Here is a 71794-nt window from a genome sequence, read left to right as displayed (position 1 = left end):
ATTCAAAAGTTAAATTAGAGGAAGATAATCTGCAACCTCTAAAAATAAATCCCACAAAGAGAAATAATCTACTCTCTTTAAGAAAAAGACCAGTATTAGAAAACAAGGTTTTTTGTTTAAAGGTAGGTAGTCTACAACCTTCAAAACACAATAATAGAAGTAGAGTAATCGACTCACTTCAAAAACAAGACAGAAATAATATGTTAGTACTCTTGTCAAACTATCAAGGATATGAATCTCGAAGAAAGGGAATCCACAATACACTCTTCTATCACTGAAGAGAACTAGAAAGTCACTCAAAAGGTGATGTAATATTAACTAGAATGGCTATTGCCAAAAACAAGAAGACTAAAAAAACTTGAAACAAGTCTAAGACTAGAAAGGCATTGACAAGAGTGAAGAAGGCTTCACTCTTGCCTCCATATATACTATCTAATTAAGAGCCACATGGCGATGTCCTATAGGACCTCCAACATGTGTTAACTTTGCTAGCCACATATCTTATCTTGCAAGGCAAGTTATCTATATATGTGCTACGTAGTTGGCTTGTTCGACAAGCTACTATACGAAGGTAACTTGTTCCACAAGCTATCAATACATGGTTAGTTTTTTGGCCAAGTTTCTAATCTATGAACACATCTAAAGTCAAAACCGTATCTATGAAGCTTCTAGGAAGCTTCTATAGAAGACTTTATGAAATTATTCTATTTTACCTACTTCTACTTAATCATATAAATAAATATTGAGGTAAATATATATGCCCATGATACATAATCGAGATGAAGATCCTTAAGAATGACATGTATTTCCTCCAATAAATGACAAAATACAATGTGTTTAGTATCACAAAGTTAGAAGAGACTCTCGATGTTTTGAGATTTTATTAGAAATAGGAACAACTTCTGACAGTGTTCCAAATGTTTTATTTGAAGGAAGTTATAAAAGCTTCAACAACAATCAAATGATAGGGTGATCTTTTGGCCTTGGTATGGGATACTAGTGATGGCTGAGAAGATCTATCAACCATCTTTGAAGAGAACAGAGATCAAAGTATATAGTAACTATATTTTATCTTATTTTGAAATTTATCAAGACACGATGATTGCTCTTCATCGAACTCGTCTTGAGAAGGATCTGTAATGTCACAAATATACATACATACTCAAGTAAATATCTATATGATTAAGTTGAAGTAAATAAAAATAAATAAAAAAAGATTAATTTCATATTACCTTCTAAATAAGCTTCCTAGAAGCTTTATAGGTATTTCTTTGATTTTATATATATTTTAAATTAATTGGTAGATTGGAAACTTCATCAACAAGTTAACCATGTATTGATAGTTTGTAAAATAAGCAAATTATGTAGCACACATATAGAAAACTTAACTTGGAATTTAAGATGTATGTCTTACAAAGTCATACAGCTCTTAATTAAAAGTATACATGAGTGCAAGAATGAAGCCTTTTTCACTCTTGTCAATGCCTTTCTAATCTTTAGTCTTGTTTTAGAATTTTCTAGTCTTCTTGATTTTTGGCAATAGCCATTCTAGTTCAATATTATATAATCTTTAAGTGAATTTCTACTTCCATTCAATAATACAAGATTGTATTGAAGATTTTTTTGAAGTTGAAGTCAATATGATAAAAAAGCTTCACTCTTGCTTCTATATATACTTTTAAATATGAACTACATAACAATATTTTATAGGACCTCCAAAACATATTAACTTTGCAGGATACATATCTTAACTTGTAAGGCAAGTTTTTTATATGTACGCCACATAGTTAACTTGTTTTGCAAGCTATCAACACATGATTAACTTATTGATCAAGTTTCTAAGCTATCAATCAACTACAAATATAAAGCAACATCTTTGAAGCTTTTTAGAAGCTTATTTAGAAAATATTATGAAATAAATCTACTTTTATTTACTTCTACTTATTCATATAGGTTAATTTTAGAATTAATATATTTATCTATGATATAATCTTGTTTCAAGACTTTTTAGTCTTCTTATCTTCAAGAATAGCCATATTAGTTTATTTTTATATCATATTTGAGTGAGTATCTAGTCTTTTTTATTAAAAAAAGAGTATTTTGGTCTTTTAATTTTTTAAATTTCATGTATTTTATTTTTATGAAATTTTAATTATATATTTTGTGATAAAATCTATAAAAAAAAAAATGGCTATGGTTTTTTTGGTGTAGTAGTTGTTAAAAAGTCCATAATATTAATTAGAAAGAATTTTTAGTTTTGATAAATTTGAAAAGGTTGTGGCAAATCATTATTTATGTTTTATATTTAACGCCACCTAAAATCCCTAATATCAACTCTAAGATCTTACTATATCTAAAATATCTTGTAATTGAAAAATCATTATAATCTTAAAGAATATTTAATTATCCTTCACTTTTTCAAACATATAAGCATCTATTTAAATATAATAGATTTTTCTTGAAGTATCATGAAATTTAGATAGATTATTCTTAATATCATAAATATAAGAATGTAAGGACATACTTGATTTAACTTGCATCAACATTGAATCAACAATCAATGTTGATTTTAAAATAATTATGTATTTTTGATAAAAAGATGTATTTTTTATTTTAATATAAAATTTAAATATCTAAAAATAGAAGTTGATAAATTATATTTTTTCTTAATTTTTAAGTAGTTTTGAATTTAAATCTTAATAATGACATGCTGCAACATGCTTAACAATGATTTAAAATATATATTTACATAAAATACTTAAGATTCTTATGATTTATATAAACAATCACTAGACTAGAAGTGTATTCTAAATAATAGCATCATTTTTAAAATAAATCTATAATTATAAGAATTTTTTTGAAAAAAGCAGTTGGTATATTTTTTTAGTCTAAAAGGCATGACATTGTATTTAAAATATAAATTTTTATTCATATTTTTTTTGATGAATACTAAATTATCTATTTAATATAGATCTATTTTTATTTAAATCTTAATTTAACTTAAATGATCAAAAAGTCTAGATATCAAAAATAGAAAATACTTATTTGTAATGATAATCTTTTTGTGCCATTAATAGTCTATATACATTCGCTATGATCCATCTTTTTTCTTCACAAAGAAGATAGGTGCTTGAATTGAAGATTTTGAATGGTACATGAAGTATTTAACTGAGCTATCATCAATATATTTCGTGAGTACAATCAATTTATTATGAAATAAACTATAAATTGATCTAATTGGCAATTGAATTCTTTCTTAAAGATCAATTAAACAATGATAAGAACAATGTTTTAGAAGGATATTAACTTTCTTTTTTAAAATGTCTTGATAATCCTTATGTTGATTTGAATTGTTGCTTGAAGTCTCTCTATTATAAAAAATAGATATGGCATAAATAATAAAAGATAATATTTCTTTTTCAACATGCATAAAAGCTCTTGCACTAATCAATAAGAGTTTGGATGTATTAGATTTATGTCTTTTTACTTAAATCACAAGAATTTAAATTTTTCTATGGAAAAAATCAAGGTTACAAAAAATCCAATCTATTTGAAGATTATATTTTTTTAGTTATAATAAACCTAAAATAATTAGGTTAAAAAAAGATTCAATAACATTAAATGTTACTAAGTTATTATAACTATTAATTGCTGTAACTAAAAAAATGATTTCATGAATAACATCTCTAAAAGATAATAAACGACCATCTATGATTCCTACATATATGGACATAGTTTTTTTAATTTAGGATATTTCTTATTTTTTAACAAAATCTTCATGTATAAAAGAAGCTAAAGCTTTTAAATCTAACAAAGTAAAAACTTTGTAATTTTTTGGTTCTAAACAAACATCTATTGTAAATCAAAGCAAAGAATCTAAGAAAAAAATAGGACTTTTACTAGGTATTGTATAAGATTCCAATTGCATAATCTCTATAGTAATTGGAGAAATTTTTTATTCAATACATTATCCTCTTTGATAATTATATTCTTTATTCTTATTATTTTTAAATATAAAATCTATAATTTTTTCTTCTATTCCTAATATAGATGATTTAGACAAATTATAAAATTAAATTAAAGAAGAATAATTCACAAATTTTAATATCAAATAAAAACTTCAACTAAAAAAAGTAATCTACCCTCTTTAAGAAAAGAATCAATATTAGAAAACAAGACTGTTTGTTTAAAAGTAGATAGCCTACATATTTCAAAATACAACAAAAAATTAGAGTAATCCATAGACTTCTAAAATAGAACCAAAATAATAAATTAACACTCTTATTAAATTTTCAATGACATGAATTATAAAGAACTAAAAATTTAATACATTCTTGTGTTACTAAACAAAAGTAGATAATGACTCAAAGATAATATAATACTAAAACTAAAATAACTAATGCCAAACATAAGAAGATAAAATAAAATGCCATGATTTGAATCTTAAATAGAGAATGAAAACGAAATTTGATTCTAATAAAATAAAATAAAAATTACTATAAAGCATTTTTTATGCTTCCACAAGTATTATATAAGATATGATGTAGATAAGTTGTTTATTTTTTATTAAATAAGTATGTAATGTTTCAAGTAAAAATCCATTCTAATTTTTGCTTTTGGTAATGTAACATATAATGATTTTTCTTGCAATTATCCTTGCTAAAATAATTGTTGTCCATAGATTGTATTATATACAAATAATATGCAATTTTAGTTGAAAATTTTCGAAAATATGTGAAATTTTGATAAAATCAACACATGGATTTAATTAAGTATTAGTACCAAAAAAGTTTGTGGGCATTTCTTATTGAAAAGATTGTTATCTCATTCACTGTAAGATGCATATGAAAGCTGATGTCAATACTTAAATAAATAAAATAAAAATAGTGTGTATGAGGTTTTTTAAATATTTCTTGCTTTATATTCTTCACATGATGTATCAAAAGTCAAATCTACATTACTTATTATATTCTTTTATTCTTTGACTTGAGTTCTACGTCCAAAATAATCACACCATGTAACATTTCAATAATTCATTTTCCATTTCATAGACTCATACAAACTGTGATGCATTTATGTAGTGAAGCAGATTCTCTCAACACAAAGAATTGAGGAAATACCAAACCCATCACATTTACAGATTCTTTATGACAACAAAGTTGTGATTGAGTTTTGCAAGAACTCAATATAGAAAAGTAAGACGTGATATTACAATTGAACAATAATCAATAACAAAACCATTCCAAGAAATTGAAACAAGAAAAAATTAACTGTTTTAAAGGCTCAATACATTTCCTACTAATGAAGCCTCTAAAAGCACTTCCAGCAGTCTTCAAATTTTTAGTGGGCAAGAGGTTTCATGATACCCGGTCACCGGGGTCGAACTACACGGGGTTGGAAATATTATCAGCCCGGGTATGTGGATTCGATGACGACGTGGGGCGAAGAGTTCTGGTTCAAATTAGAGACACCAGAAGCCCGATGAAGACACTTGGGAGACGTGGCTGGTCTGTATGGACTCCACCAAGCCCTAATCGAGCTTCGACGTTTCGGCACAGACGTGGCTCGCAATGCAATTCTCTTCTCAAATTGCGTTGGAATTGCCCGTCCCAGGAATGCTTCTTTCACTGATGTCTTTGGTATTGCTGCGGAGCCGGTTTTGTTGAGGTTTTCGGAGGAGATCGTCGTTAGTTGCATTGTTGTGCGTATCGTCTCTCTGCGTTAGTTGTAGAATTGTTGAGCTCTGAAGTTAATTTAGCATTCGCTCCAGTTTGAATGCGTAGGTTACAGTGCGGGAAAACCGATATGTCAGGAGTTCAATTCTATTCTCTTTGGTGTTTTAGTTCAAGATGGAGTTAGGAGCATTCGTTGTCTGATATTTTGTAGTGGTGTGAAGTGCGTCCTTTAGCTTTCCGTGTAATTTTGGATACTTATAGCAGCAGTACGAGGAGTTTTTACCACTAGAGTGAGGACAGTCCTAGAACTGAAGTGTTGGAAAACTTTCATGCGCGTTAGTTGCACTGCGTGCGTGAATTACTTGTGCTTGGAGATTTTTACGCATTTTTGGAAGTGTCAGAAGCATTCGGTTCACGATGTCGCACCTTCAGGAATTGAGTAAAGTAGCGTCGGGTTTGGCGATGGTTGTTAAGGAGTCCATAAAGTCGGCTCCAACGCTTCGACCAGGTAATGTTGGCGGTACGGCTTTTGATATTCTGAAGGCAGTGACGGGTACGGTCACAGACCTCACTGGACTTACCCAAGGGCGTGTTAAGGAAGTGAAAAATCGTGAATCCTTTCATCTACATGAAAAGCAAGATCGGGAAATTGCGGGAGCTAGAGATGTGTCTTCAACAAATGTACCCACATCAGTTGCAGCTGGTGGCAGAGACTCTTACTTGCTCAATACGCTTGATAGTTTAGGGCCTCCACGCAATCGTGTGCCATCTGCTTCAAGTCGAACGGAAGAATCGCTGTCATTGGTTAATGAGCAAATACTGCCATCCGTGCCTGAGACTCCTTTGTCTAAACCTCTCCATAATTTCACTCCAGTGAATTCCAATGGTTCCCATAAGTCTCCGGCTTTGGGCGGAGCCGGGATTCCTATGCAAGTGGCGGATCGAAAACAAGAATCAAGTGTGGATATTCAAGCTACAAAAGTTGAGCAGGTGCTACAAGCTTCACACAAAGGTGTTGTATTTATCCCGTAGTAGCATTTAATTCCTTTGCATTTAAAGTTCATTTTTTGCGGCATTACTATCTTATATCACCTGTCACCGTATCTGAGTATCTATCTCACTTGACGGTCACGTTTGGCTCGGCAACAGGTTCAGGAGGAGAGATAAATGCAGGAGGCAAAGACTTTAAAGCCTCTCCAAAGAAACGCAAAGTGAGAGAGAGGCGGGTTCCTTCAACTCCAATTGGACGCGTCATGGGGTGTGATTTCTCTCTCGAACTCGCTCTCTCTCTCTCACTCTTACTCTCACTTTGTTTCTCTTATTGCATGGATCATACAGTTTTGAAAGCTCTTATTTGATATTTCGTTTGCGTTGTGGATAATGCATTTGATTACAACATGACACAATTACATATTCGTGCGCATAACTACAAATTGAACGAAGAAACGAATAGCTAATCACAATCCTTTGATCCACAATAAAATTTCTTTTTTTGGGCATCATGCTCATAGAGCTGTTAACTGCAGTTTTGCAGGATTAGGAGCTGGACTTGCTTGGGGCACTTTCCAAGAGTCTGCGAGGAGAATTTGGGGCGGTCAGGGATCAACTGCTCCAGGACAAGCGATGTTGTCTCCATTTCTAACCGCGGACAATGCCGAGCGCTTAGCCTTAGCTCTCTGCCGAATGCGAGGAGCTGCATTGAAAGTAGGTCAAATGTTAAGCATACAAGACGAGTCCATCGTGCCGCGTCCTGTAAGACTCCTTTTCTTATGAAAACTGTTGTTTAGTGTTTTCACAGATAGTTACTATCTGGGTTGAGCATGAACTAATACAATAAGCATATCCAAATTGATTCGTTATGTTTAATCTCTAATCTCTAGTTTTATTGTGTTTTTAATCACGCAACAGTCAGGCTGCTGGTAGTTTTTTTGACTCATGCAATATTCTTAGTGTTGATGATGCTTTTCTAAGAGCTTATTTGATATTCAATCTTAATTTTCTATTTTTTTCGATTTTATTGGGTGTGCGACTGACAGATCTTGGAAGCTTTGGAGCGTGTCAGGCAAGGAGCGGATGTCATGCCGAAACGTCAGCTTATGAAAGTGATAGAAGCAGAACTCGGTCCTAATTGGCAGGATCGACTACAGTCGTTTGATCCTGAGCCTATTGCATCGGCTAGCATTGGACAGGCATGTTTGTTTCCAGCTTTTTCTAGATTTGCAAGGATTCAGGGATTGTACTGATAAAAAAATCAAGCTTGTTCTGTGCTTTCTTGAACCTATCAATTATCATTGGTTGCAGTGCTATTTCTTAATACAGGTTCACCACCTTTGATTTTCGCAAGTTATGTTCCATCCTTAAAAAATTGTGATGATCTAAACTGCGCTGGTCACAGGTACATAGAGCTATATTGAAGGATGGGACTGTGGTTGCAATGAAGATTCAGTATCCAGGCGTGGCTAACAGCATTGACAGCGATATTGAAAATGTCAGGCGCCTTCTAGACTACACCAATGTCATTCCCAAAGGGCTTTACCTGGACCAAGCCATGCGGGTAACCATTGCTTACCGTAGTGCAAGCTGTCTTCATTGTTGTGTATTGAGTTGTGTGCTACATGAGTACGAAATTCATTTCATGCCGTGAAGAAGCAAAGGATCTTAACACTCTTTCCATAAAACAGGTTGCAAAGGATGAACTGGCCAGGGAATGTGATTACAAGCTAGAAGCAGCCAATCAGAGGAGATTTCGTGAGCTCTTGAAAAATGATGAGGCATTTTATGTACCGCGTGTGTACGAGGAGTTCTGCAATACACGTGTGCTCACAACAGAACTTGTTCCTGGTAATTTTTTACTAAACCTAATGCTGGTTTTCATTCGTCTCACTGGTTTGTGCGTAGCAAGATGCGCATTTGAAAAGTTAAGATGGCTTGCTTTATATTTTTTTATCTTTTCCTTCGTCTTTTCCCCATACTTCTCATGAGTGGTATGCAAATTTTTAACAGGAGTACCTATAGATAAAGTAAAAGAGTTGGATCAGAATGTCCGGGATCGAGTAGGTGCAGCATTGCTCAGCCTAACATTGCGGGAGCTTTTTGAATTTCGGTTCATGCAGGCAAGTATTGCTATGATTAATTTCAGTCATTCATCTAGAGAAAAGATCATATCTTTCTGTTATTTATGCACAATTTAAAAGTTCACTTGCTTATTTTATGTGAAACAAGTACGATCTACATTCCCTGGGCATTGATGTGTAGTTTTTCTTGGAATTTATAGACGGATCCAAATTGGGGCAATTTTCTATATGACGAAGCCAAAGGCACTATCAATCTTATTGACTTCGGGGCTGCTCGAGAATATCCTAGACGTTTTGTGGACAATTACTTAAAGATGGTGGGCACTGAAAACTTTTTACTGTTTTTTTAAACATTTTGAAGTTTCTTGTGGTAGTACTCCAGTGTGATCATTTCCTTTTCCGCTCACTCGCTAGATTTCTAGTTGTCAGTTTGGTATTGTAAGCGAATTGCAGAAAGAGATACCTTTAGGTGATTTTACTGCAAATTTTAATAGAGTGATTTTTAACCTGTGTACGATTTGTCATGTCTCTTCCAAATCTGCTGCTTTATGGTCTAACCTGATAGGTCTTGCGTCTGAGTTTCAAGTGAGGACGATCAACTGTTTCCTTAATTGTACTTGCTGAATTAAGAGAATGATGTACATGTCGCTATCTTCTGTGCAGATTCTTGCTTGTGCTAACCAGGATCGAGAGCAGGTGATTAGGCAGTCTATTCTTCTGGGGTTCTTGACAGGAAAGGAGTCAAGTGTTATGATTGATGCTCATGTGGAAGCTGCTTTTGTGGTCGGGTGGCCGTTTGTCAAGCCAGGAGGTTTTGACTTTCGCACGACGAACTTGACACAAGAAGTTACGAAGCTTGGTGCAACGATGTTAAGGTACAGATTGACAGCCCCACCAGATGAGGCTTACAGTCTGCATAGGAAACTTTCCGGCTCGTTTCTTGCTTGTGTCAATTTAGGTGCTGTTGTCCACTGCAGGGAGATGTTTCTGGAAGTGTATGACAATTACCAATTCTCCCCCGAAGATGAAGATGCAACCAGCATTAGACAGAGTTCTGGTTCTAAATTCTAGCTTTTACTCTCTTGATACACATAAAATTGTCAATTAGTGGATTTGCATTTCAGATGATTTTTTTGTCAATAGCACCCAGTTTCTTGCTTAGAGTCTTCTTCAATTGGAGATGGAGTCTTGCCATTCTGGTAGTCTTACCATGACGACTTACTTTTGATGTACTTGAGAGTTATTGCACCTATTAGTGATGAACCAACAAGATAGCCAGATTTCCAATTAGGTTATGGAGTGTTTTTCTACTGGTTCTCCTTATTTCCCTAATCCACGGCGTTAATTTACAGTTCTTTCGTTAGACGAGGGCTGATTTTTAGTTGGTGTCGCACAGTAAATCAGCGTGCATGAAAAACGCATGCACAGTAAACTCAAGTTGAGCACCGTGACACTCCAAGTAGGTAGCAACTCTATTGGAGCTTGAAGTAATCATTGCAAGTCATGGCTTCGCAATTATCATTAAATAAACCTTAGCTTCCCTGGAAGCGGCCAGTTATTCATTGTCGGTGTGGTCAGTATTCGTTTGGTGAACTTGCCTGAGCTGTGCGGATCATTCCCTTCTCATTTTGGCTTGTTGTGTAGCAGTGGAGTTGGTATATATATATAGATATCTTTTTATTTATTTATTTAGTTATTTCATTTTTGAAAACAGGTTCGTCATCAACAAGAAGTGAAATCAATCATTAAATCCATATTACTTTTAATTGGTTGGAAGAACCAGTAAATTATATGCTGGTTTTAGGTGAAGCAAAAAAACATTCATGTTACTATTTGGAGCAGTGTAATATCTCAATAAAACGTGTATGATGCAGTAAATACTACATGTTTAATTACTCTATATTCAAATCTCAACATGGTTAATTGTTATTAAAATTTGCCAACATGTTGAGTGTTATATGTTTCACTCAAACTTTGTCTATGAAAAACACTCAACAAAGCTCATATGAATTAATGACACATATTTTATGTATAAGAGAAAATGTTTGGTCATAGTCACCTTTCTTTTTTAATCAAGAATGTTATTCACATCTTCAAGCATGCTTCTACTTATAACTTTTGATCTCCCTTCTTTGTAGCTAGATGAACCTCTTTTAACATGATTTCTTTTTTATTCTTGATTTTATATCCATGTACTTACAACAAATACCTATACTACTAGTAATTTTTTAATTGTTTACAACTTTAACAATTCAATCTACAAATTTCTACACCAATAAAATTTGAAACTTAAAGACCTCACTATTACTCTTTTTAAATTTTTTAGGATGAATATATAATATATTTTAATCTATAAATCATGGATTAGAATTTTAAAGACATTATAATGCAAGAAACTATAAAACATTCTTTATAGACTAATTGATTATTATTAGACTTACAAAGGACTTTGCTAAATGAAATGTTATTAGATGCATATAGAAGAAACTATGTATATTTATTTCTTTGTGGTATTTATAACAAAATTTTGATATATACATAAATTATTTTATATATATATATATATATATATATATATATTTTTACAAAGGCAAATGGTAATTATAAGATTTACTACAAATTATTCTTTAAATTTTATAATAAATTACTATATTGCAACTTTAAAGGATAGTTGGAGAAATCATAAACTTAGATAGATATTTGATCAAGAGATTTTTTTTTTTTTTTTTTTTTTTTTTTTATATAGAATACAAGAAAACAAAAATTGGCCAAAAATCTTTTCTTCTTATTCAATGCAAAAAAATTAACATTTGTTTCTTTTGAATTTGATATCAAAATTATTATCCATTAAAGGTGCTAAGTTTAAGGAATTTGGAAATTATATTTAAACACTCTTTATTTAGATGAAATAAAAAATTATGTTTAGAAATTTTTGGCATTATTTTCTAAATTTATGTAATCCAGTATTTTTTTAATTTTTTAATTCTTGTAACTTAGAGTACAATTTTCTAAAATAGGTTATTAAAATCATAGTGACATAAATAAAAGTCGTGTGTATTTTTGTCTCTACTCTAATCACCAATATAAAATATGCTATTTTAGAATGTATATGTGTGTGTGTATATATATATATATATATATATATATATTTAAAAGTCAAGCATTTATGCTAAAAAATTATTATGTATAAAAAAAAAAAAAAAAAATGTTCATTGCCATCAAAACATTTAAAATAACAGCTTATGCTTAATACAAGATATTGAATACCAAATACACTCAAAAGAAGTGTTTTTGATGTGCTTTTAACAACTTCTAGGAGTCAATTTAAAAAACTCATAAAAGTTTTAGTATATTTTTTTATTAATATAAAAAATTCATACATATTATTAATTTTTATTAACCTAGCTCTTCTTCACTACATAGTCTTTCTCTTCTTTTCACTATTACAATTAATGTAATATTTTTTTAGTTCTTCTTTAAATGATAATATAATAGTTAGATCCAAATTTTATTTTCTATTCTAAACTTTGGTAATCTTTATATTCAAGGTAAACTAAATCATTAAAGTTTTAGTACAATGCCATCAAATATTATGTAATAGGAACTAAAATTTTGATTTTGTAATCTATATAAATATTTTATTAATAGATTTTTATGTTATGTTATATATTTTAATTATAATAAAAAATATTTTTTATTATTTTTTATTATCCATAGTTCCTATTAACTTCTATAAAAATTAGTTTGTCTAATTTATCAAGGTAAAAATCAATCTTCAATTGATATACCTAATTATATAATTTTTAAAATTTAATTTTCTCTATATATAATAAAAACTTAATCAAATTCCAATTTAACCTTAAATGAATCTCAATAATTCTTAATGAAACCATAAATAAATCTTAAATAAGTCTAAATTAAATTCTAAAAATTATAACCAAATCCTAAAAAAACCCAAAAAAATCAAAAAATTCTATCTAAATCTTAATTAAATCCTAATCAACCAAAAAAAATGCTAAAAAATCTTAATTAAATCCTAATAAAACTCTAAGCAATTCCTAATCAATCCAAATGAAATCTCAAAAAATTATAAAATAAATCCTAATAAAATCTAATAAAATTCTAACCAATCCTAAGTAATTCTAATGAAATTCTAATGAAAACCAATAGTAAATTCAAACTTCAATAATTAATAAAATATTTTTTGGACTTCACTTATAATATGTTCAGATTTAAATCTCTTAGTTGAAAACAAGAACAAAAAAAATTGAACCTACTAATTAAGAAAATATATACTTTTAATTTGCTTGGGTGTTAGCCAACTTCATTCTCCAACCTTGATACCAAGATCCTAGTACCAATATCTCACTTATGCACCAATTGATTGCTCTCAAATTATGCACAAATGTTGGAAACCAATTTTGATATTATTTTATTAAATACCACCTTAATACAACTAAAAAATTATTACAAATCTTAAAAACTTTATAAGCCCTTAAAATCCAAATTTTATAATCCTAATTTATTAGAATTGAAATAATTTTTAAACTATTAGTCCAATTATACCAAAATTTCTAGAATATACTTAATATAATTGTATTTACAAACTTACAAATTTTCACCTGTAGAACTATTGTGAAGTTTATAAAATTTTCTAAAATAAAAATATTTTTTTTATTTTACAAAATCCAAAGTCATCCAAAATAATCCTAACTTTGCAAAATTCTTACAAAGTTATTACAAACTTAAATCATTCAAAATCAAAGTTAAAAGAAATTCTCTCAAGGCCACTCTTAATCTTAATTCTTTTATCAACAAAAGACCTTCAAAATTACCTAGGTGTGCAATTTCAATTAAGGTTCATAGCTAGTTCTTTCCGAGTATCAATATCTAGTTTTTTTAGGTAATTTATGCTAAAAGCTACTATTTTATTCTATCTAAAAATGCCCATACTACTAGTTTTGTTAATCTACATTTTTTTATTATTATGTATGATCCTACAAAATAAATAGAAGCTATTTCTTACTAAAACATAGGATTAGCATTTAATAGTTTTATTACCACTTTAAATATTATTTATATTTATAAAATAATTTGATAATTTATTTTGAAATAAGATCTTCTATGATATAATACTTTCATCTTTTATTTAATAATTATGTTACAACTCAACATCAAACATAAATAAAGTGTATTAGCTAATAGTAAGAAATTAATAGATTAATCAATTAGGAAGACCAAAGATACACCAATTTAGTTTGAACCAATCATGTTTGGTTTGAATATAAAAATTTAGGTTTAGAGTTTAGAAATTCGAGTTGGATCAAATATAAAAAAGATTTAATATACAATAATTATGAAATAAAAAAATTACAATTTTTTTAGCATATTATAATTTACAACTCAAATAATAATAAAAGAGCCAAATAAGATAAATATATAATTCAATATCATATGATGCTCTACAATTTATTTTAAATTTATTTTATAGATGTCAATTTTATTTAATTTATTTTTTAAAATTATTTTATTATATATCTACTTCAAATTTTACAAAGATAAGAGGGTGTCAAGGACATGAATCTTAAAGAAAGAAATCCTTAATATACTCTTGTGTCATTCAAAAGAACTAAAAAGTTACTTACAAATGATATGGTATTAAACTAGAATGGCTATTGCCAAAAGACAAGAAGACTAAAAGGTCTTGAAACAAGACTAAAGACTAAAAAGGCATTGACAAGTGTGAAAAAAGCTTCACTCTTGCTTCCATATATATTCTTAATTAAGAGCTATATTATCGTTTTGTGGTTTGGCAACTATGTAAAAATAATGCATATAAATATTTAATATATAATTTACTATATAACATGGTAAGAGCCATGTTAATGGATTTTAATTGGTTATAGAATGTAGTTAGATTACTACTTTTAAAAGAAGTTATTTAAAAGAAATAATTTTAAAATTCATATAATTTTATTTTTTTTAATTAATTTTGATTGATAAATTATTTAAGATTAATTTTGGTTGATATTAACTTTTACATATTTAAAGTCACCTTCATTAGACATTGATAACCTTTGAAGTCTTATTTTGGTTCTTTTATTTGGTGTTTAAGGCATATATTATATAAATCTTATTAGAAAAAAAATTGAAGAGGGGTCTTAAAAGCAAAAAGAGAAATTAAGGCATCCATATGGATGAATGGAGATAGATGATGAAAATCTCCATTCCTATTGGCCAAAAATCATGCCCAATGGGCTTCAAGGAGGCTGCCCGAGGCCTTATTAGGAATTAGGGTTATTTTTTCAGGGCCATTTGAGCTTTGGAGGCTAGGATCAATAATTTTAGGTTTTTGGCTATGGTTTTGGTGAAAATTTTGTGTGATTTGGAGTTTATATGAAAGAGATATGAATGCTCAAAATTAAGGTATTGATTTTCTATCTATAGTCATTCTTTTGGACATAATGCGTGTGTACAAAAAGCAATAAATGATCAGTGACTAAAAATGGAGAGATCACTTTTTCAACTATACTTTTGGCATATTTTTTAATAGAATCTAAGTTGGAATAAAAGAAATATACAAGGTTGAAATCAACGCTTGCAAATCTAAAGGTAGTAAGTGACCCGATTTACTAGTGGTTGGTTATCTTGAGTACTTTGATGCAAATTTGGCTCAAAATTTCTAAGAATTTGTATAGTCGTATTAATTAACTTTATGCATAAATTTTGTGGCATTTAAATTTTGGATTTTTGAAAAATCAAGAAAATAGTGCTAGGATGCTTGTAAATTAGGATTAAAAGTACTTACTAGGATTTTTAAGATGCCAAAAGATTGGTAGTGATTTTATAATTTATTTTTTTGTAGTAAAGCTTAAGGATAATAGCTACACTATGTAAATATTTGAAAGCAACTAAACAATTGGATCAAAAGATATGAATTTCTAAAGTTTGAGAAGAAGAATTTTTTTGTCAAAAAAATATGTTTTGAAGGATTTTTCTATAATTTAGGTATTTTATATAAAAAAAAGAGATTTTGGGAGCCAAGAATATTTCTATAAATTAAAGGTGGAATAAATCACTTATTGAAGCTTAGCCAATAAGTTAAAACTAAAATCTCTATAGGTAGATATTCCATGTATTTTTGGATTACAAATCACACTACATGATAATATTGCAATATTTTATAGGACCTCCATAACATGTTAACTTTGCAAGACACATATCTTAACTTGTAAGGTAAGTTTTCTATATGTATGCCACAAAGTTAGCTTTTTTTGCAAGCTATCAATACATGGTTAAGATATTGATCAAGTTTCTAACCTACCAATCAATTACAAACACATATAAAGTCAAAGCAGCATCTATGAAGCTTTTAAAAAGCTTATCTAGAAAATATTATGAAATAAATATACTTTTATTTATTTCTATTTAATCATATAAGAAAATTTTAAAATAAATATGTATGTCCATAACATTAATTCTCCTTCTACAACCAAGTTCCACAAGGAACAGACTTCATATGTTGAAAAAATCTAAGATGTGGGAAATTATATTTGTCACATATTTTGATCTTTGTCTTCTTCACAGATAGTTGATAGGTCTTTTCAGCCATTGATAATGCCCCATATCATAGCAAGAAGACCATCCTACTATTTGATCATTGTTGAGGTCTTTAGAACTTCCTTCAAATAAAATATTTGGAACACTATCAAGGGTTGTTTCTATCTCTAATAAAATCACCAAACATCAAAAGTCTCATCCAAGTTTGTGATATCAAACACATTGTATTTTTCCATCTATTTGAGGTAAGATATGTCATTCTTTTGGATCTTCATCTCAATTATGTTGACTTGAAGGTTGTAACAATTGTAATGTCTCATCTAGAAGGTCAACAAATGAAAGCTCTTGAATTGAATCTGTTGATTGTTGATTCACCATCTTTTTAATGTCAAAAATATATAAAAGCTACAAACAAGGATAAAAGATAGAATGCTATCTTCTTTAAATCTTATTTCTTTTATAGTAAAAATTTGCTATTCTTTATTTTAGTTTTAATAGATGACATCAATAAAAAGCCTCAACTCTCTTTGCTACATTTACAAGATTCTTTATTAGCTTCTATGTGCATTTACTTATATCATATCAATGCCAATGAATAAGATATTCTAACCTATTTTGATGTCTCCTTGAATCAAAGTCTTCTTCCACTTCAAACTCTTAATTATTATTCACTTCTGTAGGAAGAAGTGACATTTGTCTTCTTCTTGAGATATTCACTACCTTATATAGCTCAAAAAAAGATACGTAAAATATTGGATGATTCTTCATAGATTCTAGTAGAGATAATCAATAAGCAACAAGATTGACTTATTCACAAATAAGAAAAGGTCAAAGCCTATAATAGTCCAACTTGTTATAAAGATAAATAGTCTTAATATTACAATGAAGTAACCATAACTTGTCATCCACATTGAATTGTAGTTATTCCTTGCAATAGGCATCGATATTGATCTTTTGTTATTCTTGAGCTTCTTTTAACTATTTCTTTATTATTGCACATAATTCTAACAAAACATTTGTCAAATCTTTTGCCATAGGATTATCAACTATTGAAAAGTCAAAAATATGAAGTTATAGATGATAACCATAATTGATTAAAAAAAAAAAAAAAAAAAAAAAAAAAAAAAAAATGTTTGTTAAATAGAAGAATAAACTAAATTATTATATATAAATTCTAATAATAACAAAAGAGTTATTGAATCATCTTCATGATAATTGATGGTACATTTCAAATATTACTCCAGAACTGGATTCATCCATTTTTTTTGTCCATTAATTTGAGGATAAAAAGCTAAAGAGAGCTTTATATCCACCTTTAGAATTTTAAAAGGATTCTTCAAAATCTTGATATAAATTGAATCTTCCTATCTGATATAATATTCTTAGGTAATCTATGATAGCAATAGATATTTTTTTAAAAAAAACTTGGCCATTTCTTCATCCAAGATAGATTTTATATATTATACAAAATATACCATCTTAGTAAAATAATCTTCTCCCACAAATATAGAATCATACGAATCTAAGATTGAAAGATTTATGATAAAATCTATAGAAAAAAAAAAAAAAAAAAAAAAAAAAAAAACCATAGTTGTTTTTGAATATATAATGATTGAAGAAGTCCATAAGATTGATGGAGAGGAATTTTGGATCCTGAAAAAATATCACATGATTGTACAAAGTCTTTGACTGCCTTCTACATTTGAAGCTACCAAAATTCTCTCAATGTTAGCTCCAAAGTCTTATTGTATCCAAAATATCTAGCTATTGGAAAGTCATGACAAGCTTAAAGAATACATAATCATACTTCACCTTTTGGAATGTATAATTATCCTTCAAAATAGAAAAGGTTGTTTTTGAATTCAAACTTAGAAGTACTATGAAATTTAGAAGAATTATTCTTGATATCATAGAAAAGATGATCAAAGGACATATTTGATTGAATTTTCTTGACTAAGATTGATTCAATATATAATATTGATTTTATTGCTAGAATATAAAAATACTTTGACTTCAAGAAAATTATACTTTGTTGATTAAAAGATGTATCTCTTTCTTTTAATACAAGATAAGAATGTCTAAAAAAAGCTTCAAACATTTTTTATTTTATTTTTTTTATTTTTTTTTTTTTGATCAATAAGTAATCTTGAAATGAAATCTTGATAAAGACCAATTTCAACAAGTTTGGCAAAGATTCAAAATACGTGTTGATATGAAATACTTCAGGTTCTTGTAATTTATACAAACGATGTTGTATTACATAATTTCTTGTTCGAAAATACACCAGGCACCTAGTTGTGGAAGGTGAGGATGTATTTCACAAGTATCCAAGAAATCCTAATAGATTTCATCAATACAAGAAGAATATAATCTGAATTTTAATTCAAAAGTTCTAAAAAAAAGCTCTTTCTAGTAGTCTTAACCATACATTAATCCCAATTACCTTGTTACTTTCATATTTAAGCAAATTAGATTTTTCTTATAAGCTCGAATCCTAATCAGTGAACTTTAACAAGTAGTAACATCCAATTTGACCATCTACTTGATATAAAATTTTGCATGCCATTTTCAATGTAAGTCTTTTACATGCTTAAAAATTTTTAGCCCAATCCAACTTACAAATTGTGAAAAAACCTCCAAAAATTGCACTAATGTCACTCAGTTGCTAACTTGAAAAGTAAAGTAGAAATCCTAGCAGTGATTTCTTCTTTTCCAATCGTTAACTTTGACTCAAAATTGGTGTGCAGATTGATCTTCAAGTCCTTCAATAATATGCCATATTTCACCTTGATCCAACCTGTAGATCTCCAAATATCACAGAAGTCCTATCCAAACTCAAACTGCCAACTTCTAAAATCTTTTTGTTCTAAAAACTAGATATCTCTAAACCACATCATTATATTATTATAAAATTTTGTATATACTTAGCACACCTAATAATCCAAACAGTACCAAATTTTTAACTATAGATGTTACACCAATTGTATGAACTAGCTAAAATTGCTAGCCCTAATTATATTATATAAAATCCAAATCACCAATATAAACCTTGACTTTCAAAAATAATTTCTAAGTCTTCAAAAACCTTCCAAAAATAATCCTTATGTCTTTGGAAAGAACTTCAAGCTAGCTCTTAAATTCTATCCTTCGATCTTCAAATGAATCCCTATTTTGTCCTAAGCCATCGTTATTGTGGCTAGAGGTCTGATTTTGACCATGTCTCACAAATGGCCGACCCCCGGGTATCAATTTAACCTATTCTAAGGATTTTTTTAGTCCACCCATACTCTCAACTTATTCCTAGTACCAACTATACTAATTATTTACCTCTTCTAACCTGATTTTATCAATTTATGGTCTTTCTAAGGTAGTAGAAGAGTCTCTACAACCTAGAAGGTAAAATTACTAACTAACTTTTAACTTACTAACTATTAGGATAAGAAAATAATCTAAGAGGCTTTCATAAAAGCCATGTTTAGACACCTCAAATTATAATTGAATAAAGATAATTAGATATTAATTAGAAATTCAATTTTGATTATAATTTCACTATATAATCGTATTACATCACAACAACAACGTTTGGATTCAAGGCACCTTCTAAATAACAATGCCATTCTTAATACATATCTATGATTGTAAAGAAATTTTTGTGATGGATCTCATAATTTATCTCAACTTTTGAAAAAAAATTTAGAATGAAAAGCTATAAGATGGAGTTTGTCATTTGCTTCTATTTGTGACAATGCTGCATCCAAAAGAAAGTCTGATACATCTGTTTCTATAAAAAAATATTTTTAAAAATTCAACATGATAAAAAATTGATTAAAAAAAAAAAAAAAAAAAAAAATCTATTTTTAAAGTATCAAACAATGCTTTGACTTCTTCATTCAATTCAAATTTGTCTTTAGAAGTCAAATATTGTTGTGGTAGAGAGAATTTACCTTAAGAGAGCATTAGGCTTTTCGCTATCACTAAATTCTCAATCAAGCCTCTAGATAAAGAAAACATCAAGTCTATATATAAAATTGTCTCTATAGGGACAATTATATTAATACATGAGTCTTAAGTACCAAAGATGTTAAAAAATGTGATAAAAATATTATAAAAAACTTGTATATCCTTAAGGTAAATTCTTTCTAAACTTCAATAGCTCATATCTCATGGCTGGACCATTCAAACAAATCCAAATTTTATATAAAGTACTGATGTACTTTTAAAAACTACCGAAACAAATTTCAACTATAAATTCATTACAAATCTTGAGATATTGCCAAAACTCTAATAGTTGCTTCAAATCCTTGCTTACATATACATATATGCAAATTTCTTCATATCTCACAAATTAAGTATTTAAATACCATAAAATTTTGATATATAGCTTTTTAATTCAATAACATATATTTTAAGAAATTTTTAGCTAAAAATTCATTTAGAGACTTAAGATATGGCTCCAACCATTACTCAACAAAACAACTCACTTATTGCCTTTGAATCACAAGTGATGTCTTCAATATTATATAATTTCTTTATACAAACTCTAAATGCAAAAATTTCTTCACAAAAGATGTAGATCTTAAAATTATCCTTGCGGCCGCACCTTTTGATCTCCAAAATCTATCATAAAACACTTCATATCTTTAAAGCAACAATAATATGTCTTAAAAAGACACCTTAACTTTAAACGACTATAATTTCATCACCTTGATTCCAAATCCTTTAAAATTTGTATACAAATTATAATCCAAATCCTAAATCTTACAATTCTTACTTTTGATTCTCAAATTCTCTTTTTAAAGTCACCAAAAACCTTGTTATGGTTGCACACAGCCTGCTGAATGTCCATTGGATATAGCCTTCAACCAATAGGAATAAAGATCTTTATCTTTTCTCTTCATCCGACCATGTCTTGATTTCATCCCTTCCCATAAGCCTCTTAATAGTTTAGATTTTCATCTTTAGGCTTCTACCTTCTCTTAAAGCTCTATATTAAATATCTAAATCTTATATAATTAAAATACTATAATAAAAATAAATAAAATTTAAAATAAAGTTTCTTATATCTAGTCTCTTTAAATTAATTTATTAACCATTTTAACATATATCAAGACTTATGAACACAAAATATATTTTAACTAATTTTTACATTCTATAAGCATTTACAATATGACAACGTACAAGTAGAGTTACAACTTATAAAAAATTCTTGATGAAGATTTGATAGTAATTGGCAAAGCCCAAAAAGCATTGTACATCTCTTATTGTTTTTAGAATCTTCCAAACCATAATAATTTAGATCTTTTTCAGATCTATCATTAGTCCTATATTAGAAATAATGTATCCTACAAAGTCAACTTGAATAGTGTGGAATATACACTTTTCTAACTTGGCATATAATCTTGCATTTCTAAGTTTTTGTAATACATGACGAATATGAATTTTATATTCTTCTTTTTTTTTAGAGTAAATTAAGATGTCATCTAAATAATAGATAATAAAATCATCAAAAAAAACTTATGAAAGACATCATTTATTAGATGTTGAAAAGTAACTAGTACATTTGTGAATCCAAAAGGCATGATATTATATTCAAAATATCCATACATAATTCAAAATATAATTTTTTATTCATCTCTTTTTTTAATATATATCAAATTATAAACTCCTCATAGGTCTATTTTTGTATAGATATTTGCTTGATTGAGTTGATCAAGAAGTCTTAAAATGAAAGGTAGAAGATATCTATTCTTAATGGTGATCTTGTTGAATCTTGGATAATCCATATACATTCATAAGGATCCGTCTTTTTTCTTCATAAATAAAATAAAAGCTCTGACTAAATATTTAAAATAGAATATAAAATTTTTAATCAAATTTTTATGAATATATTCTTTGAATGCAGTCAATTTATTTTGTGATAGGCTATAGATTAGTCAAAATGGTGGTTGAGCTCTTTCTTAAAAATTGATGGAACAATCATAAAGACATTATTCTAGAAGGATATTTGTATTTATTTTTCAAAATTTTCTTAGATATCTTAATACTGACTAAGAATATGATTTAATGTCTTTCCACCATCAAAAATAGGCATGATACATTTAACAAAAGATGCTCCTACTTTTGCAACATGTATGAAAGTTCTTGCACCTATCTATAAGAATTTGGCTATATTAAACTTATGTATTTCTACTTAATTAATGGAATTTTGGATTAAAATATGAAAAAAATTAAGATTGCAAGAAATTCAATCTATTTAAATTTTATACTTTTTTAATTAAGATAATCTTAAAATATTCAGATCAAACTGAGACCTTATTACATTAAATATTATTATGCTATTATGATCTTTAATTTTTATATCTAAAAGAACAATCTCATGCATAATACCTCCAAAAAATAACAAACGATCATCTATGACCTTTACATATATGGATTTAGTTTTTTTGACTAACAATATTTCTTATTTTTTGATAAAATCTTCATCTATAAAACAAGCTGAGGCTTCTAAATCTAACAAAATTAAGACTTTGTGATTTTTTGGTCCTAAATAAACTTCTATTATAAAAAAAAGGTGATGGATTTGAAAAGAGAATATGATCTTTACTAAGAGTCATGTAAGATTTCAGCCACATAATTTCTATTGTAGCTAGAAAAATTCGTTTTTCAACACATTATCTTCTTTGGCAACCATACTTTTCATTTTGTAATTGCATTGTTTTTTTTGATAATATTGAGTAGTATATTTAGCTTTTCCATAATATAAGCATTAGTCCTCTTGATGTTGTTGAGTTTTTTTTCATTCTGTAAGGAGTTTAAAATGTACCGTATCAATTTGTATTAGTTTTGGCCTTGATGAATAAGTTTCTAAAAACTTAAGAGCTGCCATCATTATTTGACTTATTCCTCTCAAGCCAAGTCTTTATTCTTGATATCTTTCAAATAATCAATTATAACATGTAATGGCTTGAACAACAAATTATTGCAAAGTTTTTGCTTTCAATATTTTCAATAATAAATCTTTGATACTATCCTTTAATTCATATTGAAATTGATTGATAAAGACTTTGTCATTCTATTTTATGTAGCAAACAAGGTTTTGGAATTCAGTAGCATATATAGTGTCTAATAATGATCTTTGCCATAAAGATAAGAGCTTGGTCTCTCCTATTCATTCTCGATCACTTTGTCAAAATGTGGTCTTAAACAATTTTAGGAATGAATTCAAATTATAAAAGAATTGCAAATCTTTTTTTTATTAAAGGTGAAAATCAAAAGAGGGCACTTTTTGATAGAAATGTGCCTATGAATCTGACTTGAGTAAATCCATCAAGGTATTAGAAGGATGCAATCTTAGATAGAACTTAACCTGTTGCAAAAATCCTAAAAATTTTGATCTTATTCTATCAAATTTCTCAAGCATACTAATCCTTATTTCTATCATACTTGTAAAAGCAAAACTTTTTGGATTTGATTGTAAAATCAATCTACTTCCTTCCTTCAATTACACAACTTCTTCATGCAAACTTTGAACTTTTTCAATAGGTATAGAAATAATACTTCTATAATTAATGTTGAAAATATCTAAGATTTTAACTTTTAGAATGTTGATAAGCTAATGAAAATCTTCAATAGTTGTAAATTTATTCTCACTTTCACTGAGAGTATGTCACGGACACAAAATACAGACTTGAAATCTAACAAGAAGTTCAAGAAGAAGTGGCAGAACTAGATTAAACAGATGAGTACAAGAACAACACCAGAAAGGTGAGCTAGAACTCCAAGAGATGTGTTGTCGAGACTGAAGAATCCTTCAACCTCGACTCCTATATATACTACTGAATAGGAAGCTTCTCGAGCCACTTATTAGAATCTATCAGAATATTCTAGAACCTTCTAAGAATATTCTAGAACCTTCTAATAGAATCTTTAGGGAATATTCTAAGAATCTTCTAAAACCTTCTAAAAGAATCTTTAGAGAATCTTTAGAGAATATTCTAGAAGAATATTCGAAGAATCTTCCAATGTATGTCCATGACATCACCTCCTCTTCTAACTTCGAGGTCTCTGAGAAACAATGTTGTTATCAGTCAATACCAACGCAAGAAAATGAAAATCTGTCGCATCACATCCGCTATGAATTCCAATTGTTGTTCGCGAGGCAAATGATTCATCGGCCCTTGGAGCCAACGGTAGTGACCAACACCTTCAACCTCTGACCAAGCGTGGACTTCTGTGTCTTCATTGTGAAACTGTCCTCCAAACACACCTTCTGGCTGACCGTCGTAGGCAGGCTCGACCTCAAATACAATTACTAGCGATCTGTTGCTCGGTATCCTCCGGCGTCGTCGTGGTGCAGGCGGTTCTTCATCTCGCAGTCGTCTTCGTGAGCTAGTCGCTTGAGATGACATAACAAGTGTAGTATCTTGACTATCCATGTCCAAAGGCTAAAATGATGAGAGCAAACTATAGTTGCTAACAAAGTTCTACACTATCGAACTATGGGTTTTGGAGGTGCCCTCCCCCCTTTTTATGCTACTTGATGAGCAAGCTTCAGCAAGAAGCTATCGTTGAATCGGCTTAGGTTTATGAAGATATCGTTGATGAAATTCTTGTACCTTTTTTGGTGCATTGGCAAGATTTTCGGCACGCTCCCACGTTCGTTCATTGATGTCGTATCCACTCCAATGCACTAAATACTCCAATTTTCTCCTATTACGCCGTGAATCTAGTATCTTTTCCACCTCGTATTCCTCATGGTTTTGAATTTCGATACTTGGTGGCGGACTTTGTACTCTTTGGAGAAAAGCTGATTCTCGATAAGGTTCCAACAAAGACACGTGAAAGACTGGATGTACCTTCATAGTAGCTGGTAACTCCAGACGATATGCCACCGGATTGATCTGCTTCTCGATAACAAATGGCCCTAATCTCCGATAGTCCAATTTGTCATATGGCCGCTTGGTCTTGATATTCCGTCGAAGAAGCCATACTTTACTTCCAACTTTAAAAGTAGGCGCCTCATTTCGATATTTATCTGCAGATGCCTTGTAACTCTCTTGGGCAGATTGCAATTGAAGCTTCAACGTCGCTTGAAGCTCCGATAGTTGCTTCACAAATCCTTCAGCTGCTGGGTTGTTATTTGCTGAAGAACTCAATAAATCGAGCTTGGGGTGGTATCCGTAGTTGGAGAAGAATGGTGTTTGTTGAGTTGACGCATGAAAAGTGTTGTTGTATGCGAACTCAGCAAGCGGTAGATATGCAGTCCAATCATCTTGTTGATAGTTGATGCTGGATCGTAAATATTGCTCCAAAACTTGATTCACCCGCTCCGTTTGACCGTCAGTTTGACGATGAAAAGCCGAAGAGAGCTTAATATCCACCTTCAATATCTCAAAGAGGGACCTCCAAAACTTGGATACAAACTGAGTACCTCGATCCGACACGATATCATCTGGTAGGCCATGATAACGATATATGTTATTAAGAAAGAGTCTTGCGGTGTCTTCACTTGACGATGTTTTCTTGCAAGGCACGAAATGCGCCATCTTGGTAAATCGATCTACCACAACAAAGATGCTGTCAAATGAATTCGATGGCGGTAGGTCCGTAATGAAGTCCATAGAAACTGAAGACCATGGTCGGTGCGGAATAGGCAATGGCTGGAGAAGTCCATACAGACGATGTCGAGGGATCTTGGATCTTGAACAAACATCACAAGAAAGGACAAATTCCTTCACATCCTTCCACATTTGGGGCCACCAAAAATCTCGTGAAATGAGCTCCAAAGTCTTGTTGAATCCAAAATGTCCCGCAGCTGGAAAGTCGTGGCGAGATTGAAGTACTCGGAGTCGAGTTGGTCCTTTCGGGATATACAACCGCTCCTCAAAATACAGAAGATCTCCCTCCACCTTAAACTTGTCATTATCGACACGTTGTTTGATGTCAAGAGCTATAGAATCCTCAATGGTCGCAGTACGTACCTCGCTGAGGAAGCCGTCATCGATAGTTGCAACAGTAGCAAAAATCTTGAATTTTTCTGGTTTCAACAATGTTGTACATTGTTGATCAAACGCTGCTTCTCCAGCCTTTGGCGCAAGATACGATCTCTTCGATAATGCGTCAGATAATCCTTGCTGTTTTCCAGGGCGGTAGGTGATAATAAAGTCAAATCGTGATAGAGACATATTCCATCGAACTTGACAACGATTCAAAATTCGAGCTGTCATGAAGTACTCCAAATTCTTGTGGTCCGTATAAACAGTCACTGGATGTGCAGCTCCTTCGAGGAAGTGACGCCACTCTTGGAAGGCATCCACTATAGTAAGCAGCTCTTTGTCGTGGATCTCGTAGTTGATCTCAGCAGCAGAGAACTTCCGTGAATAGAACGCAACTGGGTGAAGCTTCTTGTCTATGCCCATCTGTGAAAGCACAGCTCCCAAAGCAAAATCTGAAGCATCGGTCTCTAAATAGAAAGCCTTTGCAAAGTCAAGGTGTATCAAGATTGGAGCCGTAGTAAATGCCGTCTTGAGATCTTGAAATGCTTTTGCTGCTTGTGATCCCCATTCGAGCTTGTCTTTGCTTGTTAGACGCGTGAGTGGTGCAGCAACTTGAGAATAATTCTTGATGAAGATCCGATAGAAGTTAGCAAATCCAAGAAAACACTGAACATCTCTAACCGTCTTCGGAACTTCCCAAGATATAATTGCTTCTACCTTTTTTGGATCCATCTTCAAGCCCTCTGTAGTCGCAATGAAGCCCAAAAATTCCATCTCATTCTGGTGAAATTGACACTTCTCCAACTTGGCGTAGAGTCCTCGTTCGCGTAGTTTTTCAAGAACCAAACAAACGTGCTTCTCATGTTCTTCTTCATTCTTGGAAAATATCAAAATATCATCCAGATAGATGACAACAAAGTCATCGAGGTACTCCCGAAAGATGTCGTTCATCATATGCTGAAAGACCGCTGGAGCATTGGTAAGACCAAAAGGCATGACATTGTACTCAAAATGGCCATACCTTGTACGAAAGGCTGTCTTCCGTTCATCTCCTTCTTTGATTCGCACAAGGTTGTAGGCTCCTCTTAAATCAATCTTTGTAAAAATCCTTGCACGTCCAAGTTGATCTAAGAGGCCGGAGATCAAAGGTAAGGGATAGCGATTTTTCTTGGTCACCTTGTTGAGTCCTCGGTAGTCCACGCACATCCGCAGTGAGCCATCCTTTTTCTTCACGAATAGGATTGGTGCTCCAGCTGGCGACTTTGAATGTCGAATAAAATTCTTGGCTAGATTCTCATCGATGTACTTCCGCAATTCTGCCAACTCCGTCTACGATAGGTTGTATATTGGACCAAAAGGTGGTTGCGCTCCTTCCTCTAAGTCTATGGTGCAATCATATGGTCGATGTTCCGACAGTATATCGGCGTTCTTCTTCTGAAACACGTCTTCAAAATCCCTATATTGCTCTAGTATATTCGATGTTGAGATATTCTCGCCGCTAGTTGGAGCTGCATAAATGACAAATGGTGCGCCTTCCTTGGACGATCTTAGGAACGCTCTCGCTGCAATAAACATGGATTTCTTCATGTAGGTTCTACCAACAGGTTTATTATTATTTTTTTCAGGAAATGTTATCCTTCGTAGCCTCCAATCAATGGACGGATTATGATCTTCTAACCAAGAAAGACCAAGGATAACAGGGCTTGATGGGGTTCTAATAATATTAAAAATAACGTGACTACTATGGTCCTTAAACACCACTTCTATAGGTTCTGATTCGTGGGTAATGTTGCCTGACAATAAGGGTCGTCCATCTATCACCTCTACGTGAACAGGTTTGGACTTCTGTACTAAACGGATCTTGTGGCGTTTAGCAAACTCTTCATCTAAAAAACAAGTAGATGCCCCCGAATCCAATAAAGCTAAAGTTTTTTGTTTTTGAGGGCCTAAAAACAAAGGAATTGTAAAACAATGGGCAGGTTGGACAGAGAAGGAGGAACCTGATTGTTGTCGTGATATTAGATTGTCCAGTCGCACGGTTCCTACTGTGGCTGGGCGTCGTCGTTTTCCGGAATCATCGCACTTCTAGTCTTGACAGGGTGCCAATTTTGCTTCTTTGGGCAATTTCCAACCTTGTGACCTTCTTCTCCACAGTACAAACATAACCCTTCCTCCATACGCCGTTTCTTCTTTGTTGGAGTAAGAGATCGGACACGCGCCATGTCAATTTGCATGTCTGTTGCCTCCGAATGTGAGTTTAAGCTATTTGCAGACATAGTCACGTCGTAACGAGTCATTTGGTGTCTTGGACGTTGGTCTTGGCGACGCTGGAATAGGTGATTATCACACTTTACAGCTTGGCTAATAGCTTCGTTGAGCGTTTGAGGATCATGAAGAGATAACAGCAAGTCCTTCACATCATCCTTCAAGCCCCAATAAAACTGACTCACCAACGCCTCTTCACCCCAATTAATATCACTTGCCAATTGTCTGAAATCCGAGGCATAGACTGATGTAGAGCGTGTTCCTTGTCGTAGCGATCGGATCTTTGTTATAGCCCATCGAACTTTATCATGCTCGCCAAATGCTTCTGCAAACGCCTCCAAGAACGTTTCAAAGTTGCTCAAGATTGGCGATCGCTTCTCGAACAAGGGAGTAAATCAAGACAGAGCTTGTGTTGTAAGCAAGGTTCCAACAAGCCCAATACGCGTTTCCTCCGTCGAATAACGTTCGGGCTGTAAAATTGTTATCAACCTGATTTGCTTGACAAAACCTCGAAACTCGAAACGAGTTCCATCAAACTTATCCGGAAGACTAACTCGAGGCTCCTTTCGTTGTAGGACTACTCGATCTTGTTGAAATGGAGGTAGAACTGCTTCTTCTGGCGCAGAAGTTTGAGGCTGATATGCTTTAGATGGCGCTATCCCAGATGCTCCATTGTTATGGAGTCCTACCATGACTCCTTCGATCTCTGTTGTCCTATGTGACAACGAGGCAAGAGCATTTATGATGGCGTCTAGTTTGGATTCCAAACTTTCAGCCATTTTAACATCTTAACCTTCGGCTAACCTTCAGAAAGAAGAAAAAAGAGTTTTGACAAGAGGACAATATTGGTTCAGAGGAGAGTACTCCGCAACCTCTAAAACGCCTTAAGACTCCAAGATGAGGGGTAATCCACTCTCTCCAAGAAGAATAAGGCTCCAATATTGAGAAAGAAGAGATATCAGTTTAGAGGAGGGTAATCCGCAACCTCTAAAACACTAGCACACCTTCAAGAAGAGGGGTAATCCACTCTCTAACAAGAAGGAACTAGCTCTGATACCAGTGAAAATGCAGGCTCGACAAACTGTCACGGACACCAAAATACAGACTTGAAATCTAACAAGAAGTTCAAGAAGAAGTGGTAGAACTAGATTAAACAAATGAGTACAAGAACAACACCAGAAAGGTGAGCTAGAACTCCAAGAGATGTGTTGTCGAGACTGAAGAACCCTTCAGCCTCGACTCCTATATATACTACTGAATAGGAAGCTTCTCGAGCCACTTATTAGAATCTATCAGAATATTCTACAACCTTCTAAGAATATTCTAGAACCTTCTAACAGAATCTTTAGGGAATATTCTAAGAATCTTCTAGAACCTTCTAAAGGAATCTTTAGAGAATCTTTAGAGAATATTCTAGAAGAATATTCAAAGAATCTTCCAATGTATGTCCATGACAGAGTAGCATCCATAATCTTTTCTTCCATAGACAACTCAAACAAATTCAAAAAGTTAAATTAGAAGAGAGTAATTTGCAATCTCTAATATTAAATGAAAATTTCTACAAAGAGAGGTAATCTACTCTTTTTAAGAAAAAAATCAGTGTTAAAAAATAAGATTGTTTGTTTAAAGGTAGGTAATCCATAACCTTTAAAACACAACAATAGAAGTGGGATAATTTACTCACTTTTAAAATAAGATATAAATAGTAAGTTAGTATTCTTATCAAATTATCAAAGATATGAATCTTAAAGAAAGAAATCTTTAATGAACTCTTGTGTCATTCAAAAGAATTAAAAAGTCACTTAAAGATGATATGGTATTAAATTAGAATGGGTATTGCCAAAGACAAGAAGACTAAAAAGACTTGAAACAAAACTAAAGACTAGAAAGATATTGACAAGAATGAAGAAGGCTTTACTCTTGCCTCCATATATACTTTTAAATATAAACTATATAGCAATGTTCTATAGGACCTCCAAAACACGTTAACTTTGTAAGACATGTATCTTAACTTGCAAGGTAAGTTTTCTATATGTATGCTACACAGTTAGCTTGTTCTGCAAGCTACCAATACGTAGTTAATTTGTTGATGAAGTTTCTAAGCTATCAATCAATTACAAACATATGTAAAGTCAAAGCGACGTCTATGAAGCTTTTAATAAGCTTGTTTAGAAAATATTATGAAATAAATCTACTTTTATGTACTTCTATTTAATCATATAGATAAATATTAGAATAAATATATATATATATATATATAATATAATTGCCCTAAATTCATGTATAGAAGATAAAAATTGCCATGATACAGGTTGGGCACCTATTCCTGTGTGGCAGGAGTAGACCTTGGTTCCCCTCAAGTGATGAGTAGATGGATCGGTGACAGGGGCATTTCGAAAACGGGGATAGGTCAGTCAACTAATAATCCTTACACCGTGACCGGAGCGACGCGAGAAAATCCCATCCCCTCTTGCTTGTGGGACATTCAACGGCACAGTGCGAATACAAATTCCAAGGAAAGGATGAGGAGGACACGCCCTTCCACGCCGGTGTGGTCAGTGAAAGCCTCGCCAAGCGCTGCACCACATGCAACGCGTGATCTCCATTCACGAGGATGATTCATCCCCCTCGTTCCCATGTAACCAAAGCTCCAGGGGGGAGCTTGCAATGTTGTCGATTGCTATGCTCTCAGCTGTCATTCCAACAAACTCGAAGACATTGAACTCGCCTTTGTTGATTGAAGCCTATTTGAGCCTCCATTGACGTGTGAGGACAGATCCTGCGAGACCTCACAGGCGTTGTTGAAGAGACCCGATGTCGTGAGCTACAGGTCGGGGGGGTGGGGGAACTGGGTGTTATTGAGCATTGTACGATTTTACAGTGCAAGTGTTTTAGACAGAAATTGTGAAGATGGGGCTGCCGAAGCCGCTGGGGCCATTTGCGGTGTCGTTTGTGGAATTTGAGCTTCGGAGGACGCGTGAGAACTCCCACCCAGGATCAATCTCTGAGGTGGGCCAGGAGAATTGTGCAGCTCGTAATGAGGTTTCGCCAGCTGAGGCTGGTCTGCAAGGAGCGCCACCCATGCGAATATTTTATCCGACATCGTCCAATAGTTCGTGGTCTGTTCGGGACGTCAAGGACCGCAGTTGGATCCCTGAGGTCAATTACTTGAGGGGGTTCCTCTGCAAATCTGTGCCGCCGTCCACCCAGCTTCGTCGCGGTCTTGTCTGGGGACTTTCGTGTATGTCTTCTTGGATCCTTTTGTTATTTGTTGTAATATCAAGAGTTTTATCTTCCTCGTTCTTGTGCTTCGATTCTTTTGAAATATTCTCTTGCAATTGAAATCGCTGTTGCATCGTTGAGCTGCCCTGAATATATCATATGCTGGGTTCCTAACCTAATAGTGTGCTTCGATTGCCAAGATTTAGTATTACTCGTTGACAGGATTCACATTTACACTTTCAATGTTCACTTGTGTGAAGAATCTCAGGACAATGTGGTGCATCCGTTTTTTCTTTCATATGGGTCATGATTGTTATTCGTTTCCAGACATTTCTGATCGCGTAATCGCAATTTGATTCTATTCGTTGAACAGTGTGTACTCGGAAGTTATACAGGAAATAGTGAACGCTGCCAACCATGTGCATGAATTACTGATTCTTTGATGATAATGTCAGATTTAATATACCCCTTCCTCTTTCCGTTCCTACTTACGCAAGCATCAGTGAAGCAACCTTTACTGATTCCTGAGAGTGACTTTAACAAGGATGACCGCCTACCCGTTATCGTCTTCTCTCATGGCATGAGGTCCTGCCGAACGACGTACACTGCTACTTGTATCGATCTTGCATCTCATGGATACAGTTACGTTCTTTCCATCTCGCAAACCCTTTACTACACATTTCTATCACCATTGAGCTGTGTCAGCGTGGACGTGATACTGTTTTCAGATTATGTTTCGAGCAGAAATGTGTTTACCTGAAGTAATGTTTTGGTTATGATACTCATTATAGGGATATTTTCAGCTTTGTGAATTTCTTTTAAGAAAGAGAGTAAAAGAGTAGTGTTTTTAATGGCAGTTGTTGTAGCGGTGGAGCATTTAGATGGATCAGGGATTATTGCTCAGTACCACGATCACAAGGGCAAGAGTACATGGCTGGAGCATGCTCGTTCTGAGATGGAATTTGATGATGTACCCATGAGCTTCCGTTCAGATCAATTGCGACAGGTACGCCGAAGAACTTGCGCTAGCTTTTTGGGTTAGTGATAATGCTGTCTTTCCTTTGCAGCGAAAACTAGAATTTTTGCTGGTTGTATGAACACAGATGGATTTGGACGTTCGATTTAAAATTAACTCGACTATAATTGCATAAGAAGTAACTTTGTGATTTGTATTCTGCAGAGGGTTACGGAGATCCAGAAAGCTGTAGATGTGCTCGAAGCTTTGGATCAAGGATTGCTTTCTCAGGATAGTAATGCAATCAAAGGAAGGACAAGCATGGATGTGAAATTTCTACAAGGACGACTCAATCTGAATTATTTAGGAATGCATGGGCACTCTTTTGGGGGAGCTACAACTATTTCTGTGTGTGGTTTGGACAAAAGGTTCAAATGCTGTGTTGCAGAAGATGTATGGTGGAATCCCCTTGAGCAGGCATGCTTCGAACACCACAACTATGATTTCGCCATTTTTACCAGTTTGAGCGTGCGAGCATGTATGCAGCATTTTTATTTTATTTTTATATTTTATAATATTCCTCCTTCTTTATTGCACGTTTTAATGCAGAATTCTGGTAGACTCTTTCATGTTGTGGTTTTAGTATGTGTAGTTTCAAATTATTGTGTAATTTCGTTCATTCATTCAAGATGATGTGATCTTTGGTTGTGGCGTTTATTGTTAATTGTGGTGTCAATATGATTGTAGTGTCTGGTGATTTGATCGGGTAGTTTCTTAACATGGTGAATAGGTAGCACTGAACAATGATTATGTGTGCAGGATGCTTATGACAGAGTGGCTGGCAATATTCCTGTTCTACTTTTAAATACGGAGAATTTCAACTGGGAATCATTGAAAGACTGTCGAAAGAAGTTTCTGAATGCACGAGCTCAAGCATGTGGAGAAGGGGATTCAGTGGTTACAGAACTACTAACTATGAAAGTGAGCGCCTGATTAACTTTGGCTGAAGAGTGAGACTCCATGATAGAGTATGACAGATTGGTTAGCACTGCTGGAAAACACCAGTTATTTCATCAATATTTGTAACATTTTGTACAGGGCACGTCGCACATGGATCAATCCGACTTTCCATTGCTATTTAAGCGGGCCTCCAAGAGAGCTGTGTACGCTTCCAACTTACACCACTTTGCTGGAGGATATAGTTAATTGTTTGTGTTAGAATGAGTTCCAGTACTGATGCAGTTATCGAGCAGCATGTGCTTCACATTTGTTATTCTAGATAAACTTTTAAGTATGCATGCTGGATCTTCGGATTATTTTCCAGTTAACAACTCTATTATCTTTTTCAACTCTGTTGGCTGCAGAATGAAGGATAAGCTGGATGTGCATCACGCAAAGGATATCAACAGCAGAGCGAGCCTTGATTTCTTTTACAATCATTTGTTGCCCCCTGGTACTTAATCAGTCCTATCCTTAAAGTTATATTGCTGATTGGAAGCTTCAAGGCTCTTATAGTGACAAGGAAAATTCGACATTATCTCATGGATGGCCAGGACTTTTGATTGTCTTTTGAGGCTCTTATCGTAGTCTCTTCTCTGTGAAGTGTTGGCATCTTCCATTTTTTGTGAAAATCAAATCTTTCATGGTTACTTATGTTCACAACTCATGTTTATTCGTAAAGTGCTAAATCCGTCTCTGAGTATTATATTTGATCTGCTTTATACAGGGACAGGGGCTCCTTACCTAGTAGACGTAGTAAAAGAAGATGGCGAACATCTTATTGTTGGTCAAGTCAGATGATATCTCTGCAAGTTCATTTTGGTTCAATCTACCTGTACTTGTAACATACGGTACTCAGTTAATTTAAGATGACAAACTAGATATCTATATTTGTTTTCTGTTTATTCGTCATTATGCTGTGTAGGCAAAAGTTTTACTGCTAAGGCGGTCCGTGTGTGGGCATTTATTTTCATGGATTCTTTTTTGGCGGGTCTGTTAAGTTTATGTAATGAGGGCATCCTCACAGCAATATAAACATGTAGTATGTAAGAAATAAGGAGGTAAGTAATGCTCAAACCTAGATGTGAGGTATGTCAAATTGCAAGTTCCTTGGATTGAAGATGGAAGAATGGACACAGAAACCCATGTTTGCCTCATCGAAGTATGGGGGTTTACACGGTGTCATTTTATGTTCCCCAATCGGGTCACTAAATCTAGAACTCAACACAATTATTCAGAAATGCTCTGAAGGCTCAGCTCTATCTACACAAGAATGGAGGACGTTTGATGGACTACATATGTGTCCATGTACAGCAGCAATTCTGACTCCGGAATTGCTGCAACAGATCCAAGCTGAATTTTCTGCTCTACTGTACCTACCATCACGAAAAAATTCCTGCCATGGTAACGTGTGCGTCAGATCTTTAAGCTTCCATGTTTGTTCCTTTACCAGAAGACTTGCCAGCTTGGAGATGAAGCCTTCCTACCAATGGCTTTGGGGCCCTCGTTGTTCGGTCAAATCCTCGCACACAGACGTATCCTGCCCATTCCAATCCATTCAATCAAATCAATCCTAAGTAACATACCACGCCAGCATTTTACGCTGCTCGTAGTCACTGGAAACCAATCCTATCAATAACAAGAAATTCTTAATCGAAAGTGGATGCTATAAAGGTGAGAGATACCTCTCCAGAAGCACGCTTGTATTTCCTCCGCAGTCATGCCTGTTGATGAAACAAACGGCCAGATTGGTCAATTAAGTAACATAGAAATTGTTAAGCCAATGTACTGGAAGAAAGATGAAAATCCCAGAACCTAAAAGCAACAGAAGGGACAACCGATAGTGCATGCTGTAATAGTATATTTCACCTCGAAAAATGCTTGTTACAGATGTGCCAAAGAATACAAATCGGCGCCGCAGATTCCACAGCAATGTCCGTGGAACCAGAATGGGCTGTAGACTACTTGCGTGGTCTGCAAATACCTATTGAATACCAAAACCATATCACAAGTATCAGTATCTCATTATAGTTCATCTAGTTTCTAACACATCAACACTTTGCCACGGAATTTTGTAAAAATCCATGGATTGGGCAATGAATCTGGTACCTCATTGACTTGAAAGTAGGTTCCGTTCAAGGGGAAGCTGCCTTGCATAGCTGTTCTGCACGGCACCTGCCAACCATTCGAAGTATTCATTTGTGGTAAGTGATGAAGCAGGATGGCTTAATCCACTTAAAATCGTTAGGATGCATCACAAAACGATCACCATCGAAGTTTTGAAGGTAATATAGGCATAGAAAAATTCCTTTTCTCACCAGAAGAGTTGCCTTGATGCTCTCGTCCCCCTCGGACCCGGAAGATGCGAAAGGGTTCTCTTCATTCGCATTGTCATTGATGTTTGGGATTGACTCTGGCACCTTGCCTACACTCAACTCCAAATAAGCAACAATGAGCACCAAGCGCGTGACTGTTCTCTTGTTCGAACATCTAGACTTAAGATGCAAGTTGAAGAAGGCATCTATGTATACCTGGGCTCCAGATTGCGAGCAAGTAGGTACAAGGGTCGTCAGGTTCTCTGGAATCCAACTGTTTCAAATTAACAGCGAACAAAAGCCGGAGAGTCAGGCGGAAGCTAAGGTCGCGAAATCTTCCACATTCTAAACTAGACAGAACAAAACTTACTTCACATTTAATTTGCGAAAACGATGTTCAATACACATAGTTTGGTGCAGACTACGTACCCCATCTAGTAGAGGATGATTGTCAGGAAGCTCATACCTGCAAATACCATCGGTTCATATAATTTATCAAACTGATTTGTCTATTTCAAACATAGATTTAGATATTAGTTTATGGAGTGATTGCAAGACCGATCCAAGGATAAGCTTTCTTACACATAATGCACAGTTCGAAGTCGGCCAACATTCTTCAGCTTGGGGACAGGGATAGACGCAGCTTCAAGAGGCACCAACACCATCTCTTGCGAACCTGAGCTGCCGTTGGGATTTGCATCACCGCTCATCGACTGCTCCGTCACTGTGCTGGGACTCTCCTGATCTAGATTCGTCTCCTTCTCTACGACTTCAATTACGGGTTTCAGACTTGTATCTTGCCCTGAATTTGGACAAGTCTCATTCCCAAGCTGTTGATGGACGTTCGAGTTTGCCGAAAGGCTCTCCCGTTCTTCTAATGTAATCTTCTGTACAGGCTTCGATTCGGACATTACAGTCAAAGGACTGCAACAACTCGGATCGGTTGATTTCTCCTCTTTAGTAGATGGATTTTGACAAGCTTGTCCCTTGCTGCAGCATGATTCTTTGCGCGATTCTTGTATACACAAATTCATGACGGCGTCCTCCTCGACTTCTTCCACGGAGAAGGGATAGTCCTCGATGTCGTCCAAATCCTCGACATTGGCTTCAGATTCCGGCGTCATGGGCTCCTCCACAAAGGGCTGGCAGTACTGCGACACCGTCCGGGGCGGCCGAAGGTAATCCTCGCCCGAAGAAGAGATGGTACCCGGCGGAAGTGCCAGAGTAGGGCGATCGTGGGGTCTCTCTGGAGCTGGAAGCGCAAGCTTGGCACTGGAGACGGCGCTGGCGAAGTGCTTGCACTCGGGTCGCATGGGGCAGGCATTGCAATTCGGCTTGCTCTTGGTGCAAAATACCTGCCATCCATCAATTCACCCCTCATACTTGATTAATCTTACAAACACTAAGCTCAAAGTGATGATACTGATTCGAGCATTTAGAGCACCGCGGATGGGTGCGCTGGAATGACGAATGCATCAGGACGATTTCGCCACTCACCTTTCCAAATGAGATCATCTGATAGTGAAGCTCGTAGAGTGTCTGATGATCCAGCTTGCACAGACGAGGCCACAGGTACTTTTGGATTGTTGCTTGAACTGGGTACCTGTACAAAATCACAACCCCTAGAGTTGATGATTTTACTTACAAACGTAAGCTCAAAACGCAGCAACCTTAGAATCTAGACGCGACCTTTGGCAACTTGAATGCATGTTACGAGAGAGCAATTTCCACTTACAATTCCAGAAGATGGAGTTGAAGCTCTTCAGGAAGCGGCTCCAACGGCACCCATCCCAACCTCACGCAAATACGGCCCACATTTGTATCCACCTGCACAGCATCGCCACAATCTTCATCCTTTTAATCATCCGGTTAGACACCATCTCTTTTACACAGGGGTCAGTGGAATGCTGCTGTAATGTTTCACTGGATTTGCAGCACTCACGGGAAAAGCAAGGTGATGAAGCGTGAGAAGGCGGATGCATTCGACAGATTTGAGACCCAAGCCGCGGATGCTGAGCAGGAACTCCTTGGTCTGATCGGTGGACATGGAGCGCAGCCATTCCAGGTCCAGGGCGCCGTAATCCAGATGAAGCCGCTCGAGGAACGCCTTGATTCTACCGGCCAGGATCCAATTCAGCCCACGCTCCTTGATCACGTCCGCCACTTCAGCCACATCTGCGCGCCGGACCGCCTCCCAGTCAACCCCATCCTCTGTTTGTTCAGTCCTTGGTAGCCCTGTGGGTCGCTGGCGCGGCCTGAACTCTTCTTCCAGATGCGAGAAATCGAAGGACTTTCTCGCGCTCACTTGCCTCTCCTCGATCTTGGCCCGTTCCAGGCCCGTCAGGCCCGTCTTAGGGTTGTATTTCCCGTGGGAAGGGTTGGTTGCGTCCACAAGCTCGCTGCCCTCGGTGGTTGCGTCGGGATTCATATCAAGTAGCTCCGAGGGGTCCTTGGATGGTGCATTGTGTGCGCCATCACTGCTCAATTCGGACGAATTGCTCGGTGCCAGCTCTTGAGGAGGCGACTGTAAGCCAGACTCGAGCTCCGTGGTCTCAACCGTGGAATTGCTTGATATCTTTGCGCTAGCTGTGTGGCTATGTTCCGAGTAGGTAATTTGCGGTGTTGGTGAGTTGAACACTTCCTGCGTGGACTGAGCTCCGTTGCTTTCTACATTGTGGCTCTCCTGCGATTCAAGTAGATTCGGTGGGCATTCATAGGAATGGCCTACATCTCTTGTGGGTGACGATGGCGTGATTGAGAAGGACCCATCTTGAAGGCTTGCGCTGCTCTGAGGTTCAATAATTTGAGGATCTTGGTGAGTCATTGTAATCGACGTTGCCGATGCTGATGGTTCTAGTGGTAAATTTTTCGCAAGCTCACTGTCAAAGGATTGAGCAACAGTATCCTCTGGAGCAGCAGCAGCTGTTGTTGACGTTTGCGAATGATCATTTCTCCGGAAACCGCGACCAGGGAAGCGTGATCTCATGGAGATGAACGCCGAGCTTGATAGCACGTCGTTTACATTTTGTGTGAGAAAAGCGCCGACAACGGAGTCCACCACCGAGCCCTTCCAGCACGAGAAGCTGCGGTCCCCTTGCACGACATGCATGCGTTCGATAAAAACTTGCGCTTGCGCTTTCATTTTGCGGCGTTCTTCTTCCCACTTGAGATCTTTCTCGGAGTCTTTATCAACGGACTCTGCGGTGCCATTAGGCTTCCCCATCAAGAGCTTCCACTCGCGCACAGTGTCGTTGTCCAACACAACCTTAGGCCTCGGTTTTCTTTTCCGAAGCGGCTGGAAGGGGCCTTCGTATGGCACCACGGATTTGTTTTCATATGGAACCATCTCGAGCTCTTCGTTTTCACTGCTATTCTGCTGCTCCTGGCTATCAGAACTTGTGGCTTTTGATCTCGTTTTCTCCTTCAGGGCTTTAGAATTGCTCAATGTCTGATCGTGCATCAAGTCCGGCCACAGTGTCATGGCTTTCGATTGCTGCATTTGGAGCTGACGTTTTGAAGGTTTTTTCGCCTTCTCTGGCTTGCGGTGATGCTTCTCCGATGCATGGTTTTGCCCGCTCGTTGGCATCGCGATTTCCATTTTCGCGTGCTCTGCCAGTTGTCGCATTTGCTCGTCCGCCACCGGCGTCAAGATGACGTCCCAGAGAGATTTAAACTCTTCCTTCTCACTCTCGGGCAGATGCTCAAGTACATGATGCAGCAACATCTTCGGCGACATCTCCAGCTGGTTGTTTGACCTAAGGATGAATTTTAAGTATACCACTCGCTGAATCTGGTTCATCGTTCGAAAGGTGACATTTCGCGGGGACAAAATCCCGCGAGGACACAGCCGGCTCATGAAGGAACTGCTAGTCGTGTTTGGCACGGCTGGACGGATCGAGTTGAATGAACCAAACCAAGGGTTCCACTCGACGCGTCCAGAATTATATGCCGGAACAATGGTACCAGACTCTCTGGCGTGGTTACGCAGGGCCATGTTCGAATGCAGCTCCTGGTAGATCAAATTGCGTTGGTCCATGGCCAACACGGAGTCTCGATGCTGTGCCACCATGTCCTGCAAGTGATATGGATTTGTTTGGCCATAGTCGTATATATCCAAGTGTGTTCCGGACTGATTAAACTGCTTTAGAGATGAGCTTAGCGGCGTTCTTGTTCCTGCCGGGTGGTGAATTACAGCTCTTACAGCTTCTTCAGGAGAACTTGCCAACGCGGAGGACTGATTGGCATCAAAACATCCCTTCAAATCTCGAGTGCTACTCCCAATTCTTTGATCCGGCCACGTTCCTTCGGCTCCAGAAGCTGGTGCTTGAGCTTGCGAGGCGGCAAACAAGTTTCGGCGTACTGATGGCGATGATCTGGGGTCAGAATCTGGGGACTCATGAGATCCTCCTACATCGTGTCCATCTGGTGTGTCAATACGCTTTTCGCGTGATTCCCATGAGCCTCGACCCTGGCGCTCCGGTGGCGAAATTGGACTTTGCGCATTATTGAAAACATTCTCCGAATATCTCCGACCCATTGCACAGTCTTCGATATCATTAAGTCTTGTGTTCTGACCCACAGCTCTCCGTTCTAGCCTCAATTTGATAAACGCCTCACAATCGCACACGGCGGTGTCGTGCTGCACACTGACGGGCTTGCTTTTGGGCACAACGCCAATGTCTTCAACCTCAATATCCATGACCTCTGCGAAGCTTGACTCCCTGCCGTCCCCATGGTTGGAATCATGTTGCGACGTCTGATTTGCTCTCCTCGCAGAATTTTTGGCTGGTAAATCCACGTCTGCACCCATTACGACAACACTAGCTCTCAAAGACCATTCGTTAATGTATCTAATTTGCCATTCAATAAAGAGCAATTGATTGCAAATTTTATTTCTAGGAAAATGTAATTAATAACAAAAAGAAAACCACATCACTCATGGTTCGGCGTGGTAAATTTGCAGTAAATTTATCCTACTGCGTTTATACAAGAATTTGATTGATTCCGAAGAATCAGCAACATACTGATTCCATCGACAACTGGTGCTCCAGAGTTTTTCTTCGCATCCATACGGCGTTTGTAGGTCCGTTTGTCCTTGGCAACGCGAGGATGGAATTTTTTCCGGGGCTTCGGTGTGGCGTCGATGTACCCCGGAACCACGTTCAAGTCAAATCTATGGTTGCTTGACTCTTTGTCTCCAGTGTCGTCCCCAGGGGCCACTGTAGGAGGAGGCCCAGAAGGTTGACAAAACGTTTCCCCTTGCTGAGTACGCCCGGTGGTTTCAGACGCAGTAACACATGCAGTTGCAGCATTTGTCGTTGTCATTTCAACAGGATGATCACTTTTGTGATACATGTATAGAGCCTCAAAATCTTGAAAAGGATTTCTTGAAGGTTGCTCCAATGGCGCAGAGTACTGCAACCTGCGTCCACGAGAGTTCTGGCGAGGTGAATCTGGTTCATCTGCTATTTCTTTGAGTCTGTGCATTTCCTGCAAATAACCCTGCTGCGATTCTGTCAATCCAACATCAACTCGCGGAGTGCTAGGACTCTGTGGCCTCACCAACCTATGATCAGCCACTTCCAGTGTTGAATTAAGTACGTTTGTCGCACCGTTGATTCCGTTGCTTAGAAATGCGGTGTGGGAATTGAAATTCTGCCAATTGAAGTGACCACTATCCCCCGCTCTCAAATGAATGTTGCCGTTGAGGTGAGCATTTTCTAAGCCAAAAGTTGAATCATGGATCACATTCTGGTTGCACACTCCGGCGAGGTTGTGAACCACATTTCCAGTTGATTTAGTAATGGGAGCCCCTGTACTTGGATAGGCAAAAAAAGAGCCGGAGGAGCTGAGGTTCCCCCCTGGCGTGTACCCATTGGCAACCTTGAGCCCATTGCGTTGGTTCAAAAATCCTCTATCCGGGGTGGAGATTCCAGCTTGGAAATTAGCCAACGCCTGTGCCGCGACTGCGGCGGCAGATTTAACATCCATGGGTCTGGGACAATGGTTAAATGTCTGGCCAGATTGCCTATTAGCATGGTCAAAGGCTTGGAAGTCATTCATGCATGACGACGTGGTTGAGCTGATTCTGTTCATAAAATACGTCCCAGCTCCATTGCAATGGGTTGATTCTATCCGTGGTGGTCTTCGCAAAGAATTGCAACTATTGTCTAGTGCTCTTGAGTAGAAACTGATATCCCCTCGATGGTCGACGTTTTGGAAGCCTAATTGAGACGCTGCTGCGTCGAGGCCAACGCAAAAATTGGGAACCGGGGGACACTGCTCCAACGAATCTGCAATAGATTAAATAGGTAGTTACATTGAATTCTGTAAAACATGAAGGACAATATTGGAGTCCATGAACAAAAATCTAAATCCAGTAGACGAATCCTGTTACGAAAATGTGAGCTGATACCGTTGGAGAGTCTTCTGTTGGGCTCTTGCAAGTCGTCAGCGTCATACATGTGAAGATCCTGAGCAACGGGGGGCATAGCACTGAAGCTACGTCTACGTTTGTGGCCCGCATGATCATTAGGCAAGAGGTTGAAGGTTGCGTTCGGATGCTTCCAAGATGGCATCATGTTGGGACCAGGAAACACCCCCTGACCAAGCTCGCAGACGGGTTCCTGGAAGGCGAAAGTCTGCGTCATAGTGATCCTCGTTGATTGATCAATCAACTTATTACTGCATCCTCAAGCGAGAGTTGAAGACTGTTATACCAATGCATGTCGTCTCATCTGCTACAACCACATCCACAGATCACGCAACCACCCTTGATGACCTTTGCACATACGGAACCACTACAGATCCTTCTTCAAAAATTGGCTGAAAAACAAATGGAGTTTCAGCTTTTGTTTCCGGATAATCGACTGTGAATCGAGATGTTGATAACAAAGTACGCAATGAGCACCAAGCAAGCACTCAGCCGTAATAGTGAGATAACTAAATAGATGATTCGGCATTAACATGACACAGTCTGAAGTACCTGGAGCTCGTTGCTCGATGAAGTGACAGAAATTCTGTCTGCGATATAGGGAAACCAATTCTCAATTTAACAGCATTCCTCCTCATTTCCAGTCCCTTTCCCCCAATCGATAAGCTGTAACATGTCATTAACTTTCTGACTTGCGCGTAACATTCGGGTAGCAATGCTGTCTGTTCTCCTTTGGTAGTTTGCGCGGATCTACAAACCTAATTTATTTTGAGACATGATCTCCTGTTCTGGTTGCGATTGTCTTGACCTTCTCTGTTGGCGTCCTTTAGTACGGCCTCACTCTGCAATACAATGTGGTCAACGTGTTCACCGCCATGCTTCGTCGATTGCAAGATGTCCTGCATTCCTTCAATTATCTCATTGTCTAGATTCGTGGATCGCCAAGTATTACTGCGCTTCAGCATCCCGCTTCCATATCGATGTCCTTTGCTGAAGGTCCTAGATGGTCACCCACTGAAACTGCTGTAATTAAGCAAATACCAAATAATCAGTTACTAGGACTTCGTCGTGCTTGATAGCTTAAAAATGATAAATAACCTATCCCTAACACAGTACCGGTACTAATAAGTGGGCGGTAGGTTTCGATCAGCAAAACTTCGATATATTATATTGATGCTTTCGCATGCGTTCTCAAGAGTTCTACTTGGTTAAATTTAATTGTTAAGAAGGCTCTGTTAGGACTGTAGTGAGTGAGCAATGGACTTGTTTTGTAATGCAGGCTCAATGAGTCGATGATTTGGGCACCATCTACAACACATTGAGATTGAAGCTTCACAAGCTATTAGAACACCAAACACTGGTGGAACACGTTCACGTCTCAAGGTTAGGAGTCCACTCATAACCACACTCACATTGTATGGCAGTACTGGCTCCCTCATAAGTTCAGTGGTTCAACCGCCACCGTGGTGTTGTCATCCGCATGTCTACCAGGCCCTAGTAACTATGCAGCCAGGTTCTTGCTTGCATCGTACGACTTGATTGATGATCCACTGAGGGACAACACATAATAGCTTCTTAAGTAGTTACCTTCATTCACGAGATTGCAGATCTGTCAGATCTAGAGACTAGGAGACTACGCCGACACAGCTCATTGAGGAAAAATGGGGTTTCGAACGGCAGATTAAGAGCTTCTTCGCGCGTGCTCCTCTAAGTTGGATCTATTCTGATAATGAAACAACATCTAAACCAAATCCCCGATGCGGAAACCACCAGCACTGCATTAGTACTGGTTCTAAAACCAACGAGCCTGGCTTTTTGTTAAAACACCTACTTCGCGATCGTCGCAGTGAACCCTGGCGACTTCCGTGAACCCTGTGGACTTGACCCAATTGTTAACTGTGGCGCGGGAGTATCCATCAAAGGAATGAAACTGATATTTGAGGGAAAGTTAACAGCGTCAAATCCCAACATTGCAAAATAACTGATTCGGAGCATGCTCTAGATACCTTCAAGCTGCTCAAGCACAAGATAAAAAGATTGAGGCGTCCTTAATATCTCCGGCTTTAATCTAGACGGATATGTCTAGCCGTACGAAAGAGGCCGCTATTACTCTCTCTGTTCAAAATCGGGAGCATATTGCTGCTGGCGCAACCTGGAATGAAAGCAGTAGTTCCGCTGCGAGCTCCGAAAACTTGCTGTCCGAATCAACATGAGAGCTTCTAATACCCTACTCAGAAAACCGTCGTGTAACATGTGAACTGCTGTACCAGTAATTGAAGACTAACCTGCCACACAACCTAAGCTGTTACGCCTGAGTCTGGGTGCACGAGGGCTCCGGAATCTGATACTTGGTGGAAGTGACGCAGGTTTTTGTCTAGGAACTCCCTCCAGACACCGGTCAGACGTTGGACCTGCTTACCACGAAGACAATGAACACTCAAGGTCAAATGGGGTCGCCTTAAGAAACATCTGATATCCCAACTTGAGCTATCTTGTGAGTTCTACATAGCTTCCTTGAAGTGGTAATAGAGCGATTGCTGCAGAGTAATCCTCGAGTTATCTAGAAATGTCCCCACCAGCCTCTTCTAACCATCGCATCAGCTTAAAGGATATTAATTGGTTGCAACACCGATAGTTACAAGCACTATCCTAGAGCAATCCCCGTAATCCCTCATTTGTCAGGGTTTTGTACAGCATCTCTGAGCAGACATTTTCACTACCAACTCCTCCTTTGGTTGCTTTGGTCAACGATCCACTGTGAGTGATCAATAGCAATTTCACAGCCTTGACACCACTATCATACTCAGGTTCGTAGCCTGTTCTTACTTCCAGAAATATTCATTTTCCTTCAGTCTGGCACTAGATCCAGTTTCTCCTCCTGAATGAGCACTTTGTGCTATATCAACGACCGCTACTTCCTCTGAGCAGCTCGCATGGAAGAAAATCCCCTGAGAAACCTACCCCGGCGGACTTAGTCAACAGAACAAGGTGTGAGGCTGTGGATACGTTTGGCTTAACTGAAGCTCCCCAGCGCTACTTGTTGCCAGTGCTCGTGAAAGCTATCATTCTTGTTATTCAGTCCGATACAAACCGGTGGAACTAGAAAGAAATTTTTATCAACTACCTTAACATGAATGTCTTCTGAATCATTTTCAAGTCAGACAATATCAACGCTTTTTGTTTTGGTTCGGAGGAATCAACGATTTGTCAAGAACCACCTTGTCTTCCTGTGCATGTACCTTGGAACTCCCAGAGGACCCGTTTTGCACCCGGTTGAGATTGGTTCCAGGACAGACGCGAGACAGCCACAACGTAACAGCAGAAAAGATGAGAAAATTCAATCCTTACCTCTCAGCTCCCAAAACAAGCTCTAGCACAGTCTTGGAGCTGCTCTAAACCTACAACCAGGTTCATGTCTGCCACTCTATGGGAACTGTGCGAAGGAAGGGACTTCTCCTAAACTGAATGGAAGCGGCCTGTGCATTTAAAAACCCCGTAAATAGTCAAACCGGATGGAGCGCAAGGGAGGAGTATCAAAGCAGAAACGCATGACTCAATATTTCAAACAAATGTCTAGATTACACTAGAGACGATGAGGAGGAGCGCTAGCTAGTGCTACGCGAGGATCATGATCCCTCCCTGCGCTCCCTGCCTTCGGGAAAGGCGAATTGCAGAGGACTTGGGGCAAAGGCGCTGGAGAGACATACCGAAGGAATTGGAAGGTCCGCGATAATTGAGCAAACGGGGAGGGGTGGGGGTGAGGGGACGGGCAGCGATGGGGAAAAGGGAGTCTGCCTGAGGCGCATCCGGGCGAGCCCCAAGTCCTGGAAAACGCTCTGGAAATTACGAGAACTCTCAGGCCTAGTGTTATGAAACCATTTGAGTACTGGTACAGTGGGTGAAGAGGCAAGAATAGGTACAGACGTGTGCCTTCGCTGGTATCATGGTGACTGCCCTGCAGGTCTGTCGTGACTGTCCTTCTCCGCCAGCAAGCACAGCAGCATCCCATCCCCCCCCCCCAGTTGAAGAAAATAACCAAAAAGTAAATTTTATAATTATAATTATAATACAGGCAAACGAACAAATAATGGATCAAGCAAAAAGAAAAAGAAAACCCACAAGCTGAAGCGCCTCTGGGTCTAGATTTCTCAAAAGGAGAAGCGAACGACAGGCTCCATTTACACCGCACCTGGACCCGGATCGATCCCCTCCCCGCTACAGTACCGATGCGGTACATCACCAAAAAAATAATCCTGATCAATCAATTAATTAATCTTCGTTTTCTTCCCTTCCCCCCAATCGTGTGCGCGTCCAATGATCGACGCCCGGGTTTCCTCCGCCTCCGTCACGTCAGTCGGTTCCTCACTTCCTGGTGGTAGCTCCCTGCTTGTGCCACTGCAACCAGTCTCTCTGATCATCCGCACAGTCGTCGTTGTCATCATCATCGACAATACCATGGCGAGGAAACGAGCTCAACATGTGCACTGCAGCAGCAACAGCAGCGGTGTTACTGATCCCATCCCCCTGGTCCCAAAGGGAAAAATGCACTCCAAAGCAACCTTTCAGATTGAATTTAAGTGTAAAAGGCCAGCCATGACAAATTCACTCAACTAGTTCTGGTTCTCCGCAGGCTTCACCTTCTCCCTCGCTCTCTCTCTTTTTCTCCCATTCTCTTTTTCCTTTCTGTATTAATCCAACGGTGTTTTACTTGGCAAGGCATAGCTTTCTCTTTTTCTTTGGATTACCAAGCATCTGAATACAGTTGAACCTTTCCTCAAGATGCGAAATGTCAGAGGCAGTTCCAATCAGGCCCAACCCCACATCTACGAGGTTTGAATGGAACTCCTGAGAGGACGTGGCGCCCGATTCACGTAAGTTTACCGACTTGCTGGTGGACGGCTACAAGGTCCCCATGGACAACATGGCATGCTCCTTGATTCTGCTGATTGTTATTAACCAAATGATTTTCTTAAATTGCAAATATTCAATTAAAAATGAGGAATATGGATGTATGGGTATATAATAAATGGTTCATATATTCTGCCTGTGGTAATGATTTTGTTCCCAGAACCCTCATCAACAGTGGATGGACTTGGTAGTCAATTATAGTGGGCTACCCAAGGTATGATGAAACAGGGGTCATGTTTTGTGGTGGATGCTTGGAAAGTAAGGTAGGGTTGCCATTATCAAGGCTTTGCAAAGAAGCCATGTAGGGGAGACAAGCTCCAAGCTCTCAGCCCAAACCTCCCCCGGCCAGGATCCATACCCTGTTCTCATTACCATACTCAACTACCCTCTCTAGAGATCCGCTGCAAATCCTTACAGCTTCTGATGGCTTGTTTCACAATGCACAGTTGCTCTCCAGGGCCTGAACAAGTGGGGAACATGATGCACTTGAAATTGCATCATTCTAGTTTGCTTTGCTAACAAGATTGTCCATTGATCTGCCATCCCCCCCCCCCCCGCACACACACGCATTGTTTGTTCCTCTAGCTGGCAGGCCTGTACAAATCACTTGAAGTTACCACCTTTGCTTGATTCTTCTGACATGAAAATGAGGAAACAATAATTGAATTGAATTAAGCATGTTAAAAAAACAAATGCATATTCTTAATTTAAAGTATTAAAAACCATCCAATTGGTTTGACAAGAAATTCTGTTCCAAGCCTCCTCCTATTGGGGATTGGATGTCAAATTGCCATGCATTTTGGTTATGTTAGTCACAGGGTAAATTTTAAACAACTCTAGCTCTTGTCAACTCTTATTTCTAATTAAAACTTTCATTGGTTATATATTACACAGAATCCAGGGTTAAATTTTGGAGCCATCACTTGTTTTGCCATCAATTGAAGACGAGTGTGGATGATTGTTATTAGCTGCTCATTGCAAGTCTCCCTCTGAAATTAGCTAAAGACAGTATCATGAAAGGATGGTCAATCCAATTCCCTTGGCTTTGAGAGGATGGTCCAGAGGGTTCTAGAGAAAGACCTAAATCAGGCTTTAATTGGCAGATGAACCAATAAAATTTGGTGAGGCCTACATGGAGAACCTTTGATCCCACATTTTTTGGGAACCAATGTTCCAACAACTACAGCTGTAAATCACTTATGGCTCATGCTCTCATACCACATAGTCATGGTTTCCTTCAATAATGTCACAAGAGAGGGGAGGAGAGAGAGAGAGAGAGAGAGAGAGAGGAAGGCTTTACACAATGCACACATATTCATAAGGTCTATTATATGTGGGCCTGCTTAGAAGAAGAAAGAAAGAAAGAAAGAAAGAAAGAAAAATGTCTAAATTTCAAACCATCAAAACATGTGGAAACTACTAGTTGGGTTGTCACATTGCAAGACACTAAAATACCATGTAACCCTCAACTACATTCTCATCTCTCATTATTTCTTATTTTCTTATTTGTGTGGGTGTATGTGTGTATGTGTGTATGTATAAATTTTTTCACTTACTTCTAGAAAGGTTTCAATTCCCCAAATCATGCACAATCTTGCAACTGGCAGCAGTAGAAGTCCAACAAGCAGGTCAAAAAAATCAAGAGAGAGAAACAAAACCAAAACTAAACATAACAACATGTAATGCATAACATTAGGAAATTATCAAAAATGCAATACAGAATACACAAAGGCAAATGTTGCCACTGGCAACAAGCATGAGCCATATGAAACAAGATTCAGGTGCTATACAGAAGCCTGACCAAAGAAACCCTAGAATTTTGACTGTCTAACCAATCTCACCAACAGGGTAACCTTGCCCCCTAATTCCATAGTTTCTAGTAAGTGTGATGCTCATTGATGCAACTTATGACTTCTTCCTTCTTCCACCCTCCACACCATATTATGTATGGTCAAAAGAACGACCTCCTGTCTCCATTTTCATGTGCAGATTCTATCCTGGAAAGTGCCTCCAGGATACTGGTATTGCAAAAGGGGGAGGGGGGTGTGTTTTACCACTCTCTCTTATGTTTTGCTAAGTTGAAATTTGTCATGGAAGAGGAGCCTTATCATCCAACCTCAATCACCACAATCATTGCCCCAAAGATGCCAATTCCACTTGGCCTCAGTGGTGGTGGGGGATGGATGGTACACTTTTGACCTATGAATGATCAAGTCACCTAGTGATTTGCACAAGAATACAGTTGGAGGCTGGGCAACCCTGACTATGCTCTTTTGACATTTATGGGGTCTTATCCACAGGATTATATATCTAAGTGCATGCTTAAACCCAGGGTTTGTGTACAGAGCCCCACGGGTTTCCTTATTCAGGGGGTGGGGTAAAAGCTTTAGCATTGGTCTCCACACGTCAGGTAGCCCAAATCCTTCTAAGTAGTCAGATTGTGGGTGTGGGTGTGTTTGTGTTTGTGTGTATGCTCTCTCTCCATGTTCATGTGGTCTCATTGGCTTTGCCAACTCAAGATTTACTCATCCACATGGGGCCTGTGAAGATGACACAAATGCTTGCATGAAAAGGTTTGTGATGATGGGAAGAATATGAATGTGAAAGGAATATGTACAGCATGACAAGGGCTTCAAATGCTCACTATTGGCATTTGGGGTGAAAGTTGGCCTTTGGGTTTGGTCTTTAGGAAAAACCACAAGAATCTGATTTTAAGATTGAGTGTATTTTCATATTAGATTATTTAGGAAAACAATCAAACTGAAACAAAATCTAAACTGATAAAATTTTGAATCAACAGATTTTGACTTTCATAGGTACTGTGATAAACAAGTTATCCCTGCATTCATGAAAGTTTAAATTTTTTATGATATAAATCAAATAAATTTATATTGAATGGTGGAAACATAAGAAAATGGTAGGTGTGTGAATGAATGTGTGTACAAATCCATACATACATACATACATACATACATACTTACACACACACACACACACGTTTACACAATGTACATGAGATGTATGTTGAATTATTTGGGAATCTACGACCCAATTAATTCTTCATACTTGTTCTTATATTGTATGTGTGTATCAACAACAAACCAGTTCTAAAACATATGTATGCATGTAAGTTTTTTTATTTTTGTTTTGTACATGTGGAGAAAGAGAATATCTCCCAAGCACCAAAGAGGTGAGCCTGCCAAGCAGTACAGCAATCCAGATTTGGGCTCCATTTTGCATCTTGTTTTTTGCAATCCCTATGCAAAAGAGCCTGGGCCAACTACATCACAACAGAATCCAATCTTTGAAAACTGATCCAAAATCATAGACATAAGCAGTACTCCTTTGAGCATGTTACAGAGTGCTTTGGACTCTGTCAGTGAGCAAATCTGACAGTGTAACCAAGGTGAGGTCTCTGGCAGGTAGTCTCATGCTCTCTCTGTGTGCAAGTGATAGTGTATATGTGCAGACCTTGCTTGGGTTTCCGGGCTTTCATGCTTTGGTTTGAGTTAGGCATTGTTTCTAATTTGTCATATGACTGACTGAAGGCAGTTGATTTGTAGTGTGGTGGCAGGTTGAGTTCTTAACATAAAACTCTCATTTCTCTATCTTGTCTCTCTCTCATGGGTTCTAATGAGCCCAAACTTGAAGCACTACTTGGATTCAGTTGTGGGAATTGCTCTTCAAACAATACAGAGGAGATATTTCTCAAATTGAGTGAAGGAGAGGTTCACACAATATAATGTTTTATGGCTTTGAGAGTGGATGGATCCAGAGATAAGGTAACCAATTGCATAAGACAAAACATGGAAGGTTGTTGTGTGATTATGTGTGTCTTTGTGTGTGTGGATGGGTTTGGCTGCACAGAGTGAAGAAGCACTATTTTATCCTACAAACAACGTGTCTGGAGTGGGGCCAGGCCCACAAGAAAAAATTGCTACAAAACTTGAGCCATTGAAACAGAAGAGGACTGTCCACATTTGACATTTCAAGAAAAAAATGGGAAAAGAAAGGATGCTCTTTTTTTCCATTTAAATCCAGATTTTCCAAATCTTGTACACAGACAATGTTACTGCTCCAGTGTCAGCCCATGTAGTGCATTGTAACCTGCATTGTCAACAATTTCCAAGAAAATGTGTGAACAACTGCTTGCGCAGGTCCACTGGAAGACACTCTACCAGGAAGTTAAAATTTCAGAAGTCAAGCTACTACTGGGATTTAGGGTAATTTTGAATTGTCAGACAAGAATTTGTTTCAACTGTTTTGAGGAGTTGCAGTTTGAGGCCTGTAGGACAACACCTGGAAATTTTAATTACTCCCTCTATATCAAATCAGTCTGGGTCATTTATGGTGCTAAATTTACACTTATGGTGAGATGTCATGAGCCAAATGATCTCTGGGTCAAGCACTCCTAGTTACAATATAACCTTAAGACCCATATTATTTATAATAAAGAAAATCAGTCATTTACAGGAAAGAGCTTTCGTGTAGTAGATGTTCCCTGTGGCAACTTGTGTCTGTCTGTGTCACAGATCAATCTCTCTCTTTCCACATTTTTAGTGTGTGTGTTTTTATTGCTTTCATTTCAGACATGTGGCTTGAAGCTTCGTCTTGAGAGCCTATTGTGGGGGTGTCCATGAGAGTTCAATGATTCATGAGCTAGAGCCAATGCCAATCATAACTGTCTCTCCATAAGCTTGTTCTTCATTCATTATGAACCTTGGAACCTGGGCAGGGCAAAAGGATGTCTACAATTTAATGACTCCCACCTGGACAAATCTGGGTGGAAACTGTTACAGGATCCCACTCCAATAGGTCAAGAATATATATATTTTTAATTTTAAAGTTGCTGAATGCTGCCTACTTTTAGTCTCCTTGTGCTTCTAATTCCAACATGTAATATAGAATGAATGTTATAACATACTTCATGGCAACATGACCAAAGCTTTTTACTGTCATTACAATATAAACCAAACACTGTGAGCATTGTTTATAATACTCATATTTTATAAATTGACCTTTAACAAGCATTGAGGCATGTTTGTTCCTGAGTTGCAGCAATGATGTCATGGGCTGGGGATTAGGGTACTAATGGGCAACTAGTTGTCAGGCAACGAAAATCAATCAATCATGTAAATTGCAAAAATGTAAATATTTTAAAAAATCTAACCCACAATCCCATGTTCCCCAAACATCCAAGAATTTTGAGGTTTTTAATTATTGAAATACAACATGTGATGATGAGGGGGGGCTAACTTTGGTACACATCTCATTGAATGTTCATACAACAAGACTCTTTAGTGGTATATACCACACCCATCATCCAAAAAACAAAAAAGAAAAGAAAAGAAAAGAAAAAAGTCTTGAATTGTGTGATTCATGAAATTTGACTATTGAGGTGTCACAAACTCTTCAAGGGTACTGTTTAAGCAGATATTGACATAACATCACCCCAGTAATTAAACCCCTTCAAAACTCTGAAGAGTTTAGATCAGATTGATATTGGAGGGCAGTGGTTTTGTAACATAGCAACCATGCACATATATATATATATATATATATATGTATGTATGTATTTTTTTATTAAGAGTACAAAATAAATCGGAAACAGTCCCAAATTTCTTTGGCTGACATCAATATCTTTGTAAGGTAACTGGTGACGGAGATAGAAAAATAATTAATATTATTATTAGAGTAATAGTTATTATTATTATTCTGATTTTTAAAAAGCGTTAAGGAGAGGGAAGGCACTGACTGACATGGTGGAACGTATGTGACGTATGTGAAGTATTGAACCTGTCAACGGGGTCAGTGCCGGGACTCAGTACCCTACTGTACCGTCGATTTCACTTCATCTAACGTCGAATATTCTCAGCCGGTGAGGACATTTGAATACACAGCCCCAGCATAAGCTAGTGCAACTCTGCTCCATTAGTTCGTAAACAATAACAACAACAACAACAACAACAATAACAACATTAACACTACCTACTACAACAACAATAATAAATACCAGTAAAAATGAAGGTGGGGGGATCACGGCGCAAGGCCCAGGGGAGAGGGGACATAGCTACTCCGGGCCACCGAAAGGCGGCCAACCCACCCTCACTCACCACGTTTATTTTTGTTCCCGACGATCCACCCCACCCTCAGTAGCAGCTGATCACACTGCATTGTTGTTGTGTGCCGTGTTTCCATGCGGGATTCAAATCTGTGCTTCCCTCCCGAGTGTTACAAACAGCAAATGGCTCTCTCTGGCAGGCAACCATTGCAGACACGAGGACCGGAACCCATTTGTGGGAGGGGGCATCCCCAACAAATGAGGCGGTGATGCGGAATATTTGTCTTATCGGGTCCCGATTGAGTTCCAAGGAAGCAACCGACACGGCGGGGCCCGCGCGGTGAAGGGTGCGGATGTGGTGTGGTGTTGGATGGGATTTCTTTCCTTCCTCCTCCTCGAAGACTGTGCCCCAAGCATGAGTTGGGTGCTCGGAATGCACGCAGGAACAGCGGAGCAAGAGGAGGACGAAGAAGATGGTGTGATGAGTTGGCCCTGGCGTGCCTATCTGGGCTCCGATGAGGGAGGGATCGCCGGAGATTGAGCCCGTCCCCCTGGCGAGGGACGAGCCTCACAAGGTGCCTGCTCACGCTGCAAACAAGCAGGAGAATGCTTCACTTGATTTCGGTGCGGGGGGGGGGGGGCTTTATCGTCGCAGCTCCTTATTCCTTCCTCGTCCTCCTTCTACAGTGTCCGTTTGTTTGTTTGTTTGTTTTGTATGCAGTGTGCTGCTGCTGGAGTGGCAGGGATCTCATGATACCCACATTTGAGAGAGTGGAGGGTGGCACTTCATTGCACATGTCATGTGGAGTCGTCACTCACTCCGCCACTGTAGACCTTCCCTCTATGGGACTTCCTCATTTTTAACCACGGTTTCATTTAATATTATCAGCACTCCTTCCTTTCTCATATATATATATATATATATATATACATATATAAGAAAATATTTGACTGTGGTTAAGCATGTAAAGTAAGTAACTGATGTAAAAAAAAAAAAAAAAAACCCCCCAGTTGTTTAAGGATGGTTTTTGTTGGCTTGTTTATATTTTTGCCTTTTTTCCTTTTCTTTTTCTACTGTAACACCAATATAGTTTTAATATTGATTTCATTATTTTTTAGATTTTATATTTTTTTTGGGTCACACTTTCTGTGAGAATAGTTTGCTACAGGCTTAATCCATGGCTGCAAAACAGTAGAAGGGAATCCTCTATCATGGTATAAGAACAATGCTTGTCTTTCGTTTGGAACCATGAGGTATATTAGAGATACCTCATGGAGATTTGTACACCAAATAGAAGAGAGAGAAAGGGTGACTTCATGTGAATGGATTCTTTTTTCCTCCCAATGATTTAATACACTCTGTGAGAATATGCAATCAATCACAAAATTGAATGCATAAAAACTATGGAAGAATACCCACATACACATGTCCTACATGAGAAGTTGACCTATTGTTGGAAAAATCATGCATGGTCTCACCAATTTTGCTTTTTTGCTTTTTTGCTTTATGCATGATTTCTATTCATGATTACACAGGAAAAGTGGATAATATATGACACAAAACAATTTGAAGTTGATTTCCTTGTTCACATCTTCCAAGCATGTCCCCATTTTCCTAAATGATCCCATGTTCTCATAATCCACAAGGGAGCTCCACTGTGATAAATTGTACCCTAATTTTTGTTTATTTATTTTTCACAAAGCTTCAGACTGTTGAATGGACTGCTGGTTTCTATTTTATTGTTTATGGATGTGGTGATCAGCACAGACTAAGTGAGGCCAAAACAAACACTGCTTTTAGGGACAAGAGAGTGAGATTATTGACTTTAATTAGGAGAAAAGGGGAAAGGAGAAAAAGAGAGAGAGAGAGAGAGATATGAAAGGGAAGGGAAGGGAGGAAAAAAAGCCTTTTGGGGGCTTGACCAGGCCTCTTACTTTAATTTCCCCACCAAAGGCAAAAACTCATATCTCTATATATCCCTTTTGCACTGTGGAAATGAGGTTGGCATGTGGTCCAAAGAAGCTAGCCTTCTTTTCTTCTTTCCCCTCTTCTTCCTTCTTCTTCCTTTTCTCTTCTTTATTTCTTTATTGGGTTTCCATCTTTTGACTCATTGCCTGCAACTTTTTTCTTTTTGTGGTGTCATCATAGCTATTTGATGATCAGCCTCTACAATGGCCCTCACCCATCCACAAGCATTGCACAGAAACAGTTGAGCCCCCCACCTCCTTTTTCTTTTTATTAAAATTTTTTTTATGACACATATAAAGCTGAGCCCCCTATTGAATGGAGATGGAACCCCCCCAATGGTGGCCCCTATGGACCAGGTATGGCACAGCCTGTGGAATGGGGCAGAGGCAGAAACCAAAATCCATGGGCTGCCCGCTTCTAGAAGTTACCTCTGGTATTACATTTAAAAAAAAAAAAAAAAAAAAAAACACACACACACACACATACACATTTTCGCTAATGGGCGAAATTTATTTTTTTTATTTTTTGTTTGTAAAAGATTTAAAGTTTCTCTGACATTACTGTAGAGGTTGTCAGAAGTGAAATAGAGCTCCCTGCTCACAATCACATTGAATGCAAATTAGTGTGGTTGATTAGCATTCCCGAATTCCTAGATGCCCCAAGTACTGCAGCCTTCAGGTGTGGCTTACAGTAATGTATGTCTCTCCACAATAGAGAATCATGCAATCATCAAACTATAATTCCTGAGCATTGTAATCAATCAGTTTATTGTTTTAAATTTAGATATTATATGCAAATGACAATATCATTATTATTATTTTTTAAACAAAGTAAAAGTTATGAGTTTCGGCGCTCTGTATTTTAATTAAATCATGAAAAAACCATCGGGTTTTTATATTTAGAGGGAAAGGTTGTGAAACCCAATAAATGTATTTCAGGTAATGAAAGGATTTAAAAGTAGTGACTTCTCTGCTTAAAGGTGTGAAGATCCCCTTACATGGCCACAAAATGAAAGAGAATATGCAAGTTCCATAGTAAAAAAAAAACATGATAATTATGAATTAAAAATCATTATTTTATTTTATTACTGAAATGCTCATTGTAAATGCTTTTACATTCAAAATGTTTCCTTAAAATTTTAGGAGAATATCACATTAAAATAAAATAACATTTTAATTGTAAACAAGAAGATTACATATTATGATTATCTAGTACAATTTTTATTGTGTGAAGATTTTTACTACTTCACAAAAAGTTTATGATATTTCTTATAATAGAACAGACTTGATATGATAACATGAAATTGATTTTAAGTCTATGGATTTTTCAGATCTTTATTCCTCTTTAAATGCTACTCAATTGTTTTTGGTATTTTTTAAAACAAAAGGTTAATTCAATATAAAAATAAAATAAAATAAAATAAAACAAACACACACACACACACACACACACATATATATATATATATATATATCATTCTTCCTTCTGTCTAAAGATTATTAATACTATTATTATATAGGGAGTATCTTACAGCATAAAATTTCAATTCAAAATGTTACATCATGTAGTATGTATATGTGTTTGAACAAGACATGATTACATGATTTGAATTTAAATGATGCCACAAGTTTGTCCACAAGTGGAGGCAGAAGAGTTTGATTTCAACAGTTATGGTTATTATTTTATTTTATTTTTATGTCCGTTGACTTTGAAAAGAGAAAAGTATTTAGTAGAAAATTTTGATGGGTTGCATATCAAGACAGTATATGGTGCTTTTTAAACAATGTCAAAGATTGTTTTGTTCATAACAGTCATGTTTAATGTATTTTCCAACTCAATGCATTTTCGTTGATAAATGATCCAAACATCACTTTTTTAAATAAATAAAAATGCCAACAGAGACAGTGAAGGTTTACTACAAAGCAAATTACAAGCAGTGTAGAGAAAATAGACATTTCACAAGAACATCAGTCTAAAAAAAGGTTGTATGTACACAACAATAATAATAATAATAAATAATTAATTAAATCCATGCAATTGGCATCAAGTTACTTTTCCACAAGTAAAAGATAATTGCAGTGCAAAGTGTGAAACACATGTCCACAATTTTATTTATTGACTTGTTGGTTTATTTGTACAATTTTCACCTGGTTATCTTTTCCTTGGATAACTTGCACAATTCCCTCATGATTAGTGTCAGCTCAGAGAGAAAGAGAGAAAGAGAAAGGTGAAAAAATTGGGGGAATTCAAAGTTGCACACAGATACACCCAATTGGTGCATGTAAGTTAACACGAGTGTGACTGCATTGCATTGCATGGAAAAGACTTGTATGACATGGAAAATATCTGGCCCTGTCTCCCAGGCCCTTTTGCCCCCAGACCATGTATGGGAGAGAGAAACAGAATGTTCTATGAAACCCTACAAATAGACAGCACCCCCACCACCATAGCCCCTGTGAATAGTCCTTTTGGTTTTCTCTCTCTCTCTCTCTCTCTATTTATATATATATATATATATATATATCCTCAGCTGGGTCAAATACTTTGTACAAAAAGGAGCTACAACAACATATGAACCCTGATCAAAACACACAGCTCTTTGATGATTTTAAGCAAATACACAATATGGTGATATAAACCCACACCACTGCAATTAAAACACAGTGAATTGTGTCATGGTGTACAAGTATTTAGTTTTGTCCATGTGCGACTACTAACTGTAGACTCATGCTCACAGTGAGAGTCTTGTGTGTTGCTCAACATAACAATGTTTCAGGCTTTCAGGATTGTTGGATGAGCCATAGGCTTTGGCCTAAAATTACTGTACTGCCATGATACTCACTTTCCAGATGTGGAACTTCACTTAATTTAAGACCCTGTGCAGGAGCTCCGATTTTGCTTTAGGACAAATTTAATGAGGTGGGTGCTTGCCTTGCTTAGAGGGGAAAGCTAGTCCTTGGGCATTGGAAAGGGGAATGCTGTAGCCCCACAGATTCTCAGCACCAATGGAGCTTTGTCTGGAACACTCTCCCAATTTGATGGATTTTTTAATTCTGATTTCAATGTTATTATAATTGTTGCTCCTGCTGCTGTCACAAGTTTGATCTTGCAGACTTTGTTTGCCTTACTTGGAGACAACTAGCCATGTTTAGAAGGGGCTTTATTTTGCTTTTTTGCTTTTGCAAGTATCCTGTGGATAAACAGTTCATTCATTTTGTGTATTAATGAGTGTCCAGAAAACATGATTAGTGGTCCTATTACTGACACAAAAGGGGTGTACCCAATGCATTAAAAAAGCAATCTTACAGAGCAAAACTGGTTCATGAACTAATTATTTTGACTGGGTGGGATGCTAGTTTGTTGACTTTATTGTGTCTTGGCATAGCTGGATGGATAATTAAATTGCATTTGAATGGGATGTGATACCAATCTAAGAAACTTTTTTTGCACCTTGAAGACAGATTTTGTCATTTGTGTCAAATACTATCGACAAAGAATGAAGCTTTGTGGTTGAATTGAAGTGTAACATTTTTTTAAAAAGATAATGTAGTTTGAATGTAATCAATTGGATGATAACATAGTAGAGAGTACAGTTTTTACATTTTTGGGTTTTCCAATGAGACACACCAAAAAATATGCTGTTGCAATGTGTTTGTATAGTCCACATGTGATGCCTCTAAGTAAAGTTCAAATATCTTTAGACTTTAAGAATTGGTAAGGAGGTTTATGTATTTGCCTATTTAATTATATTATATCATCATAGTATTGTTTGATGCCAAGAATTGACTTGCTATGATTTGCTTCAAACTTTGTGAGTTTATAATTTTAAACAATAAAAAAAGACACTAGGTTATATATTTTTATTTCTTACTTGCAATACTGAAACCAATAGAAAATATATTTAGAAGTTGACAATAAGCAACTTGGACAATAATTGCATTTATATCAAGACAAACAAGTTTATCATTGTTCAGCTTTTGTTGGGTTGAACAATTTCTTTCCAACTTGATTAGCAATAGTTATAGTTATTAGTACATTTCTTGTTGCAAACTTTAGCCATAAATAGTTTCTAAACTGTCCAACCATTAATTACTTAATGTCCATGATTATAAGTGCATAAGCAGTTTCATATTGTTTTCTTGCTTGATATTATAAAGTTCAAGAAAACTCTGAACCAATATATATTAAATTTAAAAAATGTAAGTTTAAAGAATGTTGTAACTTATATTATAAACTGAGAGCCAAAATACAAGAACGAAAAATAAATAAATAAATAAATAAAAATTGTGTTGGATGAATTTAAATGTTGATAGAAATGTTGAAAGATAGATAAAGAGGTTTTTATTAAGTTCTGCCATATTAGGGTTTTGTTGAGTTCTAAAGACATGATTGGCCATAGGACTCCAAATTACTACACATACAAGTACATATTTAATGCTTCTTATTCTCCTCCAATTATTTTTATACTGTAGCAAATGTAGAAGTAAATCTTTTCATCCCATTTTGGTTCAATTGCCACCTTGCTATTATTTTTACAACTTCATATGAGTTGAATTTATATCTCAAAAATGCTAGAAGAATTAATTTATGTAGAATTATTAGTTTTTAGCATCCACTTCACTAATAGCACATTAAGAAAACCCACAAGTTCATGTAGATTTGAAACTCCATTAAATGTAAATCACCTTGTAATATTTTAGAAATATAATAATATGATTATTTTTCTTGTTTATAAAGAATTATTTGCAAAAAAATATCTTTATAGTTTGAAGATAATATATATGAATTTAAAATTAATTAAGTTTTTATTTATTTATTTATTTATTTTTTAAAAGAATACAAATCAAAGTTTAAAAAAATCTTAATTTAATAAGAAGAAGGTGTACTATCTCTAGACATATTCAGAGGATTTAGACTTAAAGTTTTTGGATGATATTTCACCCATGATATTTCAAAATATCAATTGATATTTCACCTAATCACCCACTTTGTGAAGTGGGTGATTTTGAAATCCAAATATCAAAAGAAGGGCTGGTGAAATATCAAAAATTGCCTTGCTTGCCTTAACTATCTTCTTTCTTTGACTCCATACTACATTGCTTTTTGACTTTTCAAAATCACCAAAATATCAAATGATACTTCAAAAACTTAAAGATACTAATAAAGTTTGAGAGGTGATATTTTGAATGATTTGTGATATTTGGTTTGCCAAAATACTTAAGTTTGAATCCTCTTATTAGAATTGTTTGACTTATATTTTGAAGAGCTTTGAGTTTTATATATTCTACCAATCATTGATGTTTAAGCTCTAGATTTAATTTCGCCTCTTCTATTCCATATGATATTTTCTTATTTTTTATAATAGAAAAATTGGCAATTAGTTAGTTTTTTATATACCTTTATTTATTTTATTTTTTTTCTAAATTCTGAATTTTTCTAATTATAAGAAAGTACTAGAAAAAAAGTAAAAAAAATAAGATTTAAAAAATTAAACTAATTTTTTTTTATAAAAAAATCACATGAATTTTTTACTAGAATATGTAATGTATTAGAAGATGGAGATAAAAATTCATTATTCATAACTAAGAAAATATTATTGGAAACATAGACAATGTACGAGCTGCAATGCAAGACATGAGTTCTCTATTCCTAAAGCCTTTATTAAATCAACTCACCCTATTGTAACCATCAATAAAAAAAATAGATTGTCTTCAAAAATCATTATTACAATCAATCCATCATTCCAACCCTCTCATTTCCAACCCTTGCTCACTTGTTCCCAGTCTTCTTTATCAAAACCCCTTGTTCTCAGCTCTCATCCCAACCCTCCTTATTCCCTCTTGTTTTTCAATAAGATGAGTTGATTTAATAAATGGATGGATTATTGTAACATTTCCTTATTTTTTTTAATATATATATATATATATATATATATATATTCTTTGGCAAAAATAGTGGTCGAATGTTGATTGAGTTACAATTCTATGAGAAAGTTTTTAATAAAGAATTAACATGGGATATTACTAAGGCATAAATCTATGGTGTTTTTTTTCTTTTTCTTTTTCTTTCTTTCTTTCTTTGTATGAGCTGCAAAAAATTCTCAAAATCTTTTCTTCCTCCTACCTAATTTTTTTGAATGACTCAATATACAGTAAATAAATAAAGTTAGATGGCAAAAGTACAAAAATGAATAGTATTTTAATAAGTAATATTTTAAGACTTAAAGTTTATATATATTTAATATGTGGATGAATTGTGTGTGTGTGTGTGTGTGTTTATTATTATTTTTTTTATTATTTTATTATTTTATTTTTGGTGTGAATGATTTAAAATGAAACAGATTGAATTTTCAAGAATATCAAATGATGGATATGCTTAAATACAGGTGGAAAAATCTTCTACAATTGCTTATAGTTGATCAAGGCTTGATTGAAAAACTAGATTGGATTCGTAAACCTTTGCAAGTGTCTTCCTATCTTCCATTTATACCAGTTGAGAATAAAACCACACAACTATTAACTTCTTATTCATTTATTTATTTATTTATGCATGTTTTGCAAATTTCAAACAATTGTTTCATCATGGGCACCCAAATTCACTCAAATCCATAGTTTCTTTTTCTTGTAGTATATAATACTAAAAACTTCCAGACCCTAGGAATATTCTCTTTCTCACTTTCTCTCTATTTCCTGTTTTACACCATACACATTCAGACTTTTAAAAAAAAGTTATCTTTTGTGTATGCATATAGGTTTTTTTGCAGAATTCTAATGGGCTTGGTCTCAGGGGTTACGCTGTGTGACCAAAGCATAAACTTGGTCATGGGCCCCCTCCCTGCCTCCCTTTTCAGCAGTGGTGGTGGTATAGAGAGAGACTCTTGTAATGGCAGGGCAACATGGAGCAGACTTGCATGAAGAAGAAGGGGAGAGGATGATGGTACCAACTAATATTGATGCAGAGAGCTTGACTGAGTCTCTTTGGGGATCATGGCCCCCAATTGATTGATCAGTTCAACTGAAACTCATTGAGAGACAAATACTCAAAACTGCAAATAAGTAGATAAATAAATAAATAAAAATGGAGGCTGGCTGGCCGGCCAGCCAGCAGGCAGGGGGGCCATGGTTCTTTATGACTTTGTGTACTACTTTGGCAACTGAGGAGCCCCCCTTTTCCTGGTCTCATACATACATACACACATACACACAGACACACCCTTCACATGAGCAAAGGGGGACTCCCCTTTCCAATGGGGAAGGAAGTATGAAAGGGGAGTGAAGTGTGGCCACAGCAGCAGCCTCTCCTGCCCCCCTGCAGTCATGCTCACAGTGTGTGACTCTCTCTGGCCCAGGGGGAGAGCAGCTTTGTGTGGGAGCAGTTTCTTCCTCCATGGAGGACTGGAGGAATGGAGGAGGGGTGGTATCTCTCTCTTCTCCTACTTTTACTTTTTTTACTTTATTGTATTACTTACTTTCTCTGTTGTTGACAATGATATACATTCTTTTTTTTCTTTATTTGATTGAGTGGGTGTGGGTGCAGGTGTGTCCTGTGGAAGGGTACCATTAAATTTATTTATTGGGAGGGTTGTGTGGCAGATGTCAAATGGGGTTTCATCATTTGGTCACATGGGTCTTAAGATATCATCCTCAAGTGATGACTATGCTTAGTGTGTGAAAATGAAGATTTGGGGCACATAATAATATCCACATATTCATCATCATCATCATCATCATCCTCATGATTTCAAATCCCCAAGTTTGTGCTCAAAGCAAATCTTCTTCTACTCATTCTCCCTTTGCACCCCCTTTTCCATCCTTTGGACCTGGACTTGCTAATGTTGGACTTTTCTTACTTTTGTTCTTCTTCTACTGAATTCTCATTCTGCCAAACAGGAAGTTAGTTAGTTATTCACAAAGTTTTTTGAGGTGATTGCATTTCATTTCTCAATTTTTGTTTGTTCATTTATTTTAAAGGATAATGCTTGAATATGCTTCATTGCATAACCCACCAGTTCTTTTTGTTCTTACATGTCACAAACTTATTGAATGAGTCAAGGAACTTGTGAGAAGTGTGTGAAGAGTGATGAAAAATATTTGCAGCTCAAAGGCCTTTGAAACTTTGGGGAGGAAACTCAGAACAATTGTGTAGGGCTTGTGGAGAATGTTATCAATTTGAACAAATAGAAGGGAGAGAGTTCACAAATTTAATCTTCTGAATTTATTTTAAAATTTATATTATTATGTATTTTTCAAAGAAAATTGTGTATTTTGAGACTGTGTGTGTATATATATTGATTTAAAAAAAATTACATGTCACCTTACATCTTTTATCTTAATTAGTCTTTCTAAAATAAATAAATAAACATATTCTATTAAAATAAATAGTTGTCAAATATATTGTATGTACAATTTTATTTGGCTGCAAGGATCCATTCATTACCTTGGATGTGAGAAAAATACAACAATATAATTTCTACCAGACACATGTAATTTTTAGAATATTTAAAAAAACTAATAATATTATTTTTGTAATTTGTGATGATGGAGTCATATTTTTGTGACATTTCAAGTGGTTATGCTAAGATACAAAAAGCTTGCAAGGTGCAACATAAGTTGATGGTATTAGAAGTGGTCTTACTATTCTTTAGACCAGCTAATTGTTAGATGAGATTTTAATAAAAATTCAATTAAGCTACTACAAATTATTTTTTGAAAAGATTGCTAATAGTTTTTAAAAAATAATAATTAAGGTATCAAAATATATCACACTTTCAAAAAAATACAAAAAAATCTTACATTCAAGCTATTTTATGGTTCTGGAAATAAATAATCATTTAGAAAAAGGCTTTATATTTGACCATATTTTAAGACATATTTGTTTGTTGCATTATATTTTCTTGTTGAAAGAGAAGTCATTACTTTACCTTCATATTGACCATAAGCAAAGGCCACATAATAAAGGGACCAAATTGTTTGAAACTTGATGAATTCAAAAAAGAGATTTTTTTTGAAAAAAAAGAAGAGACTTGCTTCTGTAGAAATGTTGGCTAAGGGTGAGTTCTTTTGAAGCTCGTGACTACTTTATGCATTCTTAAGGTAACCTAATTCTAAGTTCTCTTGACTTAAAGACAATCTTCAAAATTTGTAGAATATTATTTCATGTATATATTTTGTTTTTTTTTAAAAAATATGCTTACAATATCTATTTTTAGTCAAAATTATCTTGATCTAATTTTTAAAAATAAAAATAATATCAAATTAATAATATAAATTTGTCACACACATCAATATTTGAAAACTTTTCTTGCAAGTTGGACATGTATCAACAACCTTTTAAACATTGTCATATAGCTTCTTAATTAGATAGCATATATAGAGGCATGAGTGAAGCCATTTGCACTATTATCAATACCTATCTTGTATTCTTGTGTTAGCTCAAGAATCTCTAATCCCTTTATAATTGGAAATAGTGATTCTAGTTTCTATCTTATATCTATCTTTGATTTGTCTACTTTCTCTTTTTGAGTGTTACAAGAGAGTATTGCTTCTTCAAAACAAAAGGCATATTTTTATTTTTTATTTATTTTATTATAGGTATTTTTACAATTTAAAAATCAACATAATTTATCTTTATCAATCATAAGAAAAAAAGAATTTAAAATAAAATTTATTATATCCACATCTTATCTAAAATATTTTTAAAAAATCATGATATAATATAAATATCATATAAAATGTTATGTTATATATGTTGGTTTATATTTTTTAAAAACATTCACAATTATTGAAGATTTCTTCATATTTTTTTATTTTTTTAAAAAAACTTCTATTTAATCATACAATATTTTTTTTCTTTCAAAAAAATTTAGAAAAACATAAACTAACTACTTATTTCTTCTATAGTCTCTTAAATCTATTTATTAAAATTCTATAATCCTTAAGTCTTAGAATATTATAAATAAATATATATATATATATATATATATATATATATTTGATTTTATGAATTCATATTCATAGTAAGTTTTATCTTTTATATTTTTTTAATAAAGATTGCATACATATTAAAAAAACTCTAAAAAATTAAAATTCATATTAATTTTTTATTTTCTTCAAACATAAAATAAATTTTAAAATAATATATTATTATATTTTATGATATTATTTTATTAAAAAATTTGATAAATACTATGCTAATTATATTTTATTTATTTTTGATACAAAATTAAATTAAAATGAAATAAACTTAAAATAATATTTTATATAATAGAAAATAGATAATAATTCATATATGTATGAGAATATTTAACTTTTTTAAAAAAATAATATAAATACAAGTACAATTGCGATTCTATTATTTTTAGATATCATTTAATTAATTTTTTTCTTAATAGTAAATAAACATCACAATAATTATTTTCAGACGTTTTAAAAATCATCAATAATTTCCTTTTTTATTTCTTCTTTGCTAGATGTTTTTAAATAAAATTAACTTTTGGTTTGAAAACCTTTACTAATGTAAATTCGTAGAAAAAAATAAAATAAAAATAAATAATATATCTTAGAAAAGATTTCAATGATAATTTTTGTAAGATTAGTACTTCTGTTAGATTATTACTAATAATTTTTGTTAGATTTTTTTAAAGAAAAAAAAATTGTGAAAAAAGAATTTCATGCTATTATTCAAAATTCAAAATCAAATATATGTAGAATACAACCATGATTATCAATTGGTTTTTTTAACCAACTTTTGAGACTTTAGATGCAAGTAGAATTAATGGTCCAAAGAGTTAAAGATGATTTTTTACTAACACAAACAAATAAATTCCACATAAATTTAGCAAAACTCTAATAAGATATAAAAATAATAAATTTAAATCTTAAAAATAATTCAAAGTAGTTATTTATAAAAAATTAATTACTAAGAATTAAAATACTTATAAGAAGCTAATAATTTAGATAAAAATTATAGTTTAAATTGATTATAATTATCTATATAAGAAGAGTATAAAAAAATAGTCAATTCATTCAAAATGGATTAAACCACATTTAAGAGAAGATAAAAAATAATCATAATTTAATATATGCCTTGAAAGCATACCAAAAAACTTTAAAAGAACTAATGCTTGGTAATATAAGAGAATATATTAGCAATTGTTGTACATTAAGCCTCAAATGAAGCAAATCCTACTGTAACCACCAAATAGGATTTTAAATATTTTACTTCTAAAGTACTAAATTTAATGTAAAAAATTATTCAAATTTAAATTTACTTCAAATTGAGCATTTCAAATATAGTTGCAATAGGATTTTTAGACAAGTTTATCTATTTGATCAGATTTTAATTTTTTTAATGCCACTATTTTATAGTTTTAACTAATTTTATCATATTATTAGTTTTGCATAAAAGTAATATGTATTTCATATTTTTATGCTATTTATGCTTAATTAATATTGAAATAATTATTTTTATATTTACCAAAATACAATTAGTGTATTTTTAAATATTTTTACTTCCAAAAGAATGCTACATTTAATTATTGTATCACATGCTAATGATACTTTATTAGTGATATTTAGATGAAAAAAATCCATAATATATTTATAAGTATATATTTAGATATTTATATAGAATCTGAGTTTATTTATTGGTATCAAATAAGATGCAAAGATTGAAAAAAGAAATAGAATGGATTCAATGTTTCTACCCAAAATAAGAAATTAGTTTAATGAAGTTAATAGATAATAAAATAATCTTATTACTAAATGATTCAACAAAGCTATCAAATCAGTTCAAATTAACCTATTCTTTACACCAAAAAATTAAATTTAAGTTTATTTTTTAATTATGTTATTTGAAATAGAAGTGATAGCCAAACTTAGAATTATACATTATTCCAAGTCATCAATTTAAGAATTCAATAATGAAGAACTAAATAAATATAGAATAATCGATATTACTTTTAAAATCACCACAACTAAATCTTATAAGTACAAATAATTAATGTGCAACTTGTGCTTCTATTAGCAGTTACCACTTCTTAAACCATGTATTTTTAAAAACAGCATCCTATTAAATTATCTAAACATGTGATAAATTTTTATAAGGATGTCTTAGATTGTAAAATCTTTATTATGGTCAATATACATATATATATATATATATATATATATATAATCTTTAAATTGGCAAATAAAATTGAAAACTAAAATTTTAATCTTTAAATTGGCAAATAAAATTGAAAACTAAAATTTAAAAAAATTCATTGAACAGAACAAACATAAAATATTTATTCACCAGTCTTACTTTTGCATATGTAAAAAACCACTACCATCATCAAGATAAGTCTTATTCCGGTAGAATCAATATGGGAAGGATTTAATAAATATTTGCAAAGATTGGTTAAGTTGAATGTTGGTAATTGAAAATTTTGAATGTCTAAAGAGATAATACATATTATTCTTTTGTAAAAAAATAAACCGACTTAAATATTGCCGAAATTTTCAAATGATAAAAAGACATATATATATATATATATATATATATATATCATTTTTAATTTTTTTTTGCTAAGCTACATTAGGTATTTTTTTCATAGACATTATATGGTAGAGAACAAACAATTAATAAAATTAGCTACATCCTAAGGACTGTTTTTAGTTAAATAAAAGCATTAAAATAAAAATATATAGAAACAAGATTAATTCAATTTTTATGCCAAATAATTATAAAATTTAAAATTTAGATAAAATAGATAAATAAATAAATATAGTTTTAGACATAGATGCCAACAAGAGTTGATACGTATGGGATAAGGTGTGTAAGACATGAGCTAAAAAAAACATATTTGTAACTTCTAAAAAAACATTTGTATAAATATAAAAAATTAGAATACCAATGTTTTAAGAGTGTTTATTTTATTGCATTATAGACTTAAAATACATAATATTTTAAAGTTTATTTAAAAGTACAAAATATTTTTTGGCACAAGATATGATACAAGTATAAAAGTACTATTTGACAATATCTTGTGATTTAAAAAGTAGATACACAATAATTATAGAATGAAGAGAGTTAAAAAAAATGTTTTGGTCTAGTTGAGTTATAAATGTCAACAAACAATGCAAAGTAAGATTTAAATTCTTATGATTTCCTATAAAAAAACAACATCTAAATTTATTCACAAATATCAAACTCAGAATGATAATAATAAAAAATAAAATAAAAAAACTAAGAAGTGAGCCAAAAACATTATTAAAAAAACGGGACAACAAAACCTACTAAAAATGATTCTCTATTTTATAGGGAATCTCTAGGTGAATACCTCTCTTTTACTCCATGGACATCCCCATATTTTTCTCTTAAATTATTAAGAATATATTTTTTTTAAAAGTAAATGATATTATACTTCCAATCATTTGTACAAGATGCTTACATAATTTATGGTTGATTTTTTCTAACACAGAACACATATCCAAATTTTAATATGTGATATCAATCATTCAAAGGCAAAAAATAAAATAATGATTCAATTTTTTTCATAATCCTTAACAATAGTAAAAATATAATCATAAAAATATATTCAGATAGGAATGAAATTATTGTGTGTAAACCTATCAGTTTAATATTTTTAGTGGTTAAAAAAACCAACTAGTATAGAAGCAAGCATCCCCCAAACACTTGGTCAAAATTATAACTAATGATCTTTGTAGATCAGCACTAACATGTCCTAATTCATCTCTACCTTTGTTCAAAACTAGCCTGGGGTCTCGTAACATGCATCGTCTTTCTCACAGTAGCATTTACCAAATAATCCAATTCAGAAAGACAATTAAGGGGCAGTGCAGGTATTCTACACTGTGTTCCAGGTATACACATTCAACCACACACATACACATACATGTGAGTGTGTGTATATATATAATTGTGTATGTGTGATGAAACAAGCAAGCAAGCCCAGAGTATAATATTGAGATGGGGATCAGGTTCAAACACAGCCAACGCCGTTCTTTACCACGCGGCCAGAATCCCAGAGCAAGCGTAGGATTTGCGCATCTCCTGGTGGATGCTACATTGACACAATCCGCCGCTGCTCATCACCCGCGGGGATTCTGCTTTTGCAGAATGCGCCGACCAGGTGCAGCATGTGGGTCACATTGGGGCTGGGCAGCATCAGTGCTTTCTTGTTCCGATTTTGGAACATGTCTCGCTGTTGTTGTTGTTGTTGTTGATGTAGTATTATTCTGGTTGCATCGCTCCAGTACACATCGGCGCAGCGGGACATGGAATCTGGAAACCGTGGAGATTACTCACTCACGGAGCCACGCGCGACAGTGATCGTCGCGAGAATAGCAAAGGCGGAGTGCTCCTGGTGAGGAACCAAAAGCAGATGAGCCATGCGGAGGGGAAGGGGGGGTTCCATTTCTGGTAACGCCGCAGATCGGAATGCTCCGGCGGTGCTGCTTGTTTGTTTGTGTAAGAGTGAGTAAGTAAGTGTGTGTTGTAATACTGTAGAAGCGCAGGGCGTGATGCCTGACGCGCGCAGAAGATGCGAGACGGGGGGGGTGTGTGGGATGAGCGGAGCGTTGGCAATTACGCCGCCGCATCCAGTGATGGATGGATGGTGCTATGGTGCTTGGGTTCCTGCTTTCCTTCCTTCCTTCCTTCCTTCCTTCCTTCCTGCCATCCATTCCTGGTGCTGTGCTGCAATTGAAGCACGCTTTCGGTGCAATGGCTGGGCTGGGCTGCATAGCATTGCATTGCATTACATCATTTGGTGATGTTGCTGTGGGGTTGGTTTTATGACTTACTGACTGACTGACTGTGGGCTAGTGGGGCTTCAGATTGTGGAGGAAGTCGACGACGAAGACGAAGACGAAGACTTAGAAGTGACGTCCTCCCTTCAACGGCGCTGCTACTTCTGGCCCTCCTATCTTTCTCTTTTATCACTTCTTTTTCTTTCATATTTTTTAAGTATATATATGTAAGATGTAGATATTTTATATTTGCTAAAATTAAGTAATGACATTAATAGAGAAAATTCAAAATCTCCAATAGATAGTTTAAAAATACACTCGAATAACTTTTTTAAAATTTCTTTTAAAATGTCGTAAAGTCTTAGCATTATATAGCTTCTATTAGCTCTAAAGTGAACCCCCTTTCTTTTTATATTCTTTTCCATGTAATGTACGTGTGTGTAAATATATATATATATATATATATATACATATATATATTCTTCAAAAACCATTTTTAATAGCATGATGTTTTAAATGGTAGTAGAAAAACAGATATCCAATTGTTACTTGGGACTTGGTGACCAAAAAAATCTAAATATCTCCTTGCACCAGGAGATTCTAATAAATCATAATCTTTTAACATTGTCTAATTATTCAAAAAAGATTTTGAGTTTTTTAATACGTTTATGCTAAACTCTTAACCCTTTTCCAACATTTTCGCAGAACCCACAAATTGGTTGCATGTCATTGAACCACCCACAAGATTTGAGATGGTTCCACTTTGTACATCTCCATTGACAACCATAGATGATGATGGGCAGATGAAATAAAAAGGTCCAAGTGAAAGCTGGATGCCTGTTTTGTGAAATATGTTTAATAGAAGGACCACTCCACACTTTGTCTTGTAAAACAAAACCAAAAAAAGTGTCCTAAAAACTTGGATTTAAGTAAATAGATCTGATTAGCAAAGCAGCTATTGCCTACCCAAATGAATAGGGATTCTTAATGTAAATGAACATAGAACTCTAAGTTTCTTCCATCAAAGTTGGTTAACCTTTGAGACAAGTTCCTATTTACTGCTAAATCATGTTAAGACCACTTCCAAAATCACCACTAGAATGAGAGATTGGTTTGCAAAGAATGACTTGTTCCAGGAGAGTTCTGAAGTCATTGCTCCAATCCTCCTTTGATTCTTTTACTTTAACTTTTATTTCTTTCCTCGAAAGCTTCTTTCCATCCAAACGATTTTCGTCAATTTTGTATAATAATAATAATAATTATTATTATTTTTGTATTTTCCAAGTCCTGAGATGCTGATGATGTATGGTCTGCCATTTCTGACTCAGGCGAGGGAAGGTGTGAGAGTCATGCTTCACAGAGACCCATGATCAAAATGTATAACACTAGAATAAAATATGCACAAGAAATAATATCAAAATTAAATGAAGAGGAAACCAAAGTAAAAGATGTAAAAGAAAATATTTGTAATAATAGTAATAATAGTAATAACATTAGAGCTCTGTCAAACGCAAGATCGCAACTGATTAGGGAATCAAGATATATTCAGGACGAATGAAAGGCATAATGGATGAAAAATAGATGAAACCCTACCAGGATGAGAAAGTGGA

At 35.3% G+C, this 71794-nt stretch overlaps 4 protein-coding genes and 1 long non-coding RNA gene across 13 annotated transcripts; 4 read left to right on the top strand and 1 right to left on the bottom strand.

Annotated features, from left to right (window-relative positions):
• Nucleotides 1–5483: 5483 nt before the first annotated feature.
• Nucleotides 5484–10610, top strand: LOC112283896 (protein ABC transporter 1, mitochondrial). 2 transcript variants are annotated; one of them, XM_090251337.1, is made up of 10 exons: nt 5497–6687; nt 6825–6933; nt 7202–7427; nt 7712–7864; nt 8071–8229; nt 8357–8516; nt 8679–8788; nt 8950–9066; nt 9413–9624; nt 10464–10610. In XM_090251337.1, exons 1-10 carry the CDS (start codon nt 6093–6095, stop codon nt 10483–10485), a joined length of 1863 nt encoding a protein of 620 aa, XP_090107463.1. In that variant the 5' UTR covers nt 5497–6092; the 3' UTR covers nt 10486–10610. The 2 variants fall into 2 exon arrangements, with proteins under 2 accessions (XP_024378992.1, XP_090107463.1); XM_024523224.3 differs by lacking the exon at nt 10464–10610 and having other exon boundaries at nt 5484–6687; nt 9413–10311.
• A 20637-nt stretch (nt 10611–31247) lies between these two features.
• On the top strand, nt 31248–34633 carry LOC112283265 (uncharacterized). Its single transcript, XM_024521777.3, has 8 exons — nt 31248–31810; nt 32247–32432; nt 32649–32797; nt 32972–33223; nt 33566–33727; nt 33845–33909; nt 34111–34199; nt 34473–34633. Exons 1-8 carry the CDS (start codon nt 31480–31482, stop codon nt 34544–34546), a joined length of 1308 nt encoding a protein of 435 aa, XP_024377545.1. The 5' UTR covers nt 31248–31479; the 3' UTR covers nt 34547–34633.
• A 202-nt stretch (nt 34634–34835) lies between these two features.
• LOC112283264 (uncharacterized) lies at nt 34836–46305 on the bottom strand. 4 transcript variants are annotated; one of them, XM_090251336.1, is made up of 17 exons: nt 46201–46305; nt 45842–45969; nt 44779–44904; nt 43046–43516; nt 42476–42797; nt 41085–42353; nt 38003–40860; nt 37796–37887; nt 37558–37663; nt 36643–37415; nt 36490–36526; nt 36277–36334; nt 36064–36170; nt 35855–35920; nt 35615–35729; nt 35431–35469; nt 34836–35285 (listed from the first exon to the last, which is right to left on the bottom strand). In XM_090251336.1, exons 5-17 carry the CDS (start codon nt 42708–42710, stop codon nt 35170–35172), a joined length of 5871 nt encoding a protein of 1956 aa, XP_090107462.1. In that variant the 5' UTR covers nt 42711–42797; nt 43046–43516; nt 44779–44904; nt 45842–45969; nt 46201–46305; the 3' UTR covers nt 34836–35169. The 4 variants fall into 4 exon arrangements, with proteins under 4 accessions (XP_090107462.1, XP_024377537.1, XP_073390557.1 ...); XM_024521769.3 differs by lacking the exon at nt 46201–46305 and having other exon boundaries at nt 43046–43513; nt 45842–46181; XM_073534456.2 differs by lacking the exon at nt 46201–46305 and having other exon boundaries at nt 43046–43483; nt 45842–46181.
• A 15451-nt stretch (nt 46306–61756) lies between these two features.
• Nucleotides 61757–63137, top strand: LOC149989169 (uncharacterized). Its single transcript, XR_016503501.1, has 2 exons — nt 61757–62847; nt 62968–63137. It is a non-coding gene; the product is annotated as an uncharacterized LOC149989169 (long non-coding RNA).
• Nucleotides 63138–69378: 6241 nt separating this feature from the next.
• Nucleotides 69379–70816, top strand: LOC141045499 (uncharacterized). Of its 5 annotated transcripts, none has more exons than XR_012217670.2 (4): nt 69379–69565; nt 69690–69799; nt 69943–70059; nt 70272–70677. XR_012217670.2 is itself a non-coding variant. In XM_073534610.2 (3 exons), the coding sequence occupies exons 1-3, from the start codon at nt 69403–69405 to the stop codon at nt 70413–70415; spliced, it is 417 nt and encodes a 138-aa protein (XP_073390711.1). In that variant the 5' UTR covers nt 69379–69402; the 3' UTR covers nt 70416–70677. The 5 variants fall into 5 exon arrangements, 2 of the variants coding, with proteins under 2 accessions (XP_073390711.1, XP_073390712.1); XR_012217669.2 differs by having other exon boundaries at nt 69943–70067; XR_012217668.2 differs by lacking the exon at nt 69943–70059 and having other exon boundaries at nt 69690–69909; nt 70272–70816.
• The last annotated feature ends 978 nt before the right edge of the window (nt 70817–71794 follow it).

The sequence above is a fragment of the Physcomitrium patens genome, chromosome 6 (genome assembly GCF_059467195.1).
Source record: "Physcomitrium patens ecotype Gransden chromosome 6, ASM5946719v1, whole genome shotgun sequence".
NCBI lineage: Eukaryota > Viridiplantae > Streptophyta > Bryopsida > Funariales > Funariaceae > Physcomitrium > Physcomitrium patens.
The sequence above is the reverse complement of the archived record's forward strand: the minus strand, read 5'-3'. Positions and strand labels throughout refer to the sequence as shown.

Coding starts and splice junctions, on each gene's coding strand:
- LOC112283896 (XM_024523224.3), top strand. CDS start 6,093: ATGTCGCACCTTCAGGAATTGAGTAAAGTAGCGTCGGGTTTGGCGATG. Junction 6,934..7,201: donor CCAATTGGACGCGTCATGGG/GTGTGATTTCTC, acceptor TGTTAACTGCAG/TTTTGCAGGATTAGGAGCTG. Junction 8,789..8,949: donor TTGAATTTCGGTTCATGCAG/GCAAGTATTGCT, acceptor TGGAATTTATAG/ACGGATCCAAATTGGGGCAA.
- LOC112283265 (XM_024521777.3), top strand. CDS start 31,480: ATGGGGCTGCCGAAGCCGCTGGGGCCATTTGCGGTGTCGTTTGTGGAA. Junction 31,811..32,246: donor TCTTGTCTGGGGACTTTCGT/GTATGTCTTCTT, acceptor TGATAATGTCAG/ATTTAATATACCCCTTCCTC. Junction 32,433..32,648: donor TCTTGCATCTCATGGATACA/GTTACGTTCTTT, acceptor TTTTAATGGCAG/TTGTTGTAGCGGTGGAGCAT.
- LOC112283264 (XM_090251336.1), bottom strand. CDS start 42,710: ATGACGCAGACTTTCGCCTTCCAGGAACCCGTCTGCGAGCTTGGTCAG. Junction 37,416..37,557: donor AGATGATCTCATTTGGAAAG/GTGAGTGGCGAA, acceptor GATGGATGGCAG/GTATTTTGCACCAAGAGCAA. Junction 35,470..35,614: donor TGTAACAAGCATTTTTCGAG/GTGAAATATACT, acceptor TTTCATCAACAG/GCATGACTGCGGAGGAAATA.
- LOC141045499 (XM_073534610.2), top strand. CDS start 69,403: ATGGGGATCAGGTTCAAACACAGCCAACGCCGTTCTTTACCACGCGGC. Junction 69,566..69,689: donor TTGCAGAATGCGCCGACCAG/GTGCAGCATGTG, acceptor GCATCGCTCCAG/TACACATCGGCGCAGCGGGA. Junction 69,800..70,271: donor GCAAAGGCGGAGTGCTCCTG/GTGAGGAACCAA, acceptor GTGGGGCTTCAG/ATTGTGGAGGAAGTCGACGA.